Source organism: Elephas maximus, chromosome 12 (assembly GCF_024166365.1).
Source record: "Elephas maximus indicus isolate mEleMax1 chromosome 12, mEleMax1 primary haplotype, whole genome shotgun sequence".
NCBI classification, from domain to species: domain Eukaryota; kingdom Metazoa; phylum Chordata; class Mammalia; order Proboscidea; family Elephantidae; genus Elephas; species Elephas maximus.
Window position 1 is genome coordinate 36,987,038 of NC_064830.1, and position 72,089 is coordinate 37,059,126.

The following is a 72,089-nucleotide window of genomic DNA, read 5'->3' on the forward strand; positions in this document are numbered from 1 at the left end:
AGGATGACCTGGAGGGCTAGTGGAAACACAGAGTGCTGGGCCCACCTTCCAGAGTTCCTGATTCCGTAAAGCTGGAGAGGCGTGCATTTCTAACTTGATCTCACGTGATCCTGATGCTGCTGGTCCAGGGACCACACCTTGAGGACCACTGGCTTCGGATAAAGAAGGGCCCTCATTAATGCAGAGAGGAGGGGGTCATTTCTGTGTAAAAGTAGATCAAATTCTGCAGACTTTGGGTGTTTGCTTCTTCCAGCCCTGACTTCCTTAACCCAAGAGGCACAGAATTTCCAGAAAGATTTCCTTACAGGATGAACCACGCATGACCCCTGTCTTCTTTTTCCCCACATTCTTATGCTACATGGGGTTTAATGCTCTTGGAGAAATTTATGTCTGCCATTCCTGAATTCCAAATGCATCAGCATTCTGTAATCCAGTCAACATTGGCACCTACTGTGTCAACTCTGCTGGGTTGGGGGATATAAAAGCAAGTAAGACACAGTCCCTGTCCCCAAGGGGCTAGTTCTCAGCTTGATGCGCCTGGGAGCACACTCACAGCGACCTTGAATACAGTTTTCTTCAACAAAGGGATACACAGAGTACCACAGGAGCCCAGGGGAAAGGTGTCTACGTTTGCCTGGGCAGTTAAGGGAGTTGTCATGAAGGAGGAGGCTCTGAGCTGGCTCTTAAAGCAGGAGTGGGTGATGTGTAGATGAAAGAAATCTTGGGGAAGGTGTTTGGACCATCAGCGTACTGCCAACCCTTGTGTATACTCTGGGTAAAGCTTCTTTATGTAACTGTGGGTCCCGGCCTCTGAGGAATAAAGCTCTCTTAGATAAGAACTACCTTCTACTTTTAACTCCTCTGGCATGCATTTCTTCAGTCAAGAAAAATGATGTTACTCAGCCAAGAGAAACAGTCTCTCCTTTTCCCTCCCTGCCCGGGGTGCAAGGAGCATCTATCCGGGCAGGCCAGGAGGGCAGGTTGGTGACGGAGTCATTGTTTTCTCTGTGCCTTCCAAGGTTGTAGTGCAGACACAGGGCTACCTTTGTGAAACTGTGCTCCTGGGAATTACAGCCTGTGCTCAAGGAAGTTGTGTGACCTTGCAAAGGGACCTAGCACCCCAGCCTGGTGGGGGACAAATCCTTACCACTTGACTTGCCCAGCCTCTTGCTGGAGGGAAAACTTGGGCACTCAAACTCCTCCCCTAACTCTCAGCCCCCTTTTTTGGCCTGGAAAGCAAGAGTCTGGAGGACTCCAGGGAAGGCCCAGACCTTCCTGTTTATTCTTTTAGTCAACAAATGTTAATTGTTGACTCTGTGTCTAGCACTATGCTAGGAGCTGGAGATACAGTAGACAAATAGACATAAGTTGTCAGTCTAGTACTGGGGCCAACCAAAAACCAAACCCATTGCTATCGAGTTGATTCTGACTCATAGCAACCCTATAGGACAGAGTAGAACTACCCCGTAGGGTTTCCAAGGAGCTCCTGGTGGATTTGAATTGCCAACCTTTTGGTTAGCAGCCATAGCTCTTAACCACTATACCACCAAGGTTTCCAGTAGTGGGGCCAAACAAGTAATAATGATGATGATATTATTGACTTTGCATCAGGTACTGTTCTAAGCCTGTTACCTGAATTATCTTATTTAATCCTTTCATTAGTTATCTATTGCTGTGTAACTAATTATTCTAAAACTTGGTCACTTAAAACAGCATTTATTGTCTCACAGCCTCTGTGAGTCAGGAATCCTGGTGCAGCAAGCTGGGTCCTTCGGCTTAGGGCTGTAATCAAGGCATTGGTTGGGGCTGCATTTATCTCGAGTTTGATTGAGAAAGGATCTGCTTCCAAACTCATTCACGTGGTTGTTGGCAGGAATCAGTTCCTTGCTGGCAGTGAGGACCCCCTTAGTTTCTCACTATGTGGGCCTCTCTATAGGGCATCTCACAACATGAAAGCTTGCTTCGTCAGAGCAAGTAGGTGAGAAGAGCCAGAGAGAGTGTGGGCAAGAGGGAAGTCACAGGGGTTACTCAAGGGCATGAATACCTGCAGGTGAGATCATTGGGAGCCATTTTAGAAGTACCCTACAACCCCAAGCCCCAACACCCATTGCCATTGAGTTGATTCTGACTTATAGCGACCCTATGGGAGAGAATAGAACTGCCAAGGGTTTCCAAAGCTGTAATCTTTATGGAAGCAGACTGCCACATCTTTCTTTCTCCTGCAGAGCGGCTGGTGGGTTGAAACTGTCAACCTTTCTGTTAGCAGTCGAGTGCTCAACCATTCTGCCACCAGGGCTCCTTAGTCTACCACAGACCCCACAGAAACTCTGAGGTACTGCTTGTGATGGTTAGTCTTAAGTGACAACTTGGCTAGCCTATTAAAAAAAAAACAAACTTGCTGCTGGTGAGTTGACTCTGACTCATGGTAACCCCGTGTGTTACAAAGTAAAATGATCGCCTGGGGTTTTCTTGGGTGTAATCCAGAATTGGCTTTATGGCATCTGACAACAGAAACAGCAACTCTTTATGGAAGCAGATCACCAGGGCTCTCTTCCACAGCACTGCTGGATGTGTTGGAACTGCCAACATTTGGGTTAGTAGTCCAGTGCAAATCGTTTGTGCCACCCAGGACTCCTGGCTAGGCTATACCGAAACCTACTGCCATAGAGTAGATTCTGACTCATAGGGACCCTATAAGATAGAGTGGAACTGCCTCATAGGGTTTCCAAGGCTGTAAATCTTTATGGAAGCAGACTGCCACATCTTTCTCCCGCGGAGCAGCTGATGGGTTGAAACTGCCGACCTTTCTGTTAGCAGCCAAGCGCTTTAACCACTGCGCCACCAGGGATCCTCCAGCTAGGTTATAAAAAAAAAAAGGTTATAGTACCCAGTTATTTAATCAAACACTAATTCGGGTGTTGCCATGAAGGTATTTTGTAGATGTGATTAGTATCTATAATCAGTTGATCTTAAGTAAAAGTGATTGCCTTTGATACTGTAGGTGGGCCTCATTCACTTTGTGGAAGGCCTTAAGAGCAAAAACTAAGGCTTCCTGGAGCAAAAGTCCTGCCTGAATTACCAGCCTGTCAGTCTGTCCTACAAATTTTGGACTTGCCAGCCCCAATAAGCATGTGAGTTAAGTCTTTCTCTCTTTCTCTCACACACACTCGCTATATAAACATATGCATATGTATATATATATATATATATGCACACACACACATGCATATACATATACATTCTGTTGCCATTGTCCAGTTGATTCTGACTCATAGCGACCTTATAGGACAGAGTAGAACTGTTCCGTAGAGTTTCCAGGGAGCACCTGGTGGATTTGAACGGCCGACGTTTTGGTTACCAGCCGTAGCTCTTAACCACTATGTCACCAGGGTTTCCATGCATACATACATATATACATACATATATATATATATATATAGAAAATCTATTGGCTCTGTTTCTCTGGAGAACCCTGACACAGTACCATTATCCTCATTTTACTGATTCAGTACTGAGTCACACAGAGGTTATTCAATGTCTCGAAGCTTATAAGAATTTGAACCCAGGACAACTGGCTCCAGAGCAAATGATTTTACAAATATAATAGGATTAGGGATTTGCATTTGAGAAAGATCACCCTGACTGCAGTGTGGAGGCTATTGGAGAGGGGAAAACTGGAGGCAGGGAGATCAGTGAGGGAGACTTTGCTCTGGTCCAGGTAGAGTTGAAGAAGGCCTGAACCAAGGCACACACATGGGGAAGAGTGGCAGATTGGAAAGGCATTTAGTTGGTAGAAGGGGTGGAAGTCAATCTGAGTAGGAAACACTATGATGACCCCCAGAATTTTGGCCTGGGTGACTTTGAGGATGCTGATGCCATTATTGGAGATACGAATAAGCTGAAGATGAGCAGATTTGGGGGGAAGGCACCAGAAGGACATATTGAGTTTGGTTTTTCACATGTTGAGTGCCAGGTAACTTTGGAAATGAACACTGTCCTTTTCACCTTCCTCACCTACCGTCCTGTGCCACAGTTGGCACACTTTCAGAGTTAGATTATGGTATCTAGTTCGAGTCATGAAGAAAAGTCACCATCCACATGGATGAGAGAATTTTCCTCTTAAGGGAAGAGACATTCACATGTCAGTTTTCCTAACCAAAAGCCGAAACAAAATAAACCAGTTGCCGTTGAGTCTATTCCTACTTATGGTGACCCCACATGTGCAAAATAGGACTATGCTCCATAGGATTTTCAAGGTTATGAGCTTTCAGAAGCAGATCACCAGGCCTCTGGGTGAGTTCGAACCACCATTTTTTGATTAGTAGTCAAGTGTGTAACCATTTGTGCCACCCAGGGACTCCTGTCAATCATCCTAGGATGAAGCAAATCCTGAGGTCAGAACTGTGGTCTTAGAAAGTAGACCTTAGACAGGAGGGATAGGGGAATCCTTCCTTTCTCTCAGAACCCCCTGCGGGGATGTTTAAGTGTGTTTCTGGGTGGAGATGGGGTGCAGCAAGGGAAGTTGACTTCTGTTCTGAATAGGTGGCCAGGGTAGACAGAGAGATCCTATGAGGGCCATCTGGGCCAAAGGAGATACCATACCCAGTGGCCAGTTGTAAGTCACACTTCGTGGATAACTCCCTTCTCTTCTCTGGGAGGGGAAACACTGGTGGTGTAGTGGTTAAGTGCTACAGCTGCTAACCAAAGGGTCGGCAGTTCGAATCCTCCAGGCACTCCTTGGAAACTATGGGGCAGTCCTACTCTGTCCTGTAGGGTTGCTATGAATCAAAATCGACTCGACAACAGTGGGGTTTTTTTTTTTTAATTCTCTGGGAGCCTTCGATACAGTTTTGCTAAATGTTCCAGCCTGGCTTTAGCTCTGCTGTGGAGATTTAAGGAAAGAATATTGTCCATGATCAACTGGCAGGTAAAGGGAAGCAGCACTCCTGGTGTTTTAGCCATGGTGGTTCCAGCTCGAATGAGAGCAAGTATTCCCAGTATAAATTTAGTCTGGGATAAGAGTTGTGGTTGTGAAGTTCAGCCATCTCTCTTTACGTCAACCACAGATCAAGATGCCCAAGAGATATCTAAGTGGCACCGCCTGGCACACAGTTGGATGGGTTTATGGGTCAGCTGAGGAAGGAGGGAGCTATCGGGATACAGGGGGTAACTGAAGCCTTGGAGAAGGGATGAGATGACCTGGGAAGAGTATGTTAAGTGAGAGAGACCATGAGCTAGATAGTAAGCTCCATGATGAGAACAGAGGCCGCGTCTACTTGATGACTGCTTTATCTCTTATGCTCAGTGCAGTGCCAGCTAAGGGAATGAATGAGTGAACAACTGAATGAAAGGACAGAAATTTCTAAGAATCCTGAGGAAGTGACAAAAGTTTAGAACAGTGGCTGTGAAGAATGAGAGGAAGATGAGTTAAAGATGGTTGGGCTGTATAGGGGGCCCAATAATCCTTGGTTAATGGGAAAGAATAAAACAGACAAATCACTCTGTTTTGACATGAGTTACCTGCACTATAGCTATAAGTGACTGACTGTTTTCCATCTCAGTGGCTGAGTCCAGGGAACTTAAGAAAGCCTTCCTAGGCTTGGGCACTGACAAAACCAATTGAGAAAAGACCTTTTCTGAACCCCACCGCTAGCAAAAATGCACAATGTGCTCAACCTGACAGGGTGCCTTGGGAAATGTTCCCAGTGATGCCGGAACAGGCAGTCAGTGGGAGTCCATTTCCAGGACTGCAGACCACCCTCCCAGGACCACCTTGGGGGCTAGATGTGCTCAGCTGCTGAGGCTGGAGGAATCTGGGCAGTTTTGGATTCTCATTACGGAGCTTGGCACGACTGGCCCATGTTTTTCATTTTAGAAATGGTGATTTGAAACTGGAATACCAAGAGCTGTGGAAACAGGCCCTGGGCTTTTATAATTCCGTGTGATCTCTACCCTCTGGTTGTCATTTGGAATTATTTTTCTTCTCTCTTCAATCCTGAAAAGGGAAGGAACAAATGTTACAAGAAGCAAGTTTCTCATCACTTTATTCATGATTGATTCCATTTGATTCCATAACTTGTTTGACCTTTGGATAAACAATCTAAACCTTCTAGAGGCACCTAAAAGGAATGCAAGGACTCATTTGCGATTTAATGGTAGAAAGGTTTTAAATGGGACTCTGACAGAGTAAAAAGTAGTATTTATATGAGTGCTTAAAAAATCACTTGTAAAATACACACTCTTCAGTAATGGCCATATATGGGAAAGTTTGATATTTGGTCCTATCACCAGCTGACTCTGTAAATGGGAAGATCCATCCATCTAGCCCCTTCCTCAAGGCTGAGCAATCTTGTGGCAGCAAATTTCCTCCAAGGAAGTCTAGAATTTTAGGCCAAATGGAGACCCAGACTAAATGTGCAAGATAACACCAACATAAATTAACCAGCCTGTTCTCTGAAGGTGTGTTTAGCTGTGCCAAGAGAGGCTCGTTTAAAATTTTTACTTCATGAGTAATGGTAGAAATTACATTCCTGTGTAGTTGGTTACATGCCCAATCTGAAAAAGTAAACAAAGATGAAATGCCATGAACATATAAATAATTCAAAGAAAACAGAGTTAGAAAGGCTTAGAAAGCTATGAGTTTTCTAGCAGGCTGATGTGATCTGAACCCTTTCCATGACAAAGTGACCAATATCAGGGTTCAGCCAAGGTAGAGAAATCTGTCTAACTCAGTGGTCTCACCAGGTAACCAGGAGAATACGGAATGCCCAGCCCCACCATGAGTAGGGTGCAGAGGAGGCCCCAGAAATAGCAACAGCTGGAGCCATGGATCCGCATTGGGCAGGTCTTTCATCTTTGGCTGGGTGATAGAAGAGCTCAAGCGTTTAGTCTGGGTCTCTATTTGGCCTACAACTCTCAACTTCATTGGAAGAAATTTGCAGCCATAAGAATGTTCAGCCTAGAGGAAGGGGCATAGATGGATGGATCTTCCCATTTACAGAGTCAGCAGGTGATAGGATTATGGGATTTGCTGGGGACCTCAAGAAAGAGGGGCAGGAGTGGAGCAGCGAGGGTCTGTCTCCTCCCTCTGTCGTAGTATCTATCCCACTGTAGTGTTTCACCCCTTTTACAGCAGGACGGGGGTATGGTTTAGTGGGAAAATCAAGGATTAGAGGTAGAAGCCAGCTCTGTCTCTTACCACGTACTAACTTGGGCTGATTACTTTTACCCTCCAATGCCTCAGTTTCTTTACTTATAGAATGGAAATAATTGTGATAATTAAGGTAAAACCAAGTACCAGGCACAGTGCCCAGTTCATTATAAATTCTCAATAAATCTCTATTCCCTTCCCCCAAGGAATTCATCTTAGTACCATAAGCACAAAGTAGATGTGGAATAAATTTATTGAGTAAATGAGTATATAATAATAACTCTTTTGTTTATGAAGGACTTTTTCAATGTGAACTCTTCAGGATATCATAGAATGCTCATTTTTACAACTCCAGCATCTAGCTCAGGGTCTGGCACATAGTAGGTGCTTAGTAACTACTAAGTCACTAAAACAATATTTCGAGTTCAGAGGGTTCTTGATAAACTGGAGTTTCTCAGAATTGCATAGAAGGAGTTTCATAGAGATATAGGCAGGCTAGTTTACCCAGGGAAGAAAGACCACCATTCAGGTTCCAGTAGCAGAAACTGAGCCCCTTAAGTGCTGAGGACAAGACTATAGACAAGGGCCTGGGGACCTTTATTCCTAGGAGCACGGGGTTCACAAGTCCTCAGCAGAGACTAGGCTGGTACTAAAGAGTCTGTTGACCCCATGGACCATAATGGGGAGCAAGCTGACAGGGCTTCAAGTCAGGGGGAACCTGTCCAGCCTTACCTTGCTGACAGCCACAGATGGAAGGAGAGTTGGTAACTACTCCAGGTGAAGTGATTACCATAACCACTCCTTATGCCTATGGAAGGAGCAGTCAGGAATTAAGTGATGTAGCACATTGGGCAAATATGGTGCAAAACACCTCTTTAAAGTGTTAAAAAGCAAAGATGTCACTTAGAGGACTAAGGTGCACCTGACCCAAGCCATGGTATTTTCAGTCGCCTCATCTGCATGCAAAATTTGGACATTGAAAAAGGAAGACTGAAGAAGAATTGATGCCTTTGAATTATGGTGTTGGTGAAGAATATTGAGTATGCCATGGACTGCCAGAAGAACAAACAAATCTATCTTGGAAGAAGTACAGCCAGGATGCTCCTTAGAAGCAAGGATGGCAAGACTTCGTCTCACATACTTTGGACATATTTTCAGGAGGGACCAGTCCCTGGAGAAGGACATCATGCTTGGTAAAGTGAAGGGTCAGCAAAAAAGAGGAAGGCCCTCAAAGAGATGGACTGACACAGTGGCTACAACAATGGGCCCAAGCACAACAAATATTGTCAAGATGGCGCAGGACTGGGTAGTGTTTTGTTCTGTTATACATAGGGTTGCTAGGAATCAGAACTGACTTCACATCACTTAGCAACGACAACCTAAGTGACCAAGAACGCGTGCCAAAAAGGTCTGGCCATTTGTCCTGTGTGTGCAAGGTCCCAGGACTCAGCAGCTACATTTGCAACCCGAGAAAGGAAGTCCCTACCTATTATGCAGCTCAAAAAACCAGTCAGACTCTACATGAAATGGGAAAGTGAAGAAGTGAGGAGACCGTTCAGCTGACCATAGCATATTTGACAGCATGAGCCCAGAGCTCTGTGTCTGCAGAGGTTTACCAACCCACCCCAAGTGAGCTGGTAATCCCTTTAGCCTGGGCAAACTGGTTCTGCTGGCACGGAGGTAGGAACTGAGCTTAATTAGACTGTAGGATTAGACTGGAGGAGAAGCCTTTGTTCAGGGTTGGCTCCAATTTTGTTTTTCACTTCCTTGTTACATGAGAACAAAAAATTTCATTGTCAGGGGTAGAAGCACAGAGAAGGGGCACAGTATGTAAATTTTCATTCAAAGTAAATCCTTCCATGTTCACCCACCTGTATTTCAGCTTTTTTAGAAAGCTGACCCTGAACTTGGGTTCCTGGTAATGCTTGATCTTGACTGGATTTGGGGCAGGTCTTAGGGAAAGACGGCTGCTGAACAGAGACTTTGCTGTTCCCGTTTCACTTTGGCAGGTTTTCTCCAAGTGACTTGGAAGTAGATGATTGAATTGAGTCAGTTGTGCCAAATTCCAGGTTCTGAGGAGTGTGGGCCAAATATTGGGGATCTGTGGCCTGGTGTCCTCCAGGCCTGGGGGGGGCTGTGCTCTGGCAGTCAGTGGTGGAAGGTGAGGTCTGGGATGGTCACTTGGCTCACCTTGTTTGGAAGTAGTCAAGTTTGATTCCAGAGCTTGGGCTGGAAGCAGGCATCTGGAATAGCTCCCTGAGCTGAATTCTGACTCATCCTCTTCAAACCAAGCTCAGATTTGTCAGGCTCCTGTGTTGTCACTAGGCCAAGAGTTAAAGTGCCATTTGAGTTCAAGGAGGTGGGGCTTGAACTGGGTCTGAACTTGCTTCCTGTAGGGTGGTAGACTAGCCTGTCAGGTTCCAGTGGTTCAGGTCTTGGAGAGCTAGAGACTTAAACACGTCAGGGCCACTGAGAATGGGTTTGGACTCTGATGAAAAAGCTTTTTTGGTTTCCCTTCAAGGGTGGATGGAATCCCTGGGTGGTACAAACAGTCAAAGTGCTTGGCCGCTAATTGAAAGGCTGGGGGTTTGAGTACACCCAGAGGTACCTCAGAAAAGGCCTGGTGATCTACTTCCAAAAAAAATCAGCTACTGAAAACCCTGTGGAACACTATCCTATTCTGATACACATGGGTCACCATGAGTCAGAGCTGACTCGACAGCAGCTGTTTTTCAAGAGCAGACAGGCTAGAAAGCTACATGAGGAATTTGATCTAGCTCCCATTGGAACCCCTGGGCCCTGGTAATTAGGATGGCTTCCTCTACCTGTAAACACCATGAGAGTTGGGCTTTGTTCACTGCTGCATCCCAAGAGGCTAAAACAGTGCCTGGCACTGTTAGGTGCTCAATAAATATTTATGGAGTGGCAGTACTTCAGTGGTTGCAGTTGTTTTCTTAAAGAAGACCAGAAATAGTATTTATGATTAACTTGTCCTCAGAAAATGCCCACAGTCATGGCTTCATGGGCGTATGACCTGTGCAATTGCACAGAGCCCCATGCTCAGAAGGGCCCTATGCTTGGTTTCATACTCAGCTGTTGCCATTTGAAATTCTTCATAGTTTTTGACAAGGGCTGTTGCCTTTACGTTTTGACTGGATCCCACAAATTACGTAGCCAGCTCTGCTTACAGACGTGGACACTCAATCCACAGCACGGATCAGGGGAAGCAAGGAAGAATTTGGCCAAGTGACTCCCCCTGCAGGGCTCTGGGCTCGCAGGTCCCCTGGGCAGCCATCTGAGGTTTGTGACACTTTCGCCTCTTTTCTGCCCGGCCCTAATTTGCAGCTGCTTCTGTTGCATGGCTGCACCTGAGCTGAAGTGACCTCAGGGAGTGGTGAGGCGGCCACTGCCAGGGACCTCACACCTCTTGTCTCTGGCAGCACTGCTGTCGCTGGCTGGGGAGGGCTCTCTCCCCACCAGCTGGGCACCGTCACAGGCAGCACACCTCTGAAGTAGTGTCCTCACATGTGTGGTGCTCACATGACCACTCCCCATGCTCCTCCAACCTGCCCTTTTAAGGAAATTAGGACATTTCTCTGGCTTGGCTGGAGGACATTAAGTGACATGCCTAGAGTACCCGTTCTAGTTTTTTAAGCCTGAACCCAAGGATTCATCTACCTTGAAAGTTTACTGACAACTGGAGCACGACTGAAGGTTATTCTTCTCCCCTCTCTGGTTTAAGAACCTTGATCTCAGTGGGCTGGGGCCTTCTTGCAGTACCCAAAGCCCTTTTCATTTCTCTGAGAAAGACCACTGAGTTTTTACACCAACAGGGGACCTGCTGCCAGAGTTGCACAGGGGGGCATCTTTCCACCCAGGAGTCTGCACCTGCTGTGTGTCTGGCACAACAAGTTGGCATGACCATTGGTAGAGTCACACTCAATCCCGAGAAAAGCCACCTTTCTCTGCCTCTGAAACACCAGAGAGGCACAGGGGCTGGGGTTTGGGAAGTGAACCCTGATATGGATTGAACTGTGTTCCCCTGAAAGATGTGTTATAAATCCTACTATGCCTGTGGTCATAATTCCATTTAGGGATAGGGCATATTTGTTATATTAATATAGCAATATTAGCATAGGGTATGACTTAAGTCAATATCTTTTGAGAAATAGAAGAGCAGATTACGCAAACAGCAGGCAACAAACACAGATGTGAGAAGATAGATGCCACAACACATGAAATCTCTGAGAAGCCAAGAAACAGAAGCTGAAAAGAGACAAGGACCTTCCCCTAGGGTCAACAGAGAGAAAAAGCCTTTCCCTAGAGCTGGGGCCCTGAATTTGGGCTTCTAAAAAAACTCCTAAATTATAAGAGAATAAATTTCTGTCTGTTAAAGCCGCCCACTGTGGTATTTCTGTCACAGCAGCGCTACATCTAAGACAGATCACAAAAGCCAGACCCATGCTGCCCAGCTCCTGTTGGACACTGTTCCCTGCTGCTCTGGGGTACAGCCCAAGATGGAACCAGTGGGGCTGAGGATCTTTTTGTGAAGCTTCTGTGAGTTTCTAGGTTTAACTCAAGGTGTTCAGGAAGCATCCATGAAAGTGCATCTCTGCCATTGTTCTTCCCTGAACCCTTTTCTGAACTCAGTCCCCTGGGATGGCTGAGGTTGTAGCTCACTAACAGGACAAGTGCATTTCAGACTTTCAACAGTGGCCCAGAGGAGTTCTTAGCCTTTGTTATATACTTCTAGGAAAACTAAAACTGGATGTTCAAGTTAATGAATAGAAACTAAAGACATGAAAGGTAGATTTTTACAATGTACAATTTCAAAGTTGATGTCATTAATAGAATTATTAGATCAAGAACCTTGATCTTGGCAGGCTGGGGCCCCTTGCAGTACCCAAAGCCCTCTTCATTTCTCTGCAGGGGCATGAGGCTTTGATGCTTTCTTTTCTGTGAGGTACTAGTGTTCTTAATTTTTATACACTGCCAGAAGTGGGAAGGAGACCAGAGATCATTCAGTCCAACACCCTCATTTTAAAGACAGGAAACCAAGGTCCACAGAGGCTGGGTGGCTTACCAAAGTCCTACAACTCACTAGAAGCAGAATTAAGAACCTGTCACCTTCCTCCCAGACCTCGGTTCTCTCTCCAATGTAAAGTTCTTAGACTATTTTAATTATTAACTAAAACTTTCACAGTAGAATCATAGTTAAAGCTCTGAAGAGTAACCGGAATAGGGTATGATACATTTGCAGCGTATTGGCGGTACAACCTCGGTAGGTTTTCATTTGACCATTAGTTCACCAACTCTTTGTTGAGTAACGACCTTGTGCCAGGCCTTGTGCTTTACTGGGAATACAACTTGTAATAAGGGCGTATGTGTGTGTGTGTGTGCATGTGTGTCCCTGGCAAGAAGCACCTTCTGTAGTATTCTTAGCTTTAACACTTCCAGTTAGGAAATCTGCTTTGAGAACCCTGGTATAAAGACTTTGAAAGACAGAGTAGTACAAGTGTCCCATCAGGCAAGGGGTCTTCTCTGCTTTATTTCAAGCCAGAGCTGGTGGGCTGAATGTATTCAGTGGGCCTGAATACACTGTCTCACTGCCTAATGGAAGCATCTATGCAAATGATTAGATATCTACTAACATAAATTTATACATACACCACAGAGCCAGTCCTAGGAGCACTGTATGACAATTCTGGATTTCATGGTCCTTACTTGCCGGATAGGACTACTGATATGTAGAGCCGTTTAAGTAACTAATCCAGATATTACACTTTTAGTTTATTCAAGAACTAAAAAATGTGAAAGAGCTTCCCTTAGAAATGACTTCATCAGAAATGTCACTCCTCCTAAGGTAGCCGTGGTAGCTTGTAGTTCCTTCATAGACTCCCATAAAGTCACAGTTACTATGGAAGATTCCTAATGACAAGAAGTCAAACTAGACAGTCCCCAGTGCCCATTGATCCCTCTGACAAAAGCCTGGGACACCCAGGCTGGGCTGAGGCAGGTGTTAGGCAGGCTGCCGCCACCCCCCACTTCCACACCAAAGAGTCTCTAGGAACCTGCAGGGTGGCAGGAAGGATCAAGGATGTGTTCAAAGCCCACGGCCCCCACCACAAGATGTTTTGGTTTAAGCATGGGATTATCATTCTCCCTTCAAAAGCTGCGCAGAAATGCCCTGCAGGGACATGAGGCTTTGATGCTGCTGCGGGAAGGCCGGGACCCTCCCTCACTCTATAAGTAACTCAGTCCATCCACAGACTCAGAACCAAGGCCGCTCTGAGTGGGAGACTGAGTCCAGCTTCCACTGATGAGGCCTCAGTCCTCTCCAGTGTACTCTACCAAGGCCCTCTAGCCTCTGGTTGCTAACTTCTAGGGTGAGAAGCATGCTCCTTTATAATGGCCTATTCCCAGCTTCGGACAGGGATGTCTTATGGTAGGAAAAGACCACTGCCCTGTAAAGACTGTCTAGGAATCCCAGCTCTGCCTTCTGGGGCCTCCCAGAGCAGGCCTGCTCTCTGTCTGACAGTGGCCCACAGAGGTTGCACCAGGCTGGCCATCCTCAGGTCAGTACTTGGCCATCCCTCCCAGTCATGGATGTGAAGTCCTTGCCCTCCTCTGAACCAGGGGGTTCCTGAAAAGTTTAGTTCCAGAGCTGGAAAACAAAGATTAAAAACTCCAGTCACACACCGGCCAAAGCAGAGCTAAACAGGACTGCTGTCTTCCTGGCCTCAGATATTTCTCATCAACATGGAAGCCCCCAAATGTTTGGGATCGCCTACCCACTGCCTTGGGAACTCCATCATACGTACGTCTTTTCAGGCCAGGGGCTTAGTAAACCACCCTAGAGCTGGGTTCTCCTCGATTCTTCTTTGAGTCCTCCCTTGTCAATCCAAGTGACAGCTGAAGGCAGAACATTTTCTAGGTGTTTTGGAATAGCCACAGAGTACTAATCACCAGTCTGCCCACTGCTCTTGATTTTCCAGAGGCAAGTTGGGGAGTTAGAGCCCAGGGCGTACTCATCACTGTGTTCTGGGCATACCCCCACCCAGGGCCGCTGGTAGCAGACACCCATGGTCTGCAGGCTAGGTTAGGAACCCCAGCTCCAATGTCATGTCAGACTTACTGGTTAAATGCCTGCCATTCGGCTTGTGTCTGGGTGAAGATAAAGAAAGAGGCCAAGGCCAGGCCAGGGTTGCAGCACAACTTGGGAAACTCTCAGGGTAGAGGGTCACCCTGAAGCCCTCAAGGTTCTCTGGAGGACTGAGCAGTATTTGCCTGGACTGCTTCTTAATGAGCTCACCCAGGCACATGGCTCCTCCCTTTCACCCACTCAGCAACATTTATATTCAGCAGAGTAATCCTGGTGAAAACTATTCTTTCATTGCCTGCCTAGCTGGACAAGCAAAAACCCCTAGGGGTTATCTGGGCAAGAGTATAAAAGATCTCAGGAATTTGACCTGATCTAAAAAGCACATGGGGAAAATAATTAAAGCTTCTGCTAGATCTCTGGGGATTAACTGGTGGGCATGAAGGGGTGGGTGGATGACTCTGTGAAGGGTCCTATTTCATATATACCAATAGAAGCACACTCTTAAAACAGGATGAACAAAGGGAAATTAACCTGATCTGCAGTGGGCTGGTGAAGCTAGGTAGGCTGTGTGCAATTAGAAATATGCTGTTTTTCCCCTCAATAGACATTAATGACTCTGGGAATTAATGTTTATGCTTGCAGGGTGTGTGTGTGTATGTGAGTGTGTTTGAGCCAATCGTTATCCATTTAATGACCCATAAGAATGAGAAGCACTTTGCTTTGTACACTGGTGGAGAGGCCTAGAAAAGAACTAAATTTAGTGTCCCAAAGGCCAAGCCCAACTTGAATTATCCTGCAGGATCATCTCTTGCCCCCAGTCCAACAATGACATCTAACTAGAACTACACTAAATAATGCAGACTTTGGGAAATAGACTGCCAAGGATTATGATGTCTCCCAAATTTCCCAACTGGGGAGGAAAATGGAAGCGGACAGACCCTAGAGTCAGACCATTTTGCACCTGCTCAGGAAGATGGCTTGGGGTTTCCCTCAAGTAGGGAAGGGGATTCACACTGTACAGGTTGAAATATGGAGTCACCCTAGAAGAAAGTCTGTCTTAGTTACCCAGTACCGCTGTAACAGAAATACCACAAGTGGATGGCTTTAAAGAACAGAAATTTATCTTCTGTTCAGGATGCTAGAAGTGTGAATTCAGGGCACCAGCTCTAAGGGAAGGCTGTTTTTCTTTTGGCTCTGGGGGAAGACCCTTGTCTGTTTCAGCTTCTATAGTCCCCAAGTTTCTCAGTTCCTTAGCAATCTTCACATGGCATCTGTCTTCTTCCCATTTATGCTTGCTTCTGTGTGTTATCTGTTCTTTATGTATCTCAGAATCAATTAGGTTTAGGACACATCTTACCATCATCCAAACCAAAAACCAAACCCACTGCCATCGAGTTGGTTCCAATTCATAGCGACCCTATAGGACAGAGTAGAACTGCCCCATAAAGTTTCCAAGGAGCGCCTGGTGGATTTGAACTGCACACCTCTTGGTTAGCAGCCGTAGCACTTAACCACTACGCCACCAGGGTTTCCTATCATACAACCTCATTAACATAACAAAGAACTCATGTTCCCAAATGGGATTGTAGCCACAGGTATAGGGGTTAGGGTTCCAGCTCATATTTTCAGGGACACAATTCAATCCATACAAAGCCCTAGATCTAAGGACAAGCTCTCCTCAGCCCCAGGTCTGTGTGATAAGGAAAAGCCAAGCTGAATTCAGCTTCTGCTCTCAGACAGTGTGAGGACCCTCCCCCAATCTTTGTAGCAACTGCCCATTTGTTCCCAGCCACTCTCAGCCCCAGGCTGCAGACCAGACAGCAAGCTCCGTGGCTGCTTCTTAAAGACCAGGAATAGAGACTATGTCAACCGCGGAGGCAGTCTTTTGGTCTCCGCCAGAGATACGGGTGGTCTCAGACGGCCATGATGGCCAGGGCCAAAGGCAGAGCGTTGGTTTCCAGCGCTCTGTGAAGGATTTTTCCCCAAACTTTTAATCCTAAACTCCTACAACTGAGGTTGGCACAGAACAGACACTCCATAAATCCTTGTTGAGAGGATGAACCAAACAATGCATACCAAGTTAACTCCCCTGCCTCGGGAAGCAGAGTCCAGAGATCACAGACTTTCTTGGTGACTTCTAAAATTGCAGGGTCTCTGAATAACCGTCCCTAGTAAACGTTGTGGAAGAACATTAATTATATCACTGAAGAACAATTTAGTTATGACTCCACATTGTCATTTTTGTCTAAAGTCTATCCTATTTGCTGGTAAACAAAAATGATTATACAGGAAACACTTTGATTTTCTTATTTTATAACTGCTTTTTAGAGCTCTTTATGTGTACACATGTGATAATGGCATTTGATTTTTACAACAGTTTGGGAGGATAGGAAGGGGAGTGCAGTTTTGTTAGTCCCATTTTATAGCTGAGTGCATTGAGGCTGAATGTATTCCCAAGTTCACATTGCTGAGAAGGGACTGACCTGGTCATCCATGCCGGATACCCTTTCTACTGCCCCAGTATGATGAAGCTGGACTATTCAAGTGTGTTATTTTCCTTTGTTCCACCTAATGAGAGGCAGTGCTCAATCTGGTCCTCATGGAAATGCTGCTATGAACCAGATGCAGGCTCCAAACAACTCTGCAATTACCAGGGAGAGGGTATAATTTGGGGAACTCAGTCTGGGTGGGCTTTATTCTAGAAATCTCACTATGATTTGCTCTATAATTATCAAACAAGATCATATATGAGGACCAAAAGAAGTTGGTTCTGCTCCCAGCCCTGTCCCTAACTTGGAGTCAGGCTGGACTCTGTGATCCACAGTAGTGCTCTATGGGCCTGAGTCTAAGGCCCCTTCTCTATCAGCTCAGCATGAAAGCTGCCAAGTGAAACACAGGCATAACAGTCCTGGTGGTGAGAACCATCCCACAGGTCTCATTAGTGGCCATTCCCCCCAGGTCCCAGTGGTGCCCACTCCTTCCAGGTCCCAGTGGTGGCTGCTCTCCCCAGGTCCTGGGTAGTGCTCCAGCCCCACTGTGAAGCTGGCGTTTATTTTTACTCCATTACTCTGCCACGAATCGCCAGTGGTCATTTGCTGCTGCTGGAATTTCATTTCAAGAGTGAGTCCTGATGGGCTAAGCCATGACTCAAAATAGGACTTTCAGTTGTATGCTTGTTGGATGGCTATCGCACCTTTGATTTTCACCAAAATGCACCGATCTTCTCTATCGCAGTTTGCTAATATATACAAGGGATGTTAGTGGTGCTGCCGTGTGAGATTCTCATGGGGTAGAGTGGGGACTGGTGTGTACTGAGCTCCTGCTCTGTGCTGTGCATACATTATACAACTTATTTTTCAAAACCACCCTGTGACAGAGATTCTTACCCCTACTTTGTGGTTGGAGAAACTCATGCAAGGAAAGGTTTAGTAACCTGTGAGAAGGAAAGAAAGCTCAGCTGCTGACGTTTGAATCTAGCCTGGTGCTCTCAGCTCGGCCATCCTAGTCTCCTATTGGACCTACACAGCCTCAAACCAGGCACCTCTGAGACCATGATGACATGAGACAAAGCAAGCCCACTTCATACTCTTGTCTGAACACAGACAAAAACAAGGTTGCTATGCTACCTACAAAATACCAAATACCCCCTCTCTGGGCCAAAGCGGGTGACTCCCATGTCTTTACCAATTATAGCTTTATCCTCATTCTATTCTCCTCTTCCTACAGATAAGATTAAGACAGCTTATCATAAAATTGTCCCTACTTTCCAGCAGCATCCAATCTAAAGGAAATCTCCACTTTCTTAGATCCTCCAAATCACCCAACCAAATCCAAATCCTGTAATATGTTCTTTCTAATGCCCTTTTACGGAGACAACCCATGGTGTGTGTTCTCCCTTGCTGCAACAAGAAATAAACCAAACTTGTTCAACTACACTTGAGTTCCTAGTGATCTTTGGCTGGAGGGCATTGACTCCTAGCCAGGGTCCCACAGTTGAGTGTTGGAGACTGGATTCAGATGCAGGAATCAGACTTTTCTAAGTGCAGAGCCTGAATATTACCAATGGAACCTCCTGCCTAGGAGAGTGGTGAGAACAAAAACTCAACACTGTAAAGTGCTCAAGCTACCACAGGGAGCTCCCAATCTGTTGGAGGACCAGAGCACCAGCATCCACTCACTGTGGCCGTTACCGTGGTTTACACCCTGAACTTCCATTGTGCTCAGAAATCATCCCAGCGCAGTGGCTTTCTATGTGCTGTTTGAAAAAGGGAACAGTGAAATCGAACTCCCCTCATCCGCCGGGTGGCCACACCCTTTGCACAGGCCAGCAGTCATGATAATGCCCACAGCCTCCATAGTGACTGCCCTTCCAGCCTTCGTGGTGTCTGGCACATGGAGGCCGCCATGTGGTCTGTTGGCAAGGACAGCCAAAACCCCTTTCCCAGTATTGTTCTTTGTTCCTGAAGATGTCTCAACAGTAGTGTCTCTGCTTCTGGCAGGACACAGGCCTGAGATTAAAAAAGATGACTAGCCACTCTCACAGACTTCCTGGAGCCCAGCAGCCCGTGGGCCTAATGGCTCTTGACCTAGGCTGTGGCATAGCTCCCACCTAAGAGCATCTCTTACCAAAGCAGGGAGCTCCTCCTTGCCTCTGTAGCTGCTGTGATAACAATCATTGGGATCACTTGTTATCAGCACCATTTTTAGGGCTTGTACTCTACCACCACATTTTTAAAATATTTCTTTATTTGATCATTATAAAAACCTTGTAAAATGGATATTATTATCCCCATTTTGCAGATGAAGAAATTGAGACTCAGGACATTTTATACTAATCTAAGCTCATATAGCCTATAAGTGGTAGAACCAAGATTTGGATCTAGTGCCTCCTAGCCACTCTGCTTACTCCCTTTCTCCAAGCTCTGAGCATCGGGGTGTCTTACACAGTGTGAAGGCTCACACGTGTCATTCAAGATTGTAGTGGACACTGTGCTGTGCCATTAAGTGTGCCACCAACATGCTTATTCAGGACAGAAAGGCTTACTCCCCAGTTGCTGGGAGTCCAGCTGGCTGACAGCTGTCAGCTTTCAGCCCTTTCTTTGAGAAAGCTCCCTTCCCCAAGGTATGCCCCATCTTGGGGGCAGCTCACATCTGATGACTGGTCAATGGGGTAATGTATAAAGGCCTGGCCCAATTGGAAACAACCCTGAAGGGCCATCCCAGCCTCAGAGTTCTCTGTGGGGTCACCTAAGGCCTTTTGATTGCATCACAGCCCAGTTTCTCCCTCTGCCCAACCTCCCCCCAAAGGTGTTCAACCCAAGGTCTCTCCTTAATAAACTTCCTCCACACCATTCTTTGCAGAATCTGCTTTTGGGGGACTGCACCTGCAACAAGGACGTTTTGCAAGATCAACTGGAGATTTGCAGATTTACTCACTGGCTTCTGTGAGTGGTTTCAAAGTCTGGAGGAGGGTGGCATCCCCAGCAGGAAGGGTGGGCATTCCTGCGTCCTTGGTGCTGGTTCGCATGGGCTGGAAGCAGGGGATCTATTTAATGGCCTCTAGGCTCTTACCAAGGAGCCCTGGTGGTACAATCCTTAAGAGCTTGGTTGTTAACCTAAAGGTTGGAAGTTTGTCTCACAAGTGCCTCTGCAGGAGAAAGGCCTGGTGAGCTGCTACTGTAAAGGTTACAGCCTAGAAAACCCTATGGGTCAGTTCTACTCTGTCATATAGGATCACTGTAAGTCAGAATCAACTCCACGGCACCCAGAAACAACAACATCTCTTTCCTGTATGAAACACGCCCCTGCTAGAGTTAACAGTCAGCCTGAACGTTTTTCATTATGACAGCTCAGAGTTAGCCCTTTCTTGAAAAAAGAGTGATTCCCATAAGGAGTTATTGCTTAATGGGTACTAAGTTTCTGTTTGGAGTGCTGTAAAAACTTTGGAAATAAATAGTCACGATGGTTGCCCAACATGGTGAATGTAATTAATGTCATTGAACTGTACACTCAAGAACAGTTAAAATGGCCAATTTTGTGCTCTCTATCTTACCACAATATATTTTGGTAAAATAATAATTTCCAGATTATAGAGCCTGACAGCCCAAGCTTTCTTTTGAAGGTAAGTGAAGGATATCCATCTTTACAGTTTAACCTCTAAAGCACAATAAATCTTTTACAATGTCTTTACTAGATGTCTCAGTTATCTAGTGCTACTGTAACAGAAATACCACAAGCGGATGGCTTTAACAAAGAGAAATTTATTCTCTCACAGTCTAGGAGGCTGGAAGTCCAAATTCAGGGTGCCAGCTCCAGGCACAGACATTTTCTCTCTGTTGGCTCTGGAATTAGGTCCTTGTCATCAATCTTCCCCTGGTCTAGGAGCTTCTCAGCACAGGGACCTTGGGTCCAAAAAAATGTACTATGCTTCTGGTGCTTCTTTCTTGTTGGTATGAAGTCCCCCTGTCTCTTTGCTGACTGCTCCCTTTTATATCTCCAAAGAGATTGGCTTAAGACAACCTGATTTTGTAGATTGAGTCCTACCTCATTAACATAGCTACCGCTAATCCCACCTCACTAACATCCTAGAGGTAGGATTTACAACACATAGAAAAATCACATCAGAGGACCTATCAGTGGACAATCACACAGTCCTGGGAATCATGGACTAGCCAAGTTGACAAACATTTTGGGGGGACACAATTCAATTCATAACACTAGACTAAACAGTGTGGTTATTAAGATATTATAGCCCAATATAACAAGTTCATTTTCTATTTATTTAGTCCTATTCCATGATCATTTCTGTGTTAGGGGTTGGTGAGACAGAGATGAATAAAATGATTTCTGCATTTTAAGCAGATCACCAGCTAGAAGGCAAGGTTGACATAAAACAGCTCGCAGTAATATATAGATAGATAGATAGTTTTAAAATGATGATAGTTTTGAGGATCCAGACTCTGGTTTAAAATGTTGAAAGAAAATATTGATTATATTTCAACACTAAAGTTGGTAAGAAGTATGAATAGGCAAATAGGAAATGGATGCCAAATACTTTGGATGCCAAAGTTATTACAAAGAAGAACATGATGCAAGAGTTAGCTCGTTTTTCTTACTAGCTATAGGCAGGCCTTTAGCTGTAAACTCATGGTGTCGAACCTGCCCAGAACCTTTATGGAAAAACTTCTTGAGTGTGATTTGTTTGTGTAAGTGCCTGAGGGGTTCGTCCCCTTCAGCCCCTCTTGCCAACTTATTAAGAGTTGTTACCCTAAAATATTAGTTGATTATATTACTTTCATACTCAAAAATCTGTAATGCCTTGCCTCCCATCCCTACTGCCTTCTGGATGAAGGTCAACCCCTCTATTTCCATCACTCCCAGAAAACTTTCGTTTGTAGTTCAGCTGGTTTGCTCATTGGATCGCAAACTCAGGAGACCTTCCAAGTCATCCCCTCCTTGTGTTTGCTCATGCTAGGGCCCTCTCCTGGAGAGTCTCCCTCACTTCCCTGACTAGTCTAAATAGTGTGCATCTCTCAAGGCCAGCTGAAACTTCACCTTCTCTATGAACTCTTCCCTGAACCCTCTATCCTGAAATGACCTCTCACCTCTGAACTACTCCAGGGCAGGCCTTGTATTCTTCACTCTTCGTTGGACAGTGAAGCCCCATGGCCCTCTGGTGGCCCTTCCTTGTGGCCTTGACAAAATTAAAACAACGTGCTCTGTCATTCAGTTCTTTAGAAGTCTACGTGTCTCACTCATAGGACCTTGCATTAACCTGGAAGGGTCAGGCTTGGTGTCCCGAGGAAAGTCCTGGAGGGCCCTCTGGGAGCAGCATTGCTTGCCCTCCAGAATGTGATTTATGGGGCCACAACCAGAAGCACAACGCTGCTCCCTTCATATCTTTACCAAGATTTGGCACATTTGGCTCCTCCAAATATTGAACAGAATCAATTTAGCTATTCTGGAGGAGAGAGGTAGCATTTTTCACTGTTGAGAATAAATTAATCCAGCTTCCTTTTCTTCTTAAAGAAAGCAATAAATCAAAAGGGAAAAGAGAACCTCGATGTGACCCTGTCTTGGTTCTCTGGGAACAGGGTAAACTGGCCTCAGTCCCAAGAAGAGGAAAGAAAATGTTTTTCAAAATGCTAATGGCCCTAAAAATTTGAGTTCAGCTCAGTTCAGTTTAAAAACAATGAACTGCGAGTCTATGTGTACGTATATTTGTGTGCGTGTGTGTATAAGGATGCCTGCGTATCGTGGTACGTGTTCAGACCATTAGTATGTGTGTCCATATGTCTGGTTATGCTGCTCTTGCACTTTTAACAAGTCTAAAACAGAGCTGGAATGGTATAACTATACCGCTTAGGGAATGCCCAGTCTAAGTCCCTCACTCTGTAGGGGGAAGCAGGCCCACAGGAGAACAAGACCTGCTGAGGGACACAGGAGGTCAGCAGCTCTCCAACTTACGGCTTTAAAAAGGGAGACATAGAACCCACAGGAGTATATCCTGACAAGGGTGTCCCCTGGCAAATGCGGGCTCCCCTGACGCACTCTGTCAGGCTCAACCACGGGGAAGGCTCTGAACAGAATTGCTTCTTGGCCTTTGCTGCTTCAGCAAAAGCAGGATCCACGACACTCTCTCACCCAGCAGGGCACAGAAGCCTGGGCTCCAGGTAATTCTGAAAAGACCTGCCTGTCTATCTGGGTACCAAGCCCAGACCCCAAAAGACGTTCATTATCTTCTGTAGCTGCTGTTTTCCTCTCCTGCTAGGTCCCTCTCTTTCCCAAGGAGTCAAGAGGAAATGGAAGTTCCCATTACTGTGCAGTGCCTCTCAGCACTTTCTTTTGAGAATGCCCACCAACGTTGGCATGGGAAGACTTTACATCAGCATTTTACTGACCAGGAATCAGAGACTCAGAGAGGGAAAACGATTTGTCCAAGCTTTGTTGTGGTCATCACACCCCCAACCCCAGCTTGCTGGAGATGCTTGGGCTTCATGGAAGAGAGAGATGTGATGAGGTCCACAAGGCTTGGCTCCCTGGACTGAGAAGCCCACCAATGGTCTTCCTCTGCCACTGCACAGGACCTGGGAATGTGGGCCTTGTAGAGGGAAGCAGTCAGAGTCAAGGTGCCCCGTTATTCTAAGATTTCCCTGGAAGCCTCTTGTATTTCACAAGCAGTAACTGAGCAAACTTGCCAGAGACCAGGACCTAAAGCTAGGTGCCCAACATGCATGAGCTTGTGCCTTGACACAAACGAAGCCAGGAACAAGACGTACACTTTTTTTTGTAGCAGGAGAAGCTAGGCTCAGTGAAATAAATGCCCGAGGGAGGCCAGGGATGCTCCTGCCTACTTGTGACCATGTCTGAGTGACATCTTTGAGGACCATGCTAGTTGGCGCAGCAGCAAAGAAGAAGTTGTGGGCATAGCATACACTGACAGGCTGTTAGGACCTGGTTGGAGGTTGGGATTGCCAGGAAGTACATCAAGCAAGTTCTATGGCAGAATTATCAGTGTGATAGCTGTCAGAAGATGTGCTGACCTTGCATGTTGCTGTGTGTGATGGTTATTTTTATGCATCAACTTGGCTACGTTATCCCAAACCCACTGCCATTGAGTCGATTCTGACTCAAAGTGACCTTATATTATAGGACAGAGTAGAACTGCCCGATAGGGTTTCCAAGGCTGAAATCTTCATGCAAGGCGACTGCCACATCTTTCTCCCGTGGAGTGGCTGGTGGGTTCCAACTGCAGACCTTTCGGTTAGCAGCCAAGTGTTTTAACCACTGTGCCACCAGGGCTCCTTGGCTAGGCTATAGCATCCGGTTATTCAGTTAAACACTAATCTAGGTGTTGATGCAAAGGTATTTTTTTTGATGTGGTTAACATCATAATCAGCTGATTTTATGTACAGGAGATTATCTTTGAATACATCATTCATGGATGAGTCCAATAGGTTGAAAGGTCCTAAGGGACAAAACTGAGGTTTCCTGAGTGAGAAGACGTCTGCCTCGAGACTGCAGCATCAGCTCCTATCCAAGGGTTTTTCTAGCCTTCTGACCTGCTCTGTAGATTTTAGATTTCGGACTTGCCATCCCCTAAAATTGTGGAAGCCAATTCCTTGAAATACATATACAATAAAACCTGCAAAAGCCAGAACCTGTGTAAGGTAGAAACCTGTCAGAGAAGGAACCCATTGTGGTCGAGTCAATTCCAACTTATAGAGACCCTACAGGACAGAGTAGAACTGCCCCATAGGGTTTCCAAACAGTTGTTCTACTCTACCCTATTGCTATGAGTCAGAATCGACTCAAGGGCAACAGGGTTTGGTTTGGAATCTTCACGGAAGCAGACTGCCACATCTTTCTCCTGCAGAGCAGCTGGTGGGTTTGAACTGCTGACCTTTCAGTTATCAGCCAAGCACTTAATTGATGGGCCACCAAGGCTCCTTGTCAGCGAAGGAAATCTCAAATATTTTCCACTAAAACGAGCAATAGAAAAGTGCTAATACTGTACCCTGTCAAACATGGAAAACGTGAGAGATCTGGAAAAACAAGGCAGTCCTGGCAAGTTCCAGCTCTCACAGGTTTCCCTAATCTCCAGCTGGTTCTGTTTCTCTGGAGAACCCTGACTGACACACCGAGCTCTGACAATGGTCCTGTATCTGGGCCATGCACTGCCTCATCCCTTTCTGTCGCCTGGTTTTACTTCTAATACGATTCCCTGCATCCTGCAGGCATAACACACAAAGGGTCTGGCACTCAGGGGCGGGGTCTGGGGTAGAGATGCCTGTTTGGAAAGAGAGGGCAACAGGCTGAATGGTCTTACAGTTTGAGTTTGGGGAAACTGAGATTGTGGTGAGTGCCAGAGTGCCCAGCAGTGGGAGATGGGGGCATGGCGAGGGTGGGTATGAAGCAGACAGAACTGGTGGTTTTGGGGGAGGGTGTCAGAATACACCCAGACACTTGTCTGGCTGTGCCAGCTTGCCACCCTCCTTCTGCCTGGGCTGGGTGAGACAGGTAACTTCCTCAGACGAGCTGCTTTGCAGAAACAATGATTTCTGGGCCAGACATGCAGTTTAGCTCCCCTCTATGTAATTAAAGTAAGAACAGCAACAGGCACCTGGGCCCATGGTGGGCCTGGTACTCAGCTGGCTCTGTCTGTGGTAATACCTGGCCCATGTCTGGCCACTTTGTGGCTCAGCTGACCTCAGCGTTCCTTCCTCCCCTCTGGAGGAGCTGCATGTCCTCACAGCTTTATTCCCAGGGAAGCTGAGTGGTGGGGGAGAAATAACTGAGTCTCTGGGTGCACAGAGGGGTCACACCTTCCCTCAGGGCCTTCCCCTATGAACTGGGGACACCTGGGAAGCCCCAGTTCTGTGCTTCGCGGATGGGGGTTTGGATGTCCCATTTTCTTGTACCTTTCAGGAAATGAAAGACATTTAGGTATCTAGTCATTTGAGCAAGGGGCTGTGGCCCACAGAAAGCACCTGACTCCTGCCCCTATAGTCAGCCTGCAGCCCCAGCCCTAGCCTTCCCCACAAGCACTGCTTCCTTTCCCCGGCATGGCTCCTGCTTGGAGGGCACAAACAGGGGGCTGTCTCCAGCCCAGCGTAAGTGCTTCCATGTGTGAGGACCAGCTTAACCAGATCTAAGAGCTGTCTGCTACAAGCTGCACAGGAACGGTTGGCAGATTTGGCTGAATCTTAAAATGCTTGGTGCAGGTCTTTATTGATCAGGTAAGGATATTCCAACAGGCCTATCCCAATGACACACACACACACACACATGTTTTCGTACAGACAGGGAAATTGAAAGAGTCCTAGTGATACAGTGATTAAGTGCTCGGCTGCTGACTCAAAGGTCAGTGGTTCAAATCTACCAGCCATTCCTTGGGACAAAGATGTGGCAGCCTACTTCTATAAAGATCACAGCTTTGGAAACCCTATGGGGCAGTTCTACTGTGTCCTGTAGGGTCAATAAGTTGGAATCGACCCGATGGGCAGCCCGAGGGAGACTGAGGCCTGGATCATGAAAGGATTTGTCCCAGGTCACATCTCAGGGGAGGAGCAGCTTGGTCCTGAGATTCCTGGGCAGGGTTACTTGTTGCTGCAAGGCCAGGAAGCTCAGCCACGATGGCCCACTCTGTGCCCACAGGCCACCTCTTGGGCATCTGGCTGGCCCAGCTTTCCGGGCTGGTGGGGCAGAGGCTGTCGGGCTTCCAGCACACCGTTCATAGCAGCATCTCAAAGCCGGACTGGGTTTGCTCAAGGCTTCAGTCTGGGTCTAGGCATGGAGCTGGCATGGATTCTGCCATTGCGGGCATTCCCTCTTGATGCAGGTTGAAGGTCCCCCCCAGGATCAGGGGCTCACATAGCCCACAAAACACTTTCGCTGAGATGCAGAAGGGACGGCATGGCTGGGGGCTGGAGCTCTAGGCTGTGTGGGGAGATGGGTCACCCCCTGCTCTGCCACTCACCACCTTGTGGCCTGCTCTGGGTCCCCTCCCTGACACTGTGTCTTGATGCCCATTTGCTTGGTGAAGGGGTTGACTGAATTCCTGAAGGCCTAACACTGGGCTGCTGGGCCTCTGCTCTCCTTCTCCCTCCCTATCTCCCTCCCGCCCTCTTCTTCCTTCTCTTCCTCCCTCCCTCCTTCCCTCCCTTCTTCCTTCCCTCCCCCCTCCCCCCACCCCATCCCTTTCTATGTAGGACTCTGAGGCAACAGTCAGCAAAGTGAAGACAGCCCTAACATTTTTTACTTCCTTCCCTGAGGACAAAACTCAGGACAAGGAGAAACCCAATTAAATGTGCCCCTTGGTCTGTTTTGAATTGCTCCCTAATCTATCTATTAAAAACAACCTCAAGCAGGATCCTAAATAAATGGACTTTAAGCAAGGGATCTATAGATGTGATTCATTCTCCCTCAGGACAGATAGGCCATTTGTTTTTCAGGAAAAGGCTCAGTGACTTAAGGTACCTGCCTAAGAACAATGGCCATTAGTCCAATCTGGCTTGTGAGGAGGAGGAATGCAAGGGGCTCTGACCCCATTAGGGACTCCCCAGAGGAACTCTCATAATGGCGACATCTTAACTAAATGGAGCACCAGGAGCCGACCCAAAGGGGAAGGAGGCAAACGGTGTGGCCAGGGGCTAAGCAGAGCTGGACAAGGAGGGCAACCCACTCTTCTCAGGGGCTGTCAGCCTCAGGGAGCCTGAGCAGAAGCCTCTTCCTTCTTCTTTGCTTGTTCCCTGCAAGTCTCATTCCAGGTAGCTGCAAGGATGGCCCCAAGCACAGAGGTGAAGCACTCCTGAGGTTGTTGAACCTGAAGTGCACTTGAGGGGGCCACCCAGAGGGTGTGTGAGCGTGTGATAGAGGCAGTCGGTGATACTCTTGCAGTCGGCCCTAGGCTGGGGCCTAAATGTGCAACCCCATAGCAGCTGTTGCCTTACCCCTCAACAACTGCATCATGGGCCTGAACAGGGCCAGAAAGGTAGGATCAAATCCATTTTTCCTTTTCTTTCTAGAGAAAACGATTTTAATCACTCTTCCTTAGCCCAGCTTGGGAGAAAGCTGGTTCCTTCCCTGGACTTGTCTGAATTCTCACAGCCCAACCCCTCACCTGGGCCAGGCCTGGTCAGGTTGCCATACCCTCTGTCTGAGTTTAGACTTTGCCTTCCAGCCTAGAAACAGCATTCATCACTCCCTGCTCTGCCTGAGCCCTGCTGTCCGGGGGCCCAGAGTCCAAGGACCTGTGGGGGCTGCAGTGGTTATGTGGGAGGCTAGGGGTGTGCCACTGGCCCACTGAAGCTTGAGGTTAGAGCCCTTAGGACCATGAAAATCCTCACTTATTACCAGCAAAACAGAGGCTTCCTGAGGGTAGAGAACATGTAGAGTTCACTTTGAGAGTCTCAGCACCTAGTAGCAGCTTGACCCAGAGCAGGTGCTCAGTCAAAGTTTAATAAACCAACTCTAGGCGCCACAACCAAAGGGAATGGCACAGGAGCAAAATTGTGAGCAGAACCTTCCTGGATCCACAGAGCCCTCTTAGAAACTTTGGACCACTTGGCAATTTAAAGCATTTGACACAACCATAGATTTATAGAAAAATAGAACCTCAGATTCTGAAAAAAAATTTCAAACCATCTATTGTCTTCTGATCACATGAGCCTCAGCTATCTTCTTCTCTCATCTACTGTCTCCTTGAAGGGAAGTTTGTCTTCATGGAAGACATTACCAGTGTGCACCGATATCAGATTCTCCTTTCCTTCAAGGACCTATGGGAGACCACATTCTCCAGCCCCCTTGTAGTTAGAAAGGGTCCAGTGACATTTCTGGCTCACGAAATATGAGCAAGAGTAATACATGTCACATTTCCAAGTTGAGGCAGTGAGAAATCCATGCATCACTCCCCAGTGTCTCTCTTCCCTTCCGGCATTGATTGCAGCATTTGACAAGATCTTGGGCTGAGACCCTGGGAAGAGCCACAAGATCCAGGTAGTCTGTTCCCATTGCATAGAGTACAGATGCCCTGGAGAGATGCCCAACCTGCAGCAGACTGCATCAGCAAGAGATCAACTTGTTGAGATTTGGGAGCTGGGGTTGTTTGTTACCACAGTATAATGTAGTCCATCCTGGCTAATATACTCAGCCTGTATTCCAAATTTCTAGGGAAGAAAATTCACTATGACTGAGGAATCCTTAGATGGAGCAAGTGGTTAAGCACTCAATGCACTGAAAGGCTGGTGGTTTGAACGCACCCAAAGGTGACTCGAAAGAAAGGCCTGGCGAAGTGCTTCCAAAAGGTCACAGCCTTGAAAGCCCCATGGAGTGAAGTTTTTACTCTATATACATGGAGTTGCCATGAGTTGGAGTAGACTCCATGGCAAGTATTTTTTTCCCCCCAAGGCTGTTGGATTCATTGCTGAGCAACTGTCAGTTTGAAAGTTGAATTGAAATCTGCTTCCTTAAAACTCTCTCTGTTTCCCACCCCGAGTAGGTGAAGTTCATCCCTAGGACCTCCTGGATTCTGTATCTCAGTAGTTCTCAAACTTTAACATGAGTCAGAATCATTTGACAGGCTTGTTAAAACACAGATTGCTGGGTTCCATTCCCTAAGTTTCTGATTCAGTAGGTCTGGGGCAAGGCCTGGGAATGTGCATTTCTAACAAGTTCCCAGGGGATGCTGATGCCACTGGTCTGGGGACCATGCTTTGAGAAATGCTGATCTATACCTTCTGCTAGATCCCCCCCCAGGAGTCTACTAGGCCATGTTAGTTGTGGCTACAGAGGTACCTTCACCCTGGCAAGCCCCACAGAGCAGAACCCCATGCTCTGATCACCCACGTTGGGCTGAGATGGTCTGAGGCTAGCTCTGTCCCGTCCATGGACTGTGAGCCTCATTGGGCAGGGCCCATGGTGTGTTCATCTGTATGTCCCTCAGCCTGACAGAGGGCTAGTCACAGAAGCAAGTAGGTGTTCAAGTGGATGGATACTTGGAATAGGAGGAACACTTTGTCTTCCCCTCCAGAATCTCTCGCTATTCTTCAGGCTCTTTGTGTAGAGGATCCTGTGGCACTCACACTGCCCACCCTGTGGGCACCAGGGCCAGATGCCGGCTCACCGGCATGAGGAGAGTGGCCGGTGAACAGGGGGTATGCTGTATCCTCCCTCCAGGAGGGCTCTGAGCTTGCATCTGAGCCGGGGGTGTCCTGGCTAGTCTAGAAAGACCCGACTTGGCAAGCCCGCTCCTGCAGTCTGTTCTGCAGATGACTTCCCCTGAGTACACACAGGCCAATTCTGACGTCTGGGAAGGATTGGGCTGTCTCGGTTTTTGCAAACACAGACAGGCTAGCTCATGCTTGGCTGCAATGCAGATGGCATGGGCTCCAGCTTCCTGGGGGTCCTGCTGGGCCAGGTCCTCATCTTTGCCTGAAATCGATGCATCACATTTCAAGAAGCTGCCTCTCTTATTAAGTGCCCGGCTGCGGCTCATGGCAAGGAGGCAGCCAAGGCTGTGGACTGTGATCCCATTGCTGCTGGGCTAGGGTACTCTGAAAACCCAGGCAGGCCAAGCCAGGCCAGACGAATATGAGGACCTCTGATGGTGAGGATGGAAGACTACAAGGCAGAACTTGGTGTGCCTGACCTACCCCTGGGAGAAAGCTGACCCTCGTGGAAATCTGTGAGGCCTTAACCCAGCTCTGTAGTCCTGGTAGCCAGGATGGCCCCTTCCAAAATTCCAAGTGCTTACTCATGACTTGTAGAGATATAGGCAGCCAAGCTTCTCTTGGTCAGCACTGCTGTCTGGCACTCTGTGGCTGGGTCCTGTCTGTGGTCAGTGACTGACCCCAGGCCCTGCGTGCTGAGCTCTGGCATTGTGTTCCAGATCACACTCCCAACCTCCTCCTCCTAACTCTCCTTTCTCTCCTTCCCCTCCCCTCTTCTTCTCCATCTTCCTCTTCTGTTTTTAAATTTTTATTACAAAAATGGTTAAACATACAGAAGACTTGAGAGAACAGCATAATAAACCCACTGCCTAGTTTTAACAGTTACTAACATTTTGCTGTATTTGCTTTATCTGCTTTGTTGCTTAAGTATTTTAAAGCAAATTACTGACATGCATTTTGCCCAAAATACTTCAGTATGCATCTCTAGAAAATAAAACTCTTCTACATAATCCACAATATCATTATCATAGCCATTAAGATTTACGATAATTCTTTCTGCACCCAGGGTACATTCGGATTTCTGCAAGTGCTGCAAAAATGTCTTTTAGGACTGGTTTACACAAGCCAGAATCCAAATCCACATTAGGCTGTTATATCTCTTAGGTCTCTTTTAAACTAGAGAGTCCTTCCTGCCCCCTTTTCCCTATGGTACAGACTTGTTGAGGAAACCAGGGCAGTTGTGTGGGTCAGGCTCATCTTTCAGGACTGTGGATTCCCAGGTAGGAGTGCCAGGAGAGAGGCCCCAATTCTGCAGGCTCTGGGCCTTGGGTATCTCCTGTAGGCATTACACGGAAGAGCCCAGGGCTGCTCATGGCTCTGAAGTATCTCTGCTTTGAAGTCTAGAGCCCTGGAGAAGCTGTGCCTTTTTGGGAAGCACTAGGACATGTAGAAGGGGCAGTGGGTGATGGTATAGAAGGAGAAAAAAGGCTGTGAGACACTTGGTGATTGTACTGGGGTCACATAGGGAGAGGTAAAACTCACATGGAGTCTCTGGGGAAGGACCTTTGAAGATGAAGGGCAGTGACTCAAAGTCGCTCATCAGCCTCTCCCCCGTGCCTCTGACCCCTCCGTGGGGGCGGGCCTAGCCGTGGCCTGGCAGCCTCCTGCCCACACACTGTTCTCTTTGATCGGGCACTGGGCCCTTCCTTCTGTTCTCTGAGAGTCCCCTCCCGGAGTGACTTCTCTTCTGTCTCCAGTTGTGTAGCAGCTGCCGTCATCTACCTACAGTTGCCGCGGTGGCAGCTGTGACATTGTCCAGGCCTTCCCCGGCTCTCTATTCAGCAGCAGCTCCAGCTCCTGCTCTAACCCTTGATTTCCTGCTTCCACTTACCCTTCCCTCCAGGTTCGTTTCCAGGGCCTGTGGCTCTGGGCACATTCACTGCACACAACAGATCTTCCCCAGTCAACATGGGTGCTCACGGTGAGAGGGCCAGGTGAGTCTCGGGAGGGACCTGGACAGCAATGGTGTAAATGAAGAGAGAGTGTTTTTTGCCGATCAGATAGGAAGAATTAACTTAAAAGTTGATAATATCCAGCGTTGACAGGCATGTGGAGAAACCGTCTTACTCTCTTGGTGGGAGTGTAGATTGGGCAGCCTTTTTAGAAAACAAATCAACATTATAAATGTACATGTCTTTCCATCCATTCTTTAATTCAGCAAGTATTTATTGAGTCCCTACTATGTATCAGACACTATTCTAGGTGTTGGGGATATAACTGTGCATTAGACAGGAAGGTACTTGCTCTTGTGAAGCTTATATTTCAGTAGGGGAAACAGACAATAAACAAATATATATCATAATTTATAATAAATGCCATGAATAAATATAAAACAGGGTAAGGAGATACAGGATCAGATAGCTAGCTTGGGGCTACTTCAATTCTTTGTCCTAGAAATTCCATTTCTACAAAACTCACAGAAATACTTACACATGTGCATGAAGACACACACACACAAAAACAGACACACGCACATACACACATACGTTCATAAAGAGCAAAACACTGTAAGTGGCCCAGATGTCTATTAATAAAACCAAAACCCTTTGCCTTCGAGTTGATTCCGACTTATAGCAACCCTATAGGACAGAGTAGAACTGTCCCATAGGGTTTTCAAGGAGCAGCTGGTGGATTTGAACTGCCGACTTTTTGGTTAGCAGCCTGAGCTCTTAACCACTGTGCCATCAGAGCTCCATCTATCAATAGAAGAGAGGATAAAAGGATTTTTGTTCTGTCCACACAAATGAATACTCAGCAGCCATCAAGAAGTATAAGGCAGCTCTACACATTCTGACGAGGAAGGGTGTTGAAAACACACATTGTGAAGCAAAAGCAGGATGTCTAGAATAATATATATAGCATAATCCTATATCCAAAACCAACCAAACCAAAACCTCTGCCATCGAGTCGATTCCAACTCACAGTGACCCTATAAGACAGAGTAGAACTGCCCCATAGAGTTTCCAAGGAGCGCCTGGCGGATTTGAACTGCCAACCTCTTGGTTAGCAGCTGTAGCTCTTAACCACTATGCCACCAGGGTTTCCAAACCTATATAAGTAAAATAATACTTAGATATAGTTATAAGTGCATAGAGAAAGTTCTAGAAAGACCGAACACTAAACGATTAATGGTGGTTTCCCCTGTAAGGAAGGGAAAAGAAGGTCATTCTAAGATGGGCCTTTCACATTTGACTCAAAATATTCCTGCATTTGAATTGTTTATCTTATTTTACTTTTTACTACTAAAAAAAAAACTACTAGCAGATACTTAATGTATTCCATGGGTAAAGTAAAAAAGCAAATTTTTTTAAAAAAAAAAAAAAAAAGAAGGAAACAAAAGAAAGAGCCACAGCCTCAGATATTTTAGTCATCTAGTGCGGCTATAACAGAAATACCACAAGTGGATGGCCTTAACAAAGAGAAATTTATTTTCTCCCAGTCTAGTAGGTTAGAAGTCCAAATTATTTGGCGTCAGCTCCAGGGGAAGGCTTTCTTTCTCTGCTGGCTCTGAAGGTCTTTCTCGTCAATCTTCCCCTGGACTAGGAGCTCCTCTGCGCAGGAACGCCAGGTCTAAAGGATGCGCTCTGCTCCTGGTGCTTCTTTCTTGGTGGTATGAGGTCCCCAACTCTCTGCTTCCTTCCCTTTCCTTTTATCTCTTGAGAGATAAAAGGTGATGCAGGCCACATCCCAGGGAAACTTGGATCAAGGAGGTGACCTGAGTAAGGGTACTGTTACAACCCCACCCTAATCCTCTCAACATAAAATTACAATTGCAAAATGGAGGACAAGCACACAATACTGGGAATCATGGCCTAACCAAGCTGACACATATTTTGGAGGGACACAATTCAATCCATGGCAGACATACACACTGCACCTTGTAGAACCAGATATCTTTCCTTAGGGGTTTTGAGATCCTAATTGAGAAAGCCACAGGGATCCTCAGGTTTGCCAAATTGACTCTGACCTGCAGCTTTTAGTCCTGGGGAAGAAAGTGAAATGAAATGAGCCTTTCCTTCCTAAATTCTGAACTCTCAACAGCCTCAGCTGGCCTGAAGCAGAGTTGTAAGAGGTCAAGGAAGGGACACGGAACAGAATGAGCTGTTTTCACTGAGCCAGGTGCTGTGCCGCAAGTGTTTGCTGTTTCTCCAAGAAGGTGTTCCTACCACATTTGGAGAGAACAAAAGTGAGGTCAGAAAATTGAGAGGATTGCCCAAGGCCACAAGGCTGCTGAGTGATAGAGGCAGGTTTGGAAGCGACATCTGCTGAGCTCCAAGGTTTGTGGTCTTTCCTCAGTGTGGATGGTGATGTTCTGAATCACTGGCCATAGCCTTGGCTTCTGCACATGTGGCCTTTGGAACAATCCCTCCCTTTCCACAGAGAACCTGGCAGTTCTCTGCTTCGAATCTGATGGCAAATGAGGACCCTTCAGCCAAATCCAGGGTTTGGCCGGTCCCTACCTCAGGGCCAAAGGAGGCCACCACCTTCTGAGTCCCCTGAGTCCTGGCTCCTATTCCTCAGCTGAGGTAGCTTCCAGTCGAGGAAATGGGGACATGGTGTTTGCTCCTCTCCTGCAGACGCAGTCACATTCACAGCTGAGAAACAGTAGTAATAATAGCTAATATAGGACAACATTAATAGCTGATAGAGCGTCAGGCATTGTTGTAAGCACTTTGCAAATATTGATTCATCTACTCTTCAAAGTATTCTAAGAAGTAAGAACTAGCATCATTCCCCTTTTACAGATGAGGAAACTGAGGCACAAAAGCAATTATCCCAAAATCACACAGCTACTGCCTTATCTAGTGCTGCTATAACAGAAATACCACAAGTGGTTGGCTTTAGCCAACAGAAATTTATTCTCTCACAGTCTAGAAGACTGGAAGTCTGAATTCAGGGCACCAGCTCCAGGGGAATGCTTTCTCTCTCTGTCGGCTCTGGAGAAAGGTCCTTGTTATCAATCTTCCCTGGTCTAGGAGCTTCTCAGAGCAGGGCCCCCCAGTCCTGGCACTACTTTCTTGGTGGTATGAGGTCCCCATGTCCCTCTGCTCACTTTTCTCTTTTATATCTCAAAAGAGATTGATTCAAAACACAACATAATCTTGTAGATTGAGCCTTGCCTCATTAACATAACTGTCTCTAATCCTGCCTCATTAATATCACAGAGGTTAGGATTTACAACACATAGGAAAATCACATCAGATGACAAAATGGTGGACAATCACACAATACTGGGAATCTTGGCCTAGCCAAGTTGACACACATTTTTTAGGGACACAATTCAATCCATGACAGCTAGTTAGGGACCAAGCCAAGATTCAAATCCCAGTAATCTGGTTTCAGAGCCTATGCTGTTGATCTCTGTTATACTGATTCCCCTCAAACTAGTTAACACATGTAGCACTTACTATGTGCTGGGAATTGTATAAGCACTTTAAGTATATTAATATGTGAATTGTCCTGGTGCAACCCTAAGAGGTAAGTACTATTAATATCTTCATTTTACAGGTGAGAAAGCTAAGGACAGAAAAGTTAAGTCACTTGTCCAATGTCACACAGCATGTGAAATGGCAGAGATGGAACTCCAACTCATACATTCTGACTCTTTTGTTTGTGCTCTTAAATGTTGTACTGTATTAACTGGTAGGCCTAAGTCCTTAATGCTCTCAACATACATTTGCTCTTTCTAGAGAGAAGCCCTGAAAATCCTCATGGGGCATTTTGGCACTCACTTGAGCAAGAACATGGAAACTCTGCTGGCATAGTGGTTAAGAGCTATGGCTGCTAACCAAAAATCGGCAGTTCAGATCCACCAGGTGCTCTTAGAAACTGTATGGGGCAGTTCTACTCTGTCCTATAGGGTCCCTATGAGTCAGAATTGACTCAGTGGCAATGGGTTTGGTTTTGGTTTGGTCGAGCAAGAATAACTGGGAATCCCTGATCATTAGCCTTCGGTCACATTGAGGAGCTAGTTGTCCTTTGGTGTCTCGTCATACTGGGATGGAGTGACTGAGACTTTTCTGTCCAGCCAATGTCCCTCCCCTGATATACCACCACACTCCAGGCTTGGGGAGGGGGTGCTGCTCCAGGATGAGGAGACTATTCTAGGTTTAGATTGGGTGGTGGTGGGGAGGGGACATCTAGGGGACAGACTACACAGAGCCCTTCCTTCTCCCTCATTTCCCAGCCCCTTTCTGCCTCATTAGGATGAGAAGACAAAAAGCAATTCCAAGAAAATGTGCAGAAGATGTACCCTCCAGTCTGCTCATGTCCTGGCAGAGGGGTGCAGACAAAGCCTGCTGACTCACCATGCCCCACCGCTGCCCTCCCACCAGAAGACACAACAGGGCCACAGAGCCGTGCTCTGCTCAGGGCCAAGTGAAGCTCAAGCAGCCTGACGGTGGCTGGCTGAGGAGCAGATTGCTGCAATCCACTTTGTGCATTTCGTGGCCTCATTGGAGCCTCATCAAATACTTGGCACAGACCCTTCCCTCCTCCAGTAGCAGGAGCTCACACTTCAGGAAGCATCAAACTGCTTTGTAATGTGATATAATAGCGTATGTCAATTTCTGCACATAGAACACTATTATCTATAGCAAGGATATTTTTCTTGGCCTTTGGAAACTGTATGGACTCCCAGACCAATAATGCCCCATTCTCTACAGGAAGGATAGGGGGTAGAGGTAGCATAAGAGGGTGAGGCAATGTCTGCGAGGACACACAGAGCCTACCCTTCTGCACGCCACCATCTGTGGGAGGGGGACAGAAAGGCAAGGGGATGGCGGAGACTTCTGGGGACATTGCTTAGCCAGGCAGTAGGCACAGATGCGAAGGGCTGCAGCTGCAGAGCCCCAGAATGGGTCTGAGTATGGCCTCTCCCTCCTTCGGCCCCAGCAGATAGCCTTTGGCTCCTCCAGCTCTGATGCCAGCTGCGGTTGGCAAGGCAGGAAGCTCAGTCCTCCCCTGCAGCAAGGTCTAAGCAGGTGGAGAGGGGGAAGGAGTCTTCAGAGGTGAAGAACAATGGCTACAGAAGTGCAGAGGTGGCAGGGTGCCTGATGTTTGCAGGGGACTGAAAGGAAGCATGCTCATTATTTCGATGTATGTATAATTTAACCCTAACTTGTTCCTAAAGGAGGTGCTGCTGGAATATGGGAAGCAAGTAAGGGAGCAGGGGAAAGTCAAGGCCAGAAAACCATTGAAAGGTTTTGAGCTACATAAGGACAAGATCTATCACCCATCTGTCAGTGTGTCCTACCATGGTGGCTTGGGTGTTGCTATGATGCTGGAAGCTATGTCACTGGTATTTCAAAAACCAGCAGGGTCACTTGTGTGGATATGTCTCAGTGGAGCTTCCAGACTAAGACATAGTAAGAAGAAAGGCGAGGCTACCTACTTCTGAAATTAACCAATGAAAACTTTATGGATCACAAAGGAACATTGTCTAATTCACTTGCTTTGGACACATTATCAGGAGGGATCAGTTGCTGGAGGAGGACACCAGGTTTGGTGAAGTAGAGGGCCAGCGAGTGTGAGGGAGACCCTTGGTGAGATAGATTGGCATGGTAGCAGCAGCAATGGATTCGAACATGCCAGAGATTGTGAGGATGACCCAGGACCAAGCAATGTTTCATTCTGTTGTACATGATGTCGCCATGAGTCAGAGCAGACTTGAAGGCAACAAACAGCAACAACAAGGACCAGATCAGGAGGTGACTTCACCTGCAGGGTGGAAGAAAGCTGGGATGGAGTGTGCACACTAGAGGCTGTCCAGTGGTCCAGGTGGGAGGCCATTATGGGCTGAAAAAAGAAGGAGGTGGTGGGAAAGGAAAGAGGGAGTAATGGAAGATCTAATGCTTAGGCAGAGCCCATAGGACTTGGGGTATACTGCTCCACTCCCTCCTCTCTCCTTCAGCGCTAGGTGGAACAATATGCTTCAAGCTGTTCCCTACCCTTTTGGGAGTTCAGTGGAGCCCCAAGGATCCTGAAGAATATCTGGGTATGTTCTATCACAGTGACAAGAAGTCTAGTGGAAATGTCTCTTCACGTAGGAAAGGTGAGGATTCTTCCCACCAGCTGCGCTGGACATTAGGGGATGATGGCGCATCCTGAGTGAGTCTATCCTGGGCATTGATGCTGGAAGCTCCTGGGGGTACCTACAATGCCCCACGGCAGTCCTTTCCCAGGTCCTCCAGCCATGGCAGCTCCCAAGACTGTCACTAAGTGGGTTGCTGGAGTCTCAAGGACCAGAGACCCCTCTCTTTACCTTTTTCCCATTTACCCCAGGGTCCTGCCATCTTTACTTTTAGACCTTGACCACTGCCGTAGAGGTGGGGTGGGGTGAACGCCAGAGAAGACAAATACTTTTCATTCTTCCTTGACAGTGATTCACTTTTCTCAAAGATGAACAGAGGATATTTTTAAATATACTTTCTTGCTAAGGTAGAAAAATACAAGGTAAGTCTTCAATGGGTCATTCTGATGCTTAACCCTTTAGTGAGAAGCCTAAACACAGGTGTCCAGCGGCCGAGGTTCATCAACATTAGCGTCTTAACTACCATTTAGTGAGCCAGGGGTGATATTGATCGTATTTAATCTTTTGTGTGTGTGTCATTTGTTCTTTTTTTGAGATATAATTCATATTCCATAAAATTCACTCTTTGAAAGTGTACAGTTCAGTGTTTTAAAATATATTCACAACAATCCAGAGTTTGGTGTCCTCGAGCTAGCACGGGGATGCCACCTCGTTCCAACCCAGAGCCGTGGGCGACTCTATAACTGTGCGTCCCGTATAACACTCAGATGCAGCCCCGACCCCGTCCATCCCATTGCTCCTCCCTCTTTTTACGTTGAAGAGATCTCTTAAATAAATTGGGTAATCAAGCATCAAAAAAATATATATATATATATATATATATATTCACAAGGTTTTGCAACCATAACCCCCAAAGAAACCCCATACCCATTAAGCAGTCACTTCCTCAGCCCCCGGCAACCACTAATCAACGTTCTGTCTCTATGGATTTGCCTATTCTGGACATTTCATATAAATGGAATCATACCACATGTGCCCTTTTGTGTCCAGCTTCTTTCACTTAGCGTAATGTTCTCTAGGCTCAGCCATTTTGTAGCAGTACTTCGTTATTTTTTATGGCTGAATAATATTTCATTGTATGAATATACCACATTTTGTTTGTCCATTCACCAGTTGATGGACATTTTGAGTTATTTCTACTTTTTGGTTATTGTGAATAGTCCTTCTATGAAAATTCATGTAAACATTTCTGTGTGAACATACGTTTTCAATTCTCTTGGGTATATACCTTGGAGTGAAATTGCTGGATCACATGTAACTCCATGTTTAACATTTTCAGGCCCTACCAAACCGTTTTCCACAGTGCTTTCACCTTTACAATCCCATCAACCATGGGGAAGAGTTCCATATCCTACCAACACTTGGTATTTTCTGTTTTGTTTGTATAGACATCCTAGTAGCGTGAAATGACATTTAAACTTTGTAACTACCCTATGGGAAACCCTGGTGGCATAGTGGTTATGAGCTAACTGCTAACCAAAAGGTCAGCAGTTCAAATCCACTAGGTCCTCCTTGGAAATCATATGGGGCTGTTCTACTCTGTTCTATAGGGTAGCTATGAGTCAGAATTGACTCAAAGACAACAGTTTTTTTTTTTTTTTTGTTTTAACTACCCTATGAAGAAAAGGGCACTGGGTGGGTATGAAGAAAATACTATCATTATACCCATATTACAGATAAGAAAATAGAAACCGAAAATAAAAATAAAAAAGAAAGTAATTTGAGGTTGCACAATTAGCACATTACAAAACTTTAGGGAGGGAGCAGGGTCACATATTCCTTCCCTCTGTCACTGAGGTCCCATACCCACCTATCTCCTGGAAGCACTAGCCTGGGCATATGCATTCCTCCTAGTGGTGCAGCTCAGGTCTTGGGGCCACCCATACCTCTCCAATGCTCACCTATTGAGCGTGTGTGTGTGTGTGTTAATGGACTGGGCGGATCAATAGAGGTTTTTGTAAGCAAGGCTGAGGCAGTAGGCCCTGCAGGATTTGGAGGGAGCCAACACTCCCACTGGAAGTAGAGAGTGTACTGAAGAAGGCATGGCAACAGCCCCAGGCTTCCAGCAGCCAGCTAGGCAGCATGATTACTGGCAGTTCCTGGGTTACGAACGAGATCTGTTCCCAAGTCTGTTTTTAAGTCAAATTGTAGGTAAGTCAGAACAGGTACATATGGTTCTTATTTAGTGTCAGTCAGTCAAATGTTTTCTTAGTATGTAGTATATGTTTTACCTCTCTAAAGGGGAAACCCTGGTGGAGTTCTGGCTAAATGCTATGGCTGCTAACCAAAAGGTCAGTGGTTTGAATTCACCAGGCGCTCCTTGGAAACTCTATGGGGCAATTCTACTCTGTCCTATAGTGTTGCTGTGAGTCGGAATTGATTCAACAGCCATGTGTTTGTTTTTTGTTTTGTTATGCATATAAAACACTTCCAAACCCCTCAGTGTTTTCATGAGTGTCACGAAGTAGTGTGTGCATTCGTTATTATGAACCATCATGTTTAACTCAATTTTTTAATACAATAGGCTTTATGGTAGTCCGTTTTTTAAGTACGAGTTGTCCATAGGTCGGACATTCATAACCCAGGGATTGCCTGTATTGTAGTGTGAGACACTCAGATGCAAGCAAAACCAGGCACAGGGAGAGGTGGGTATGCAGGAAAGTACCCCAAGCAAACTCCATGTCCAAGTGTCTTCTGCCTTCTGCCTCGTCCCTCATACAAAGGGGGTCTCTGGACTTGAGGGAGGCAACTCGGTTTCCAGAACTGACATTTCCAAAAATCACCATCCCAGACTCTTCACTAGTGGAGGTCAAACCTGGCAGTGAGCCTGACAGGGGCCTGCTGGACTAAATGGGTTGAGAAGCCCTGAGGCTCTGGAGATCTGGGTACGGTCTAGGCTGGTGGCATAGTCTGAACTTGAGTCTTAAAGTCTCAAAGTGGCTGTTTAGCCTGGGACCCACCTCTCTCAGCAATTGTAGCTGCTGCACATCTAGTCCATGAAGGTTACTCCACTGGGAGTGTGTATAATGGACCCATTGGAGGCCCAGGAGGGCCAAGGAAGTCAGGACCCTTCCTTGGATCAGGAAAATAAGAAGAAGCAAAGAGGTGATGTGTGGGTATGGAGGTCCAACATGGTCCTTGTCTTCAAGAAGTCATGGTCCATTGGGGGCACAAACATCCAGGACACAATGGCCACCTCAAAGATGGAAAGTGGTCTGCACCAAAGGGCTATGGACATGAACAGAGGCAGAGGTTTTGGTAAAGGGTAGGAAGAAATAAGGAATGCTTCATGGTGAAAGTGGCATTGGAGATAGGCCTTGGAGTAAGAGTGGTGGGCACACTGTTTCCTCTGTCTAGTGTGGGTGTCATAGCAAAGGGAAAAGGGGAGCAAAGGCACAGGGACTAGAAAGAATGGTGAGGTTCAGAGCCATTATGATGCCTAACTGGCATAAAAGAATGTAGATCTCATCCTTTAGGAGCTTTGGAACAAAGAATCTAAGAGAGGTTTAAACAGGAGAATGACAGGATCAGATTGGCATTTAAACTCTCACTGATTGCAGCAAAAAGATTGTATCGGAAGTAGGGAAAGTGAAACTAGTAGGCTACTGAAATGGTTCAGGAAGAAATGATGGCTAGAACTAACAGAGAGAGGACATAGAGGAGAGAAGACACAAAAACACTGGGGGTGGGTAGAATTCACAGAATTTTGCGATTTGTGTTTATGTGTGTGCACGTGTGTGCACGGAAGTGAATGTATCCAGGAAGGGAGATGGAGAGGAAACTGAGAGACCCAGTGGGGAAAGCCTGTGTCTTGGGGGGTAGGGGTGCTGTTATGGGTTGAACCGTGTTCCCCGAAAATATGGGTTGTAAATCTCAACTCCTAGACCTGTGGTTATAATCCCACTTGGGAATGAGTTTTCTTTGTTATGTTAAGAGGCCTTATCAGTGTAGGCCAATGTGTTTTAAGTTATCACCTTTGAAATATAAAAGAGCAGATTAGTCATAGAGAAACAAGGAGAGATGGGGGAAGATAGATGCCAAGACACATGAAGATTGCCAAGGAGAGACAAGGACCTTCCTCCAGAGCCCACAGATAGAGAAAGTCTCCTCTTAGAGCCAACAATCTGATTAGGACTTGCAGCCTCCCAAACTGTGAGAAAATAAGTGTTTGTTTGCTAAAGTCCCCCACTTGTGGTATTTCTGTTATAGCAACACTAGATGACTAAGCGGGTGAAATAAGGAAGCTGTGGAGCAGGGCCAGATTAAGATGGGATGAGGAGTTCAGATGAAGATTGCTGAGTGTGAGGTGCTTGTGTGCTGGGCTGTGGATAACAGGATACATTTAACTGGCCTGGAGAGATGGATTTGGTTATTATCTTCTCAGAGGTAGCCTTGGTGTTGGGGTACAAATGGGATCCCCATCTCCTGGGCTTGCATACGTTTGGAAAGATGAACATAGCTACAGGAAGAGCATACTTTTGGGCCCCCCGAGAATCAGAAAAAAGGCTTCCCAGAGGCTCTAAGTCACCAGGTAGGGTTCTGCAGGAGGGAAATCCCCCTCAGCAGTTAGGGCTGGGTTAGCCAACTTCATGCCAGTGATGTTCCTTAGAACTAGAGTGTATTATTGCCTCTTCACACCCATGTAGAAACTGAAGCCCAAGGGGGAAGGGCCTCCCAGTGTCACACAGCAAGCCCACGGGCTTAGAGTCCAGGGGCCTAAAGTCCATGGGCCACAGAAAACTGGGCCTAGAGCCCAGGCTGGAACTCCCAGTCCAGTGAGGGTATATTCTGCTCTACTGGCTGCCTCTCTTCGACCCCAAATCCTTTGTCAGTGCTCCTAGGGGAGCAGTGTGAGAGGCTGGAAAGTATATGAGAGTGCACTTGCAACCTTGGTGTGATGACGTCTCCTCCCTGCAGGCCCCATCTGTGGCACCAGCATCAGATTCCCTCAACAGGGAGAGGCTAGAGTTGGCATCTCACCTCCAGGAGGTGATCTCAGGAGGGAGGCAGAAAGCAAGGGGCCATTTCACAGCATTTCTGGTTTCTCCTGGCATCTGGGGCCCAGCCAGCTCAGGGCATTCAGCAAATCCCAGCAACCTGTCCCCACCATGAATTTTATACTTGAATTGTGTCCCCTCCAAATATGTATTGACATCCTAACTGCTTTATCTGTGGATGTGATCCTGTTTGGAAACAAGGATTTTTCTTTTGTTATACTAACGAGGTCATATCAGCGTAGGGCGGATCCTAAACCTAATCACTTCTGAGTTATAAAAAGACCAGAATAGACACAGAGACACACACATACTGGGGAAGACAGATGCGATATGAGGATTGCCTACAAACCAATGAATGCCAAGGAACCCCGGAACATCAGGGCTATAGACAAGACAGGAATTGACATGGCTGAGACTGTGATTTGGACTTTCAGCCTCTGGAACTGTGAGAAAATAAATTTCTATTCTTTAAAGCCACCCACTTGTGGTCTTTGTGTTACAACAGCACTAGATAACTAACACAATGGCCAATCTTCCATCTGCCTCCCACCCTAGGGACCCCTTTCAGGCTTACTGCCCTGACGGCTTCCGGGAAATAAGAACATTCCTTGACCCAAAATTTGCCTACTACGGGTACTTCTGGCCCCATTTCTCAAAGGGCGGGGACATGAGGAAATTGTCCCAAAGTTTCATTCTGTTAAGAACTTACCTAGTCTTTCTTCACCTGGTGGCACCTTAGCCCCAGGTGTGAACGGGTTCTTCTTCTGAGTCATTCTGATTTGTCTCGTCCACTCTCCAGCCTCTGTTCCCTCTTCTTGCCTGGTGGAGCTGACAGGAAGTCCCTCCCCAGGCAGACCCTGCCTGCTGCCTGCTGCCTCTGCCCCTCCACTCCTCCCCAGGACTGCAGCCCCCTCCCTCAATTCCTGTCATGGATTGAAAAATATCCCCCCAAAATATGTGCCGATTTGGTTAAGCCATGATTCCCAGTATTGTGTGGTTGTCCCACATTTTGTGATTGTAATTTTGTGTTAAAGAGGATTAGGGTGGGATTGTAACACCACCCTTACCCAGGTCACACCCCTGATCCAATGTAAAGAGTGTTTCCCTGGGGTGTGGCCCGCACCACCTTTTATCTCTCAAGAGATAAAAAGGAAAGGAAAGGAAAGCCAGCAGAGTGGGGGACCTCATATCACCAAGAAAGCAGTGCCAGGAGCAGAGCGCATCCTTTGGACCCAGGGTCCCTGCACAGAGAAGCTCCTAGTCTGGGGGAAGATTGATGAGGAGGCCAAAACAGAAAGAAAGCCTTCCCCTGGAGGTGACACCTTGAATTTGGACTTCTAGCCTACTTTACTGTGAGAAAATAAACTTCTCTTTGGTAAAGCCATCCACTTGTGGTAAACCTGTTATAGCAGCACTAGATAACTAAGACAATTCCACTGTCTGTCGCTGTGCTCCACAGAACCAACTCTAGCACACACCCCTGGTAGTACCTCCCTACCAAATAAGGACGCACATGCTGGCCCAGCCTGCAAATGGAGTTGCTTGTACAGGAGTCTAGGAATGAGGCCCTGTGCTGGCCTGCTAGTGGGCAAATGGCAGAGACGCCAGGCTGTGCGGCAGGGAGGAGATGGGCTCTGGACCTGGCTCTAGACTGGTCTTCTCTTTCTTCCTTTTCTTCTCTTCTTCCTTCTCCTCTCTCCTTCTTTTCTAACTCCTCCTCCTTTCTTTCTCCTTCTTCCTCTCCATCTTTCTTCTTCTCACTACCTTCTCCTTCTTCAACTCCTTATTTTGTAAAATTTAAAATAAGTATGAAAACAGAGAGAAAAAAGCTGGTGCCCATTACCCAGCTTCAACAATTATCAACCCACGGCCAGTCCTGTTGCATCTCTACCTCATCCGCTCCTATTTCCACCCACTAGATTATTTTCCCCTAAATTCCAAACATGATCTGATTTTATCCATAAATATTTTAGTATGCATCTCTAAAATATAAGGACCTTTCAACGCTTTAAAACATGTAACCCTGTACTATAATCTAACCTTAAAAAGTCACAAGAATTCCTTAATGTCATCAAATATCCAGTAAGTACAGTCATTCTGCTTCAGTACTTGTTCGTTCCAAGGTGACTGATATATTAGGGAACAATCTGAGCATAGCATGAATATTGCATCTGCTTATGTGCAATTTCCTGCACAGAAAACACTAAGTGAATTCAGAAAACTGCACCCGGTTTATCCGAGCTGAATAGGATTAAACGGAACACGCGGACATTCGTCTCCAATATCCACCAGCTATGTCCATTCACAGGATGTTTTCTGAGCCACAAGCTCATCTGCTGTGACTGCTTTCCATCTGATTCCAGATAATCCTTGAGATAAACCACCACTTCACAATAACTGGAGCCCCGGGATGCAGTGGTTGAGAGCACGGCTGCTAACCAAAAGGTTGGCAGTTCGAATCCAGCAGCCGTTCCTTGGAAACTCTGTGGCACAGTTCTACTCTGTCCTATAGGTTTGCTATGAATCACGTTCTTTCAGCCAGTCCTTACTGATGAACACCTGAGCTGACTCCAGGCTTTTGCTATTATAAACTGTCCTGCGATGGGTAGATTTGCGTCTTTTTGTATCTTTGCCAGTGTATCCTTGGGACAGATCCCTAAAAGGAGGGTTGCTGGGAAAAAAATTCCCTGTGTGGGGTTGTTGTAACATTTTCCATTCCTCTAAGCCATGCGTGAAAATGCCATAGCCTTTTTAACAGTGTGTGATGTCAAACTTCTAAATGTTTGCTGACACAACAGGTGAGGAATGGCATCTCAAAGTGGTTTTAATTCATATCTCTCTTGTTTCGAGCAAGTTTGAGTAATTTTTGAATACGTTTAAGAGCCATTTTGCCTATTTTTTAATGACGGTGACTGTCTTTTTCTCCCCTAATATTAGAAGCTTTGATTAATTAGGACAATTAACATTTTGCATTTTATATAAGTTGCAAATATTTTTCTAGGTTTTTTTTTTTTAATGCCTATGTAAAGTCTGTGGCTTCATAAACTAGATTGTATAGATGGACTTTAGGCCATCCTTGAGTCCCCTGACAGGTATGCAAAATTCTGAGCTTATGTGCCTATACGCATTTTGAGGGGTGAAGAGTCTGTTCTTTTTAATCGTGCCTCATTGTTTAAGAGTTTAAGTTTAGATTCTCAGAATGTAAGAATCCTTGGTCTTAAACTTTGGTAAGCGCCCACCCTTGCCATCTCAGCCCTCCATGTCACCACTGAACAGCAGGGATTGGACAGTGTAAGGCCATCCCAGCTGTGATTTGGGCTGTCTCCAATGTGAACCTACCCACCCCTTCCTGCAACAACCCCCAGCCTGACTCCTCTCTTGGTCTTTCCGTGGGAGGTACTGCAAAATCTCACCGGTCATCACCCAGGAGACTTGTGGCCTGGTGAGTCTGAAGCCTCTGTGTATGGAGAGATCTTACTGTGTTAGCCGGAAGTTCCAAGCAAAGCGAGGGTCTAATAAATGAAGTTGTGGCCAAATTACTGCCCCAGAATGAAAAGTAGGAACTCTCTTATTCAGGAACAAAACAGCAAGCAGGGGTTAACGGACAATTAGACGTTAATTCGTTATGAATGGAACCTAATTAAAACTTCACTTGGATGAAGAAGGAGCCAAGCTATTATGCCTCAAAGCAACTGGAATGAGCGGTCTTTGCCTCAGAGACTTACTTCATCTTCTCAGTAGGACTGGAGAGTGAAGGAGGTGGATGACTAAAAAAATTTCAAATCCTCTACAATGTAGCAAAATTCCCCAAATCTGAAGTCCCAGCAGAGAAAACAAATTGTTTTTCTGTCTCTACTTCACTTAGGGCCCCAGCTGATGGCTGTTTACGAGAAGCAGGTCTGGGAGCCTAGGAATCACAGTGACCACCCGCAGAGAAAGGCTCAGGCTCCTTTAGACATTGTCCATCGATGCCAGTCTCCAAATAGGAAGCGGATCCAGGAATAGGCCATCTTTCTTTCCCTGAAGGACACACAGAACGGGGGTCCCCTGATACAAGAAGCCCTCGCATGAAGCCTGGGCCTCTGGAATGGCAGGGACTAGTGGGTTTGGTGTCTGGGCTGAGGCTTCGCTCAGCTGAGCTGGCCGCTTTGCCTCTCTTCTTGGCATTCATAGGGAAGTCGGCCCATGGCAGGGTATTAGAGAGGAAACTGCGGATGGTCATCCAGCCCTGAGCATGGGGCGGGACAGAGTGATCACTCAGCAAAGGTCCATGACCAAACGTGAGGGTGGGGTATAGAGAAATGAAAATGTGAGTTCCACTGAGGGGCCTGGCTAAGCAGGGCAGTGAGATAACAGGGGTTCCTCCCTCTACTTAGAAAGTGTTCAGAGGCTCTGCTTCCGTAACTCAACGTCTGCAGCCCCTGCATTTTCCAGAGTGACTGTCGCAGCACCCCCAAATCTATGAAAACAAAACCGTTCTCCCTAGATATTAATTCCCAACCACCAACCTCTCTTATACCGCTCCTACCCCCAACCCCCAATGGATACTTTCAGAAAGTGACATCAACCAGGACATAAGAGACCCTGCTCCGGCCTCCTGGTTTCCAGCCCAGAGCTCTGGCAGGACAGGCACCTCCCCACTTCTGCTGTCTCTACCCCTCATGGCACATTCACATTTTAAGTCGTCCAGAGACCTCTGCCAACAAGGAGCTATTTGTTCGACAGTGGGGCTGACATGGGCCTGGGGTCTGGTTGTTCTAATTGGACTCTTCTAGAAACACTTTCCGCTCTCACAGTTGTCATCCACTTTGGGAGTTCTCAGCACCCTTTCTGCTGGCTCTTCATTCTATGGGTCCAGGATGTATGCCAAACTGTTAACAGGGTTACTCCCCATGGTGAGATTTTAGTTAATTTTAATTTTCTTCTTTATTTCTGTATTGCTTTAATTTTTTGATCAGTATGTCAGGCTGTGGGGACAGACTGCCAGTGTTCAAATCCCAGTTCTACTGATCACGAGCTGTATACTCTCAGGCAAGTTACTTAACTTCTCTGGGCTTCAGTGTCCTCATCTATAAAATGGAGATAATAATTGTACCCACCTCACAGGAGTGCTGGCATATACAAAGGGCTCAATATATGCTAATTACCAGACTTCATTCAACAAATATTCAGTTTGCACCTACAGTGTGCCAGATTTGTTATGGTTACTAATGTATCGCCTACAAGATTGGGGGAAAAAAAAAAAAACCCAGTAAAGCTACTTTCAATTTTTATAAAAGGCAGCAGGACCTAATAAATGGAGATACAAACCATGCTCATGGATTGAAAGACTCAACATAGTAAAGATGTCAATTCTTCTCAAATTGATCTATAGGTTTAAGGCAATTCCTATCAAACTCTGAGACAAGTTTTTATAGACATAGACAAGATTATTTTAAATTTATATGGAAAGGCATAAGCCCTGGAAAAGCTAAAACAATCTTGAAAAAGATTAATAAAGTGGGAGGGATCACTCTATCTGATATTAAAACTTGCTATATAGCTATAATAATTAAGATAGTATGGTATTGACAGAGGGATAGACACATAGATCAATGGGATAGAACGGAAAACCCAGATATAGTCCCACACAAATATTCCCAACGGATTTTTCACAAAGGTGCAAAAGTAATAGAATGGAGGAAGGCTATCTTTTTCAACAAATAACACTTGAGCAATTAAATATCCATAGGCTACAAAATGAACCTCATAACTAATATAAAAAAATGAATTTGAAATGGATTACAGACTTAAATGTAACACTATAAAACTTTCAGGAAAAAAAATATGAGAAAATCTTTGAGGATAAGGGCTAGGCAAAGAGTTCTTAGACTTGATACCAAACAGCATACAAAAGGAAAAACAGATACATGGGGCCTCACCAAAATGAAAAAACATTTGCTTTTCAAAAGGCCCTGCTAAGAGGATGAAAAGACAAGCTACAAACTGGGAGAAAATATTTACAAACCATATATTCAACATAGGACTAGTATGTAGAATATATAAAGAACCCTCAAAATTCAACAGTAAAAATACAAACAATCCAATCAATTGGTAGATGGGCAAAGATATGAAGACACATTTCACTAAAGAATATACTAATCTAAAATAGTCACATAAAAAGGTGTTTGATTTTATTAGCCTTTTGGAAAAATATAAATTAAAGCCACTTGAGATATCACAACCTATCGATAAGAATGACTAAAATTAAAAACAGTGACAACATCAAATGCTGGTGAGGATGTGAGAAGATGGGAACAAATAGAAAACAATGAAATAGGAGACCTAAATCCAGCCATATCAATAGTTACAATGAATGTGAATAAACTAAACACTTCAATTAAAAGGCAGAAATAGTCAAAATGGATTTAAAAAAGACTGAGTTAGGTGCTTTCTACAAGAGACACACTTGAAATATAAATACATAGATAAAAGTAAAGAATGGAAAAAGATATGCCATGCAAAACAGCAAGTATAAGAAAGATAATATGGCTGTATTGATGTCAAACAAAATAGACTTTAAGACAAGGAGTATTCCCAGGGATTAAGAGGGACATTTTATATGTCAGGAAGATGTAATCATAAAGGTGTATGCGTCTAATTGGATGCTCCAAAATAATGGCAGCAAACTGATAGAAATAAGGGGAGAAGTAGATAAATCCATGATCATAGTTAGAGATTTTAACACCACTCTTCCAGAAATGGAAACCCTGGTCGCGTAGTTGTTAAGTGCTACAGCTGCTAATCAAAATGTCGGCCGTTCAAATCCACCAGGCGCTCCTTGGAAACTCTATGGGGCAGTTCTACTCTGTACTATAGGGTCGCTGTGAGTTGGAATTGACTTGACAGCAACAGATTTGGTTTTTTAGTTTTGGTTCTTCCAGAAATTAATAGAACAATTACACCAAAATTAAAAAAAAAAAAAGAAGACTATCTGAGCAACATTGTCAACCACATTAACCTAAATGACATTTATAGAACACTTAACCCCAAGACTATAAAATGTGTATTCTTTTCAAGTACACACGGAAGGTTCATCAAGATAGACCATGTGCTGGGCCACAAAGAAAGCATCAATTGGCTTCAAAAGTTAAAAAAAAAAAAAAAAGAAAAAGCAACAAACAGAAGGAGGCAGAGGCCTGTGTGGCTCCAGAACCTAACCTGGAAAGAGATGACCTGGCTGGCCTGCTGCTGCCAGGCCTGGGGCGTCGCGCCTAAAAGTTGTCCAAAGGGATTCAGGTCTGGGAGTCAGTGCTATGGGCAGTGGAGCAAGGAGGGCTGGGTAACAGTGCATTTGGGCTGGAATTTAGACGCCCATAGTGAGGGCAACCTCCTGTTCCACCTGTCTATTCTACCCTTTCTTTTTTTTTTTTTTTTGTTAACTTTTATTGAGTTTCAAGTGAACGTTTACAAATCAAGTCAGACTGTCACATATAGGTTTATACACGCCTTACTCTGTACTCCCACTTGCTCTCCCCCTAATGAGTCAACCCTTCCAGTCTCTCCTTTCGTGACAATTTTGCCAGCTTCCAACTCTCTCTATCCTCCCATCCCCCCTCCAGACAGGAGATGCCAACACAGTCTCAAGTGCCCACCTGATATAATTAGCTCACTCTTCATCAGCATCTCTCTCCTACCCACTGTCCAGTCCCTTTCATGTCTGATGAGTTGTCTTTGGGAATGGTTCCTGTCCTGGGCCAAAAGAAGGTTTGGGGACCCTGACCACCGGGATTCCTCTAGTCTCAGTCAGACCGTTAAGTATGGTCTTTTTGTGAGAATTTGGGGTCTGCATCCCACTGATCTCCTGCTCCCTCAGGGGTTCTCTGTTGTGCTCCCTGTCAGGGCAGTCGTCGATTGTGGCCGGGCACCAACTAGTTCTTCTGGTCTCAGGATGATGTAGGTCTCTGGTTCATGTGGCCCTTTCTGTCTTTTGGGCTCTTAGTTATCGTGTGACCTTGCTGTTCTTCATTCTCCTTTGCTCCAGGTGGGTTGAGACCAATTGATGCATCTTAGATGGCCGCTTGTTAGCATTTAAGACCCCAGACGCCACATTTCAAAGTGGGATGCAGAATGTTTTCATAATAGAATTATTTTGCCAATTGACTTAGAAGTCGCCTTAAACCGTGGTCCCCAGCATTCAGTTTATCCCGGAAACTTTCTACCCTATCTTTTAATAAACACTGATAACCCATTGCCGTTGACTTATAGTGACCTACAGAACAGAGTAGAATTGTCCCATAGGGCTTCCAAGGCTATAAATCTTTATGGACACAGACTGCCACGTGTTACTCCTGCAGAGAGGCTGGTGGGTTCAAACCGCTGACTTTTGGATTAGCAGCTGAGTAATTTAGCCACCAGGGCTTCTCAAACAGATACAGAAGCTATTATTTTGTTACTGGTGGAGGAGGAGGAGATGGGACAGGGGCTGAGGTTGCAAGGGGAAGAGGATGAAGTTGAAGAGTTTGGGATGGCGTCTCTCTCCTGCCCAGCCTTGGTCTGGGTTTGAGTCCCGAATAGGTAAGGGTCAGAGGTTGATAGGACTGGTTTCCAGACAAGTTGGAGATTCCAAGCCTAAGCAGAACTGCTTTGGAATCTAGGTGACAATGTATGGCAGAGAATCAGGAGGTGGGCGAAGGCCCCTGCCTACACCTCTCCATGAATGGACAGTGTTGGTGGCCCAGGGAGGTGACTGCTATGACACAGGCATAGAGGTCACTGACAATGACCATCCAAAAATGGATGCCGGAGAGAATGAAGTTGGCAAAGACTTAGAACCTGATTTGTGGGCTGGTGTGAGGCAGCATGCCTTTGTAGGTCGTTGGAAAGAACTGGGAAACATTTTGAGAGAGGCTCAAATATTACCTCATTGTGTGGGGACTCAGAGTCCCCATAAATTATCTGTAATCACAAGTGGATGCAACCTGGATACCATAACAAGTCCAGAGTGAGAGTCATTATCCACTCAGGCCAATCCCAGAGTCTGCCCAGAACGTGTGCCTAGGACATCGTGGATGTCTGTTAAGCAGCAGCTCTTCTTAAGGCTGTTAGAATGTGGTAGGGATTGCTCTCATCTCACTGTTCTCTGCTCACTGGGGGCACTTTCTATCTGAGCAGGCAGAGAATCTACACACCCACTCCCCCAGGAAACGCAGAGCATGGCTGCACAGCCCATCTGGCCTCAGGGACAGGAGCAGCTGGAGGCAGGAACTACAGAGTCTCCTGCGGACTGTACATCAGGCTGCCTGGTCAGGGGAGAAAGCTCCGCTTTTGGAATACATTGCCCAGGCTTCAGGTCCTCCTGGACCTGGACTCACTGGCATGTCCAAGGGAGAGCTCTGGCCCTGGGTTGTACAACCGCTCCCTCCTCAGCATAAGCTGTTGCTGAGCTTACCCGATATGGGCGGCAGTTATGGCCCAGAAAATGATTATACTAATATAGAGCTGCATATATTGAATGCTTACTCGGTCCCACGCACTTCTCTTGCATCATTTCATTCAATTCTTACTATGAGGTTGAGTATCATTAGTATCCCCATTTTAGTGATAGGAAAACCAAGTCAAGGAGAAGCTCCTTACATGCCCAAGGCCACATACTCAGCAAGTGGCTGAATCACATTTGAACTCGGGCTGTTTGACTCCTGAGCCTGCATGACATTATCTATTCCTCCAGGGCCCTTAGTGCTTGGGTTCATAAAACCCTTCCACCTTCAGTGTCTCATTCAACCCTTACGAGAGGAGGCAAGATGGGCAAGGTTCCTGCTGTTTTGCAAATGCCACTACCAAGTGACTTGCCCACAGTCATGCAGCTAGAAAGGGATCCCATGATGCCCTGCTCTGAGCTGTTCTGAAGTCAAGGCTGCAAGGATTCATCCTGAGAATGGATGCTTCTCTGTACAGAAGGGCCCGCCCTGACGCCTCCACCCACCCCACTGCCCACACTGTGGGCCTGGCCAGTGTCAGGCTGCCCTCAATCCAATTATAGAGCCAGGCTCCCTGCTCTGCTCTCTAGACAACTCAGGACAAGCTGTTTCTACAATCAACTTATTTTTAACTCCCAGTCTGCTTACACCAGGATTTTATGAGGGCCGGGTGATGGCTCTCCTTTCTTTCACCTCAATTTCCATTTATGCTATTGATGAAACAAATGATATAATTTTAAATGAACAGATAAAAGTTTTAAAATCATCTTTAAACTGTGTTCAAGTTAATAATGTAATAGCAGTGAACGATTTCCATGCCCATCTGTGTGACAGGTGCCAGGCTAAGCACTTTGTATCCATTCCCTAACTGCATTCTTACAAGAAGCTTTTGAGTAGGTAGATTGTTCTCTTTTTACAAAAGGAGAAACAGGTTCAGGGAGGTTAAGTAACTTGCCTGGGGTCACACAGCTAGTGCAGAACCAAGATGTAAACCCAGTCAGATTTTACTTTAAAGCCCCCACCCATGCTGCCTCTCAATCAAGTAAGTTAAATGCCAGCTTCACTGTTAGTAACCCAGGGCGACGCCTTATTGCTGGACCAAGCTCCCGAACATCTCAGCGATTAGCACGTAATTTCATAGCCCAGGATTTAGTCGCCTGGTCCCATCTAACCGTGGGGGAGGGTGGGAAATGTGGAGGCTCTGGGTATCCAGGAAACAGGATGTGGTGAACATATAAGTCCACCTCCAGTGATGCTTTACTTGAACCCAGCCAAAAGTCGCTATCTGGATCTAAGTATACAACGGCCAATCTTTGCACAATGCCATGAACAGAAAAGCTGCTTCTTGTTTTTGGCAGTGCCAGGGGAAGGTACCCTGCAGATATTTAGAGTAGAATTTCCAGTCCCTTTTGTTCTCTGAGTCTTTTCTTGTCCTTATACAGAGAGGTCTTTGCGGCCAAGCTGGGAAAGAGGCTGGACAAAGGAGTGAAAGTAGCCTACTGCCCCTTCCAGCCCAGTGCTGTGTCCTGCAGGCATGAATATTTTCATAAAGGAGCTTCAAGCAGGAGCCAAGACCCACTTTGCTCCCTGCCCCGCCAGGCAAAGCGGGTGCAGCTGTCCTGCCCTAGCAGTCCAAAAGGGGAGCATGTGTGAACGGCCTGGAACAGCTGGGTGCTGGCGGGGCCTCACAAGGCACAACCGCACCCTTGGTGCCAGGCCCTGCCCCAGCCTGACTCCAGGCCTCCTTTGCCAGCCAAGAGCGCTCACAAGGATAACCTGAGCAAAAGCCCCCCACAGTCCAAACAAAGGGTCCACGAGTTCTTTGCTGCTGCATCCCTGCCTTGGCTGTTCTGACTTGCCAAGTCGGCCTATTTTGCAGACAACTCAAACTCTCAGAGACATGAGGAATTTGCACTAATGCAATTAAACAATTAGCCTATCAAGCGGCAGGAAGTGCCTGGACTAAAAGCCCTCTGTTGACTAGAGCAGGGCTGCTGCCCTGGGTTCCCGTTGTTTGGGGCATACCCACTATCATGCCTGCCTCCCCACGAGGCTCTATGCCGGAAACCATGGCCTGTCTTTGAAGATTATCTGGTTCACTTATTTTATTGTACATGTTGTGGACAAAGTTGGGAGCCAGGGCTTCAAATGCTGGCTCAGTCATTGACTCTTTCTGACCGTGGACAGATCCTTTCTGATCTCTGGGCCTCAGTTTTCTCACCTGTAAAATAAGAATAAGTAATGTCTGGTCTTCTGCCATTGCAACGCTGTTGTGAGATCATTTATGGGGGGGAAATTTTAAAAAGTATCCCACATATACAGATATAAAACCCACAGTCATGATTATCCTTGTGGTGAACCATTGGAAGGAAGATCCAGCAATCATTTCCGTTCCCTTAGCCCTGGTGATGCAGTGGTTTAAGCATTTGGCTGCTAGCCAAAATGTCAGCAGTTCAAATCTACCAGTCGGTCCTTGGAAACCCTATGGGGCAGTTCCACTCTCTTTTGGTTTTCCGTTGTCACAGTCAGCTCTAAAGGCCAAAAAGTCAGCAGCCTCGCTTTCCCAGCCATGTGACATGGTTCTGGCCAATGACAAGGGACAGAGTCCTAGGTACTTCTGGGAGAACTTTGTTATGTTGTTGTTAGGGGCCGTCAAGTCAGTTCTGACTCATAGCAACCGTAGCTCACTGTAGCTCCTAACCACTGCGCCACTAGGGTTCTTCAGCTCTCCTGTTTTAAAGCAAATCAGGAATAACAGACATGCCTGGCCTGGCTCTTCTCCCTCCCCTCTTCTTTCAGCCTTGAATTCTGAAGAGGTGCCTGGAGCTGAGGTGGCCATCTTGGGGCCAGCAGGAGACAAGCCAAGGTGCTAGAGCTGTGGTATAAAAAGATAGTAAGATCCAAGGCTCTGATTTCATTAGTGAGCCACTGTGCCAGCTTTGGACTGCCTACTCCAGATTCTTTTTCATGAGGAAAAATAAATTCCCATTTTTTTTTAAAATAGACTATTTTTTTAGAGTAGTTTTAGCTTTATAGGAAAAATTGTGCAGAAAGTACAGAGAGTTCCCATATACTCCCCCTCCTCCACTGCTCACAGTTTCTGCTATTATTAACATCTTGCCTTTGTGTGGTTCCAGTATTGATACGTTATTATTGACTGAATTCTACAGTTTACATTGGGGTTCACCCTTTTTGTTGTGTGGTTCTATGAAACTTACTTTTTAAAGCCCTGTTGGTCAGGTTTTCTGGAACTTACAGCCAGATACAATCATAAATGATATCATCTTCACCTCATTTGTTCATTAAAGCCTCACAGTCTTTAGGATAGAAATTAATCAATTATATTACGAGTGAGGCTGGGTTGTGGAATACCCAGAATGCCCAGAATATTAAAAAATATATAAAATAGACACCTCCCACCTAACAAGGCCAAATTGAAACCTTTGATCTTTGGATTTGCTCTCACCCCCTCTATCCTCTTCTGTTACTCCCCCAGTTCTCCCCGTACCAGTATTTCCAGGGTCTAGGACAGTGCCTGGCATATCGATTTTTCATTGAATGACTAAATGGACACCGTCCCTTCTCCAAGCTGCTCAAGCCAAACTCCTGGGAAGTTACCTTTAATTCCTTTTTCTCCCCAGTTTCCCAGATTCAATCCATCAGCAAGTTCTATTAACTTTTCCTCCTAAATACATTCTGGACATGGCCACTTTGACACTATTTATTCAACCACCTCACCTCAGCCCCTAACTGGTCTTCCTTCTTTGCTTCTTGCTCCCCACAATCCATACTCTACTCAGTTCCTTTTTCAAAAGAGGCTGAAAAGATTAACTTTTAAAAAAGATTTTTAAAAGATTAACACAGGTCCCATCATCCTCCTGCATAAAACCTGCCAATGACTTCTCATTCCATCTAAAAGAAAATTCAAACTCTTTATTATGCCCATAAGGCCTACCTGTTCCTGATAATCTGCTACCTGTCTGACCTCTGACCTCTGGCCTCATTTCCCTCCACTCTGCCCCCATTAACTCTGCTCCTGGAGCAACACTGCCTTCCTTCTCTTCCTCACACCCTCCAACGATGGTCCTGTCTCAAGGTCTTTGCCCTTGCGGGTCATTCTGCCCCCAGATCTGTGCATGGTAGGGGCTTAGGTCTCATTTAGGTCACATCTCAAAGGTCACTTCTTAAGACAAGCCTGTCCCAATTACCCAAATCTAAAGTGTACCCCAAACCTACCTACCAGTCCCTCTCTATTACATCACCGTGTTTTATTTTCTCTAAAACCATTGCCGTTGAGTCAATTTCTACCCGTGGCAACCCCACAGGACAAGGTAGAACTGCCCCACAGAGTTTCCAAGGTATGCCTGGTGGATTCGAACTGCCAATCTTTTGATTAGTAGCAATAGCTCTTAATACGCCACCGGGGTTTAGAGCACCTATTATTGTCTGATACTGTTCACTTAAACCCTGGTTATTGTTCACTTATTTGTATAAGTCTTTGTCTCCTCTTGCTGGAATGACAGACTCCATGAGCCCTCTTGTTCACTGTTGTGTGCACAGTGCCTGGAACCGTGCTTGGGTCATTATTTATTGAATGAGAAAGTGGGGTGAGTTATAGGGTTCAGGGAAAAGCCTGTGGGGGTGAGCTCCTTTCTCCATTTAGTTCACATACCTAGCCCCTCCATTTGTACTCTGGCCAGAGATATTTTACTTGTCAATGGACAGTGAGGAAGCCGGGAGGGCTAACTGCGCCTGTGGACACAGAAGGGAGGACTTGTGAACCAATCTATCACTGTGTCTCTCTGTCTCTCTCTTTTTCTCAGGCTGCATACCCACTGCATACCCATGTCTGTTTTGCCTTTTTTGAGTACAAAATGTCAACCAGGCTAGCTTCTTGATCAGAAATGAATGTTCAGTCAGTGGCAAACTGCCTCATCACCTAGAGAGAAAGGTCAGTGATGAGGGTGTCACCATGAAGAAGACCCATTGGGGGCGGGGGTGGTGGCACTCAGGGCGGAAGGACCAGGGTGGTTGTGGGCAGACAGGAATTCCTGTGCTCTCAGTCTCTGCCTCTGAGGCATGGGAGTGGTGCAAGGGCGCAGGGCAGCCATTACAGCATGGTAGATGCACACTCACTCACCAAAGGGAAAACTGTGTGGGCCATTTGCAGAAATTTACCCAGGAATGGTTTGCTCCCTGGGATCTCTCCTCCACCCCGAGAGCAATCCAGCATTAGTCTGGGGAGGCAGCTCACTATGGCGGTGGGGAAACATGGACTGGTTTTCCAGACACCAGAGGCCCTGGTCCAGCCTCTCTATGAGTCACCAAAGCTGAAAGGGCCTCCTGAACCATCAGCCCTTGCTTACTCATCCCTGAGATTGTAATGCCAAAGTGGGAGCGTGGGTGAGGATTGAGAAGCGACTCCTCAGACTACTACCCTTGGCCACTGTCGTGAACCTCCGACATACACACAATAGAAAGCTGATGCCATCTGGAGAGGCACAAGGCCAGCAGACATAGGTATTTGGGACCACATCCCCCAAGGGTTCTCCGTCCTCCACCACAGCCACCTGGAAACAAGTTGAGAGCCACTCAGGACAACCTGGACATTCTCAGTCTGAACTTAAGACCTGAACAAAAAAGGGAAGAGACAGGTGAGATGTAATACCACCATGTAGTCAATCTGAGTACCATCCAACCCTAATGTGTGTCTTCTCCCCTCAACTCTGTTTGTTTTACAGTTTCTCCTACACTTGATTCTTCCTTTCCACTCCCATATCCCCAATCCTGCAGCCTATACCATCTCAATAGCTTCCTGACTGGTCTCCCCACCTCTCGTGACTCCCTTCGTTCTATCCTCCACACTGTCTTAGAGTGAATAAATGAGTGAATGAATGAAGGAATGAACACATCTCACCACAACATCTCATTGTCGCTTACTCAAAAGTTTTTCATAGCTCCCTATTTCCTACTGAAAAAAGTTCAAGTCCTTTTGCTGAGAATTCAAGGTTCTCTACAATGCCTTCCCAAATACCCATCCATCTTCATCTTTGTCTATACTCTCCCCAACTCCCTCTGCCCCAGCCACGTAGACTTCTCATGTTCTCCAATACACTTGGACTTTTCTAGCTTCAGGGCCTTTGGCTGTGCTGTCTCTTTTCCCTGCTATGCCTGGCACCACCTCTTTGCCTGAACACAACTGGTGCTTCCTTTACCTGCTATGCCTGGTAACACCTCTTTGCCTGAACATACCCTGCCCTTCCTTCTGAGTCCTGTTTATGTTTCACTTCCTTCATGAAACCTCCCTTTTTGGCAAAACTCCCAAGTTTCCAGAGAGCTGTGCGTTGTTACTACAGTACTTCTCACTGATATTCAGGCTCTGCCTTACATGCCTGACCCCCATTGGAAACTCCTGGAGTTCTATCACATTGGGTTTGATTTTCTTTATAGTTAAGCACATGTTAGGTGATCAGGACAGCCCATAACCAACCTAAGGTGAGTGATTATTACATCAGGAGTCTTCATTCACTTGTTCAGCTAGTATTTATTGAACACCTAATATGCACAAGGTGACATTGGTGGTTCAGTGATAGAATTCTTGCCTTGTAGGAGACTCAGGCAAGGCACCTCACGTGCAGCCACCACCCATCTGTCAGTAGCTGCTTGTGTGTTGCTACGATGCTGAACAGTTGTCACTGGAGCTTCAAGACTAGGATGGACTAGGAAGAAAGACCAAGTGACTGACTTCTGAAACTTAGCCAGTGAAAACCCTATGGATCACAAAGGTCTGATTTGCAATCGATCATACGGATGTCACAGGACTAGGCGGCATTTGGTTCCATTGTGCATTGGGTCTCTATGAGCCAGGAGCTGATTCAAAGGCAGCTATCAAGAACAACAACAACAATATGCACACGGCATTCTTCTAGATCTTCTGAATAGAGCAGTGAACACACCAGGGGCCCCCATGGAGCACACATTCCAGTGATGAAAGATGGTCAAAAAACAAGTAACCAATAACTCCATAGTACAGCAGTGGTAAGAAATGCTAAAAACTTAGCCTGCTTGTGAGGACATGGAGGCTGTGTGGCTGGCGTACCCAGAGCAAGGGCAAAAGGTGTGGTCAGGGAGGTGGGGCGGTGGAGAGCTTAGGGCCTTGTAGCTATTGTAAGGACCTTGGCTTTACTCTAAGTGAGATGGAGAGCTCTTGGAGGGTTTTGATATACTTTTTTTTTTTAAGGATAGCAGGTTACTCTTTGGAGAATAATCTGTAGTCAGGCAAGAGTGAAAGTAGGAGACCAGTTTGTAGACATTTGTAATAGTCCAGACATGAGATGATGGTGATGCGGACCATACTTCTGTGCATATGTAGTGGTTGCCTGAGGTCTACCAGGGCCTTCAGCCACCTTGGGCTTGGTCACGTGGGGTTAGCACAGCTGATTAGGGCTTAGAACAAACTGGGAGGAGATAGCTGAAATGTAACATCACTGTGCAGTCAGTTTGAGCACCATCCAACCCTAATGAGTGTCTTCTCACACATTACGTCTCACATGCCTCTGGCCTAGCCTCCCTCTCACAAATGTGTCCCTGGGCCATGACATGGGGACAAGTGAGCAGAGCCCTACCCATAATGTTCCCCACTGTGGAGAAAAATACCCAATACACAGTCCTTCCTGTAGATGGGCCAGCAACCTCAACCTGGGGAGAGAAGACAGCATAAGCCATCCATGCCTTGGCCACCCCAGCTTCTGTGTTCTCCCCTGCTGCAGACAGGGAAACTGAGACAGGGCAATGCTGACACGTTTGTCCAGGATATCTCAGCAAGGCACGGGCTAGAATTGTGAGCCCTATTAGAAGTTCCTATTGCTTCTCTGTCACCCTTCTTGATTCCTGTTGTACGAAAAGCCCTCTGAGATGACAAGCTCTGATGTTTCCCACAGTGGCTGTTGGGCAGGGAAGGCATGTGGGGACTCCTCAGTCCTGACACCAAGAGATAAAGGCTTCTCTGCTAGCCCACAGTTCTAGATGTTGCACTGCTCCCCCCGGCTCTCCGAGCTGCATCAGTGACTCATGGGGCCCTGTCATGAGTGCCAATAGCAGCATTGAGATTTGGCTGCCAGAATTCCACTGGGGTGGACCTCCAGTGATAACGAGGTCAAGGAGGGAGAAGTTAAGCCCCTGACAGTCTGAGGGGATAAGAGCTGGACAGTCTTCCGGAGGAGAGAACACTTGGCCGCCTCTTGGGAGTGGGTGTAGATCTGGGTTGGATGGAAGAGGTAGTCTATGCAGGTTCCCCCAGATCTCCTCTGCCCAGGGCCCAGACAAGAGAGATGAGGATCCACTGGTCCTCCAGGAGTGTCACTGGAACAAGACCTCTCCTTCCTGAAATTGCCTAGGTTTCTGGGCTCCCTGGAGCTTCTTCTATGCCCGGCTGTGCCAAAGGTCCTGGAAGCTCGAAGGTGACCCAAGGCTAGAAGCAGCAAGGAATTCTAAGAACTAGCCACAGGGGGTTCAAAGGAAGTGGGAAAGCTGTGAAGAGCCAAGAATGAGGCTTTGCTGGTACATGTATTAATTCAGCTCTGCAAATATTGATTAAAAAAAACCAGTTGTCACCATGTTGATTCCAACTCATTGTGATCCCATGTTCGATTCCGACTGCACTGGGTTTTTCTGGTGTGTCAGAATAGAACTGTGCCCCATAGGGTTTCCAAAGGCTGATTTTCTAAGAGTAGATAACCAGGCTTCTCTTCTAAGAAGCTTCTGGTTGAACTTGAACCTCCAAACATTTGGTTAGCAGCCGAGAACTCTAACCTTTTGCACCACCCATATTGACTAAGCATCTGCCACATGCCTGGCACTGTAAATCTGTGGGTTGGTGGGTGCAGGGGAGATGGGAGTACTAACTCCCTGCAGAGGAGTTAGGAGGTGGCAGAGGTGAGATGGGTGGAACTGAACTAGATGTAGGCAAAAATGATGAAAAGGGAGAGTCTATCCACTCTCAGGTCATAGTAGCTGGAGTTCTCTCTGGTGGAGTTTATGTACAATGAGGCCAATGCAGCCCCAGGTCACAGAACTCTTAACTCTGAATGTATTAGGTATAGTTGTTAAAAATGGTCCTGCCTGGAAGCAGAGGTTGTCAGAATGACTGATCCTTCCAACCTGGGCAGCCTGTGATCCTCACAAGTGGACAAATAACCTCTAGCTCTCTGTTTTCCCCATCTTCCAGGGACAAAGTGTTCTCAGAGGGATCTGCAATTCATTTCTCAGGAAGGTGAAAATAATTTTATGTAGAACTGCTATTTTAGAGGGAAACTTTCACTAAGTGGGAATCTTTCAAAATTTTACATTTGATACCATTTATAGACACAGCAAACAGCCCGACAAACACAGCTTCAGGGAGGCCACTCTCTGTACACCTGCCGCCAATTGATTGGAATGTCTGTGCAGCTGCGGTAACTACTTAAATGTACGTGCTGGAGTAAACCAATGCGCCAGCCTCCTCGGATGGGCAAGCCAGCCCTCCAGCTTGCTGCCTGTCTGCTGACTATGTCAGAATCAGTAGCAGGGCCCCTGCTGGAGACCTCCGGAAGGGCTGGGCAGGCCAGAGCTACTGCAGGTACCCTTAACCCTTAAAAAAAAACCTTAGGAGGACTAAAACTTACAGGTCGTATTTGACCTGGGACCCCAATCCAAGCTTTCTGCCTTCAAACCCCTTGCCCTTGTCTTTGTACCACATACTTCTTGGGAATGAGTGAATGAATTGGGGGAAAAAATGAGAAAGAACATTCTATAAACTTTCTTTGTCAAACCTTTACCTACTTCCATCACCAGGCCAACTTTGAAATTGAGGAAAAGAAGAGAAGAAAAGAAAAATGTCACATTTCAAATCCTCTCCACAGTGACCCATTTAAAAACAGACTCAATACCATCTTTCATGAAAACAAGCCTTTGTTTTCCCTTCAACTGCAGCCCTAATCCACCCTTCTTGACTCTGCGCAGAATCAGAGAAGGAAGCCAAACAACAGCTTTCATCAGAGGCCTGGCGAGAACAGCAGGGCAGCACAGGGGGCAGGGCGGCTCTTTGGAGGGAAAGAAGACAGCGGAAGTCTTCTGCAGGAGGGACTTCAGCCAATAATAACCATAACTTCACTAACTTCTAGGTCAAACCCCACCCAACAAGGCCAAACATCAAGCAGGGGACTCTAGAGGTCACTCCATCTTCTTGGAGCACCACAGCTGTGGATTCTAGAATGGTTCTCAGGAGATGGAAAGACGTTTGGTTTTCTCTTAAGACCCCCATATGTGGGTGGATCAGTGGAGACCCTAGGCAATGGGTAGTTTCTTCAAATGTCCCAATGATTTTTTTTTTTTTTTAATGAAGAGACTCAGAGGCCTGTGCTTGGTATGTCATCCTTTCAACAGGCTAAAATGCCTTGGAGTATACTTAGAATATGTGCACATTTGAGCACTTTCCTCGGTTTTGGAAAATTAAACATACTTATGTCCATTTGGAGCCGTCGTGGTGCAGTGGTTAAGAGCTGGGCCGATAAACAAAAATTAGGCAGTTTGAATCCACGAGTTGCTCCTTGGAAACTCTATAGGGCAGTTCTACTCTGTCCTTTAGGGTCCCTATGAGTGGCAATAGACTCAACACAACAGGTTTGGTTTATGTCCAATTATTTCCATCATCATCTAATAATTTCATAGAATGAGAGATGTACACTCCAAGATGGACACTGAGCATCTTTTCTTATTTTACTGAATAGTTAAAGTTTGAGCTAAGCAAAGATGAAAAGAAGTTTTACAGACAGACAAGGTGCTGAGTGTTCTGGGCAAATGTGCAAAGGTGCAATGGAGCCAATGAGCTTGGTCTACTCAGCACCCAGCACTGATGCAACACTGCTGGGGGACAACAAGCCTGCAAGTGGCAGGGGCTAGCTGGAGTGGTAAAGAGGGCAGATTGTGCAGGATCTTGTAAGCTATGCTGAGAAGACTAGAGTTTATCCTGGAGTGAATGGGAGTTCTTGAAATGATTGAAGTTTGAGATCTGTATTTTACAAGTCCTCCACCTTGGAGCACATCCACAATGGTCTTTCTCCAAGGACTTAAAATGTTCTCAGGTCATAATCTAGACTATGACTGTCCAAATGGCAAAGGATGCTCCACCAAAGCCCCTATAGTGGAGAGCCTGTGCCCTGGTTTGTGCCCCTGACAGGGTCTGGAGCAATGGGTGGTCCAGACAGATGCCACAGAGAAGGGACTTGCTTGAACCCCCTTTGTTGACTGCTGCAGCCAAGACACTGTCTTGCCAAAAAGAGTCCCAAGAGTCATCTCAGATGTGATAAGGAGAGGGAAATGTCCCCATTCTTGGGTCATTGGGTTGGGCTGGCCATTGAGTTGGTTGAGTTTGGACTTGGCCAGGATAGAAAGTGAAAAGGAAAAGAACAAAAGGAGAAAAGTGGCTCTGGATATTGGGTGGAGCAGAGTTAGTGCTTGCCTTCTTCCCCCAACCTCACCTTGTGCTCCGAGGCTCTGAGAGCCTTCCCTGGAGGGACCATCAGAGCCCAGAACAAAGCCCTTCAATTTCTGGAGCTATAGACTCACATTAGCCCTTAGCCTACAAGGTTGCCACCATTTGTCCATCCACGGGCTGGGGCTGGCTGTCAATTCCTGAATCCTGAAGGCCCAGCCCAGTGCTTACCACAGAGAGGGCATTTGGTGAAAACCTGATGACTGACTGAATAGGAACCCATTCCCTCTTGCTTAGCCTGAACCTATGTCTCTGAGAGCCTTTGAATCACAGTACACAGCTCCAGAACTTGTCTGTGTTTGTAGGGTTTTGCCCTTAGTGAGTTACCACTTACCCAAGAGGCACTTCTTCCATCCGTCCTTGTCTCATATGCCGGCCATGATGGTCACTCACTCTCCTTTGTTTTGGCCCCTTCTTCCTGCTACCAGACCCTTTCTGGGTTTCACTACAAGGAGACACTCCTGTTCTTTCCACTTTTCACCCGTTTCCTTTGTAGGTGATAAATTTATTCTGTAATGATTCCTAAGGACCCAGCCAAGACGCTGACAGGCCCAGCCCCACCTCCATACCCCAGGTGCTGTCCTGGGACAGCTAGTCCTCCCCTGGGACCTGATGCCCTCCCCAGGGATCAGAAGAACTAGGCTTCAAGAGGGCCTAGAACTTACTTGGCCATTATCCCACCCAACATAGAAGCTCAGGCCTGTCTGTGTCTTCTCTCTCACCCGGACCCAGAACCAAGACCGAGTCACTGAAAGAAGCAAATGCACTAACAAGAACTTCCTCCTGTAAAACCAGGCAGGCTGCCTCAAGAGGCAAACACACAAGGAAGTCTGACTGGCAGTGACTTTGAAGATCAAAGTCAGTCATGTCCTTTTCGAGAGGGAGAGGGGATCATATTTCAAAAGACTTCAGAGTTGGAGGAATTAATCCTTACTTTACTTTTTTTTTTATTTTACTGGCACCAGTTCTATCATTCTGGGCCAGCGGTGTTCTAGCCTCATTGCTGAGGCTCCATTCCCATATGCAGAGAAAGCCTTGTTTTCTTACCATGAGTTAGTTAAACCCCTAAATGGGATAATAATTCCTATCCTGCAGAGATGAGTTGAGGCTTGATGAAACAGCTCATGGAAAGAGCCAACCCCATGCCTGCCGCATGGTGAATGTTCAACAGTCCCCTAATTTACGGTGATGCTGTGACCGACTACTACTTATACAAGGTGAGGCCAGAGCCTGGTTTTCCTGTTGCCTGCAGAATAACCCAAGGCCAAATTCTCATCCTAATTTCACCTTCCTTGAGGCCAAAATCAGCAAAAGGCTGTTTTTCCCAGGGACCAATTTCAGTACACTGTTCACCCTCCTGCTAAGGGGTCCACAGTCTCTTGGACAGACCAGGGAAGCATCAGATGCTGTTGGGGGACAAGTTAACCTGAAAAAACAAAACAAACAAACAAAAAAAAAACAGAGTAGAACTGCCCCATAGAGTTTCCAAGCAGTGCCTGGTGGATTCAAACTGCCAACCTCTTGGTTAGCAGCCGTAGCACTTAACCACTATACCACCAGGGTTTCCTCAAGTTACCTAGAAAGCTCCAAACTAAAGTAGAGATAACAGAGGATGGGGCACATGGGAAGAGGAAGGACAGCTTGTAGTGTGAGACAGCTCTGAATTCCAGTCTGACTCTACTACTACCAAGCTGTGTGACCTTGGGCAAAAACCTTCACTTCTCTGAGTCAGTTTTTCCCCATTACCTTCATTGTCATCCTCATCATCAATACTATTTTCTGAGTGGGCACTGTTTACCAAGTAACCCATCCATTATCTTGTTCAATTCTCATAAAAACCTATGAATAGGTATTATTTTTTCTATTTTATAATAGGTAAAAAATGAGGTTCAAGGAAATTACTAAACTCGCCCAACCATCTTAGTTTCCTAGAGCTGCCATAACAAAGTACCACAATGTGGGTGGCTTATAAGAACAGGAATTTATTGTTTCATAGCTCTGTAGGCTAGGAGTCCAAGATCAGGGTGTTGGCCATGTTGATTCCTTCTAAGGATGTGAGGAAGAATTTACTCTATCCCAGCAATCCTTGGTGTTCCTTGATTGATCCCTCGAATCTCTGCCTCTGTCTTCACATGGCCATCTTCTCTATGTGTCTCTTTTCTTTTATGAGAACACCACTCATATTGGATTATGATGACCTCATGTTAACTTATAACATCTTCAAAGACCATATTTCCCACAGGTAGCAGGGGTTAAGGCTTTAGTATATCTTTCTGGAGGACACAATTCAATCCATAACTCCAACTTAGCTAGTAAGTGGTTAAGGCAGGATTTAAACCTAGCTCTGTCTGATTCCCAAGACCATCACTTTTTTCCAGGCGATGCATTCACCTTCATTTTATCACTGTAAGATAGTAATAGTAAAACTTATATGTTGGTGCAAACAGCAGCGGAAATGGTCCTAAGGCACTCTTAGATCCTCCCAGGCTAGACTGACCCACTTGACATTGGCCCTGGTTAGAACATCCAAGTGGCCTCTAGCCACCTCCCTTGGGAAGCAACTCTCTGTAGCGACAGAGTGGTTCCCACAGACTGGAGGGCCCTGCTTCAGCCTGGGCCAAACGCTCTTTCTTCTGGCAGCTTCTGCCCTTTGTGCTGTCCCACGACTCAGGCCACCCCTGGTTTGAGCCCCCATTTCTTTTTGAGGAAGGAACACAGGCAAGTCATCTGGTGGGGAGGGGGTGCAGGGAACAACCCAAGTAGGGGCCTTAGTTTTTTCAGGCTATCGAAGAATCTGATTGAGTCACTCCCTTGTTCAGAAATATCCCATGGCTCCTTATGGCCTCCAGGATGAAGTTCAAACTCCTCTCATGGAACTGAAGACTCTTCATGATCCGGCCCCAAGCTGCTGCTGGGTTTCTGGACACTGGGGAGCCTGGGTGCTGAGCCGGCTCTCAGGAGGCCTGGCTCTGTGGCTGAGAGGATGGCCGTGTGGGTCTGCTCCACTGAAGTGACCTAAGTGTGGCACATCCTCCCAGATGCTCCTTCCTCTGTGTCCCATCCAACCTGCACCTCCAGCTGACTTGATCCCATTCTGCCCTGTGGGGGAGGGAGCAGTAGCTCTGCACACTGCTGTGAGCCTCCTAAAGCAGTGCGAGTCTCCTTTGGTAACTTTCCTGTCTGTAGCACACAGCAATTGCTCAATGTTTCTTGACCTGAACTGAGTTGAATTTAGAGAGCTCCTTCTCAGACTAGGAATTATTCCTCTCCCTCTTGAAGGTTTGCACTTCTGTCTTTGTAACTTCTCTGCTCCTGTACCTCTTCTTGCCCTATGATAGTTCTCTTGCGTCAGCTCACACAATCTTCCTTTTTGGGTGGGCACTACAGCAGGCTGCCCTGTATAGCTGAGCAGGCTGCATATTGCATAACTCCAGGGGGGCACCACTCACATAGGCCCTGATGTAACTGGCACTCCCCGGAGCTATGCAATGTGGTAGCCCTGTCCCCAGGTGCCTTCTGCCTCCATATGCCAGGGCCCAGCTCAGGGAAGGTCCAGAGTCTGCTTTCCTTTGCTGGTACTTCACCTTGCAAAGCAACTTGAGACATGGTCAGGGCTTCCTCTTAGGGCTTCAGAATCTCGCTGCAGATGTAGCTAGTTCCCCGCACCATTCTCTGTTCCCCTTTATAATTACAGAATTAGATGAGTCCCTAGAAACTCCCTAGCCAGGTCACTCACCAGCTGCCCACTGCACTTGCCTTCTTGCCTTGCCACATAATTCATCATCCTAACCGGGACACTTTTGAGAATGAGAAGGGGCCCCAATGTACTGTACAGGACAACAAGTGTAAACTGTGATGGTCCTAGGCAAACCAAGGGACGTAAGATCCCTCCACACTTAGTCCTAATTCAAGTGGCCTAGCTCCTTGGTCTGACCTTGGGCCTGCTTCCCACATTGATGTCAATGGCTTGGCCCCAGTAGTCACTTGAGTTTGCAAGCTCTGATTCTAACCTACACCGCTAACCCCTACCCTCCATACCCGACACACATATATCCATTTGCAAATGGGGAACCTGAGGCTAGGTGAAATTCTTCATCCCTTCTGCTTCTTGTCTGAGCACCAACACTGATTTTGCAAACTCAGGCCTTCTTCCTGCCATTTCGTCTTCCATTTCCTGACCTCGCTTCTCACTCTTTGTCTGATGATAGATTCATACTTATCCAAGAGAACAATCTAGTTTTCTCTCTGTCTAACTTCTTGAGGAAACTGGTTACATTTTCCTGCCACTTCACTGTTCAATGCCTCAGTTTCCTCACCTGTAACATGGATGGAAGGTGAGATAATATGACTCATAGGTTATTAAGCCAGGAGCATTCTAGACATTAGTTCATTTAATGCTCACAGCAACCCTGTGGGGAACATGGGGTTGCCATATGCCGAATCGACTTGATGACAGCTAACAACAACAACAACAGATTAAGGCAGCTGAGGCTTAGAGATGTTAAATAACTATCTAAGGTTAGTCAGGGACACAGCCGGGATTCCAAACCCAGGCCTGCCGACCTGTGCTATTTCTCCACTCGACTGAGTGAGACTAGAACCCAGGAGTGGTCATTTCACATGATGCCCAGAAAGGAAAGGCAAGCCTATAGCAAGAAGAGCCCTCCAAATAAGGCTCTCAAACAACGCATTCATCAGATATTTCTTGCTGGATACCCACCCCTGAGCACATCCCTCTGAGGGACAAAAAAACAAGTGGGTGGAGGGGGGGAGTTATGACATTCTTTCCCCAAAGCATTCTTGCTACAATAGAATAATACAGGAGCTGGGGTATATGCGTGACCAAGAAGAAAAATGACTGAGAAACTGCACAGAGTTAGGAGCAAGCGAGCAGGAGATTGTTGGGAGCCAGCAGTCAGGGAGGGTGAGGGGGGCAAAGAAGACCTCCAGGGAGGGGGCTTCTGGTCCTGCAATGGCGGTGGTTGCCTTGGGGAAGAATGGGAGTGGCCTGGGTTTTCACTCCTTCTGGAAGACTGACTTCCACCCCCTGGTGCCCAGGACCCCAAGTTCTTATGTGTACAAAGTGTGGGGCCAGACAAAGCAGGCAGTGCAGTAGCTCTTCTGTAAAGAGCCTGCCTCAGCCTGGGCTAGAGGCAGAGTCCAGGATGAGGCCAGGGGGCCCACAGCAGCTGGTATTTATCCTGGGATTGGGCTGGGTGACTGTAGTCACCTAAGCCTCCAGGAGGCTGGGGCTGGTTTTTCACCTCCGTCTATGTATTGGGCCCTGATAAATGGAGGCTGTCAAGGGCTCCCAGAGGGACATTCAAATGGTCCCAGGCAGGAGACAGGCTAGGGGCCAAAGGGCTCAGGTCAGCAACGCTCTGTTCTGTTTCTGATAATTTTAGCCCAACAGGGAGGAGGCCAGTGGTTCTTTATCTGAGGCAATTGTCTTCAGTTTAAATGAGCCCCCAGGGAGGATCACAGCAAGAACAGGAAATCAGGCAGAGGGGGAGGCCTCAGGGGTTGACAACGCTGGCAGGCAGGCTGACGCCCCCGTCAGGAAGGAGCAGCCCCAGATCAGAGAGGCCAGGAGAACAATTGTGTCCTGAGGAGGCCCAGGAGGTCATTTCTGATCTGGAAGGGGCAAGGGATGGTCACGGGAACGGAAATATATGGAACGTGCCCAGAGTGAGCAGAGAGGGTCCAGCTGGAATCAATTGTTAGCCCATCTACCTGGGGACTTTCCACAGGACAGAGTAAATGTTCCCTACTTAGAACACCAAGGCCAGGGTGGCTTGTGACTGGGAGAACCTTCTACTGCTTCTCTGCCACCCCTGTGTGTGACCTTGGATGGGTCTAAGGGTGCCAACTCCTGGGCACCACTGTCCTTGGTAGGGAGCATGCCTTTCTCCTCTCCCCTTATGAGGGATCAGGCCGTGGCTGAGGACTAGCAGGAGTGAAGGGCTCTTAGTAGATATGTTCATTAAGTTCACATATTGTACTATCCCAGATGTTAAAAAACCAAAAACCAAACCCGTTGCCGTCGAGTCAATTCCGACTCATAATGACCCTATAGGACGGAGTAAAACTGCCCCATAGAGTTTTCAAGGAGTGGCTGGTAGATCAGAACTGCGGATCTTTCGGTTAGGAGCTATAGCTCTTAACCACCACCAGGGTTTCCTCTTAGTTGTTAGTTTGTATAAATTAAGGCATTCTGGTCTATTCTGGCCATAAATCATGGAGTCCAATTACCAAGGGCAGCTGGACTCCATGATTTATACCTCAGTTCAAATTTCCAAGTGTTGTCTATTCTCACCTGGTCTTTGCAACCAAAGCTCTCATGTAAGCTAACAGCCATCGCCTCTTCTCCCAGGGGGAAGCATTAGGGGGCCCAGTGCAGGAATACTTCCGCGGGTACAACCAAGCACTATGTCACCCAGCAGATCTGCACCCAAAGCCCTTTGACTATCTAAATTCTCTGTGGACTGACACAGGCCAGGAAAAGGTGTCTGGGAGTCCGAGGAAAGGACACAGCTAACAAGCGGCAGAATTGGAATTTGGATCCAGCTGTGCTTGGCTCCAGAGTCCATTCTTCTTCCCTGAGAGAAATATCACGGAAGACTCTTAGGGATAACCCTTGTCACTGAGGACTCCTCGCTGTTTCTGAAGCCCATAGACTGGACAATCACGTTACTTGCTAAAATATCTTAGAGGTTTTATACAAATTCTGCTTAATGATAAGGCAACACAATGCGATTGACAAGCCAGGGTCTTCAGAGCCAGAAAAATCCATCTCTGTCACTTGCTAGCTGTGTGACCTTGAGAAAGTCATTTAACCTTTCCGAGCATTGATTCCTTCCTGTATTAAAAATAGATCTGTTCCTCCTATAGGTGTCTTGAGAATCACATGTGGTATATTTGTAAAATGGTTAGAATAGTCTCTGGCACATAGTAAGTTCAAAAAAGTTAGCTCTTATTTTTATCATATCTTTTTTTCCCCTCTATTATTGGGGTAAGTATAGGTTGACTTTATATACATATTTATATATCTCCACATATTTAAACCATATTAGCATCTTGTGGGTGATTTAGCCCTTCTGTCTGCTAAATGAGACTATGCCCCTGACCCATTTCATGTGGTTGATTTGAAGAATAACTAATAAATGGGCTTATAAAAGCCTCTGCTAAAAGTCAGATCTTTGAAGACAACGTTCAAGAAGTGTAAGATTTCTTAGAGGTTGCACATCCAGCTGGGACATAGAAAATTAGAGGTCTTAAAGTTGTGTGTGTGTGAGAGTGTCTATCACTCATTTTAATTAACTTTACAGAAAAAAAAAGAATCAATAAATATGAAACTCTAAGTACATCACTCTAACCTGGCATTTGATGCCTGTCAAAGCCCTGCCTAAACGGTAGGATTAGCATATGCACTTGAGAACATGGAGAATAACCGGGCTGAGGTTTGTCTGCATCCACCCTGAGAACTCCAAGACCTTAAGGCAGAAAAGCAAGAGTCCTGTTGCTACCTTTCAGCAAATTTGTGAGTATGGGGAAGGGGCTTTCGGATCAATGCTCAGGTGGCTGGGATTTTGGCATCAAGACTCTTAAAAAAAGGAGGCTTCCCCAAGCCATAGGGAGGCAGCAGAATCACAGATAGATAGGAAACTCCCCGAAGGACTCTACTCGACTATTAACCTAAAGTTGGACGGTTCGAAACCATTCAGTGGCACTTTGGAAAAAAGCCTGGTGATCTTCTTCCATAAAGATTGTTGTTGTTGTTGTTAGGTGCCGTTGAGTTAGTTCTGACTCATAGCAACCCTACGCACAACAGAACGAAACACTGCCCGGTCCTGCGCCATCCTTACAATTGTTGTTATGTTTGAGCTCGTTGTTGCAGCCACTGTGTCAATCCACCTCGTTGAGGGTCTTCCTCTTTTCTGCTGACTCTGTACTCTGCCAAGCATGATGTCCTTCTCCAGGGACTGATCCCTCCTGACAACATGTCCAAAGTATGTAAGACGCAGTCTCGCCA